General features: G+C 52.1%; 2 protein-coding genes across 2 annotated transcripts; both read right to left on the bottom strand.

The window, feature by feature from the left end:
* Positions 1-14,947: 14,947 nt before the first annotated feature.
* Positions 14,948-35,057, bottom strand: LOC134421029 (aryl hydrocarbon receptor-like). The gene is made up of 11 exons (XM_063161403.1): positions 35,017-35,057; positions 34,753-34,940; positions 24,364-24,470; positions 21,876-21,965; positions 20,916-21,024; positions 20,556-20,686; positions 19,097-19,299; positions 18,902-19,011; positions 17,498-17,639; positions 15,202-16,756; positions 14,948-15,103 (listed from the first exon to the last, which is right to left on the bottom strand). Exons 1-11 carry the CDS (start codon positions 35,055-35,057, stop codon positions 14,948-14,950), a joined length of 2,832 nt encoding a protein of 943 aa, XP_063017473.1.
* A 3,636-nt stretch (positions 35,058-38,693) lies between these two features.
* LOC134421557 (aryl hydrocarbon receptor protein 1-like) lies at positions 38,694-56,443 on the bottom strand. The gene is given in 11 exon segments (XM_063162694.1): positions 38,694-38,878; positions 38,881-40,361; positions 40,674-40,815; positions 41,093-41,202; positions 41,523-41,713; positions 41,840-41,964; positions 42,074-42,173; positions 42,425-42,514; positions 44,698-44,813; positions 53,833-54,020; positions 56,378-56,443. Coding segments are annotated over 11 exon segments (2,631 nt in total). The 5' UTR covers positions 56,419-56,443; the 3' UTR covers positions 38,694-38,831.
* Positions 56,444-60,494: the final 4,051 nt, after the last annotated feature.

Below are 60,494 nucleotides of genomic sequence, written 5' to 3' on the forward strand. Positions count from 1 at the left end.
CAGCAGAGAGGAGCACGGAGCACTGGGCTGCTCTCAGGCTATCTCAGCTGGGCTCGCTCCACCACACGGCCCCATGTTAAGGCCGGCTGATGCCCAGCTGCCAGAAATGCCTACCTTGTTCTCTCCAAGATGCACAGGGAGAGCCAACGAGCAGGACACCTTGGGAGGCCTTTTGTTATGGTTTTGGCCTGGCAAAGCCAGAGCCCCCATGAGTACACCTTCTCCCCGGTGTCTGCTGTGAGATGTGACCAGGAATAAGCAAAGCAGGCTCCAGCTTAAACATAAAGAAAAATTTATTAACTAAACTACACACAAACAATTACTAAACTACACACCAAAGGAAAAAAAAAAAAAAACACGAGGAAAATGAAAACGTCACAAAAAACTCTCCCCCTCCTCCCCCCTAAATTCCCAATACAATACATCCTCCAAAATCACCAGTTCTGGGTCCAACAGCACCCTTTCGATTGCTCAAACTTTCAGTTCCTCAAGAGGAGAGGGAGTCCTTCCATGTGTCGTGGTGGCCTTTTCCGTCCTTGTTCCAGTGCTCTCACCACCGAACAGGGATCGGGAGTGCTTCCAGGGTTGTCTTTTTAAGGATGCTTTGTCCAGTTCCAGAAAAGCACGGTATCTCACCTTCTTACCTTTGGGACATCTATCCCCCCCATATTTTATATACCCCCTGGGGCCGAGGGGTACCCATACTGAATCTTCTTTGGCACTGGGACATTTCTCCCCCTGGACTCAGTCTCTGTATCACACGGAAACATGGCTCTGTCCATGACTACACAAAAGAGTCCAGCATAAAATGCCACTCCATCTTCTCCATTCTTTCAACATCTCTCTCTCTCTCTCTCTCTCTCTGGTCCAGACCTCCATCACTCGTTCATTTCCTTCGTCCCCCTCCACTCTTATCACTCGTCTAGGAAGGGTTAATGTTCTGTAAGGTTTTCATTGTCCAAAAAGGGTTAAAAACTCCTCCAGGCGGCTGGACTCCAGGCTGCCCGCCCCCCATCTCCTCAGCCGGGCTGCCTGCTGCCAGCACATATTTACTGAATTTCAAGATAACGACACAGGCTGCACTCTCTCTCTCTCTGTCTGTCTCCAAGGGGATGGGGGGGGGGAATGGCTGCCCGATGTCTCTTGGGGCTCCTCCACCCTTCCATCCTCCAAGGCCTCCTCACCCCCATCTCTGTCCAGGCCCAGGCCTACCACATGGCTGCCCCTGCCCCGCCCAGCAGCAGCGGCTGGACGGGGGAATGGAGATCCGACCTCCGTCCCCTCGGAGTCCCAAGAGAGCCTCCCAGGCCTGAAGCTCTGCTTTTAACCCCTGGGTGTTCTCGGAGCTGTGTCCAAAATCCCACTGGCTACACCAGGTGCCAATATCAAAATCCAAGCACCCATTGGTTTGACCACAAGATCCCAGAATTCCCACTTCTTCCTGGTCAATCCACCACACCTTTTCTGAGGCCAGGGACACACCAAGATCAGCCAAGGCTCTCCATGCTGCCTGGCCCACACATCCCCGCTCTGTGCTGGCCCTGGGCCACAGCAGCTCCCACCAAGCAGGAGGCAATGCATATGGCCAAGAGTTGAGACACAGCAGAGAGGAAAGATGTGAAAAGTATGTGTGTAAAGGCCTTTTAATTCACAGCTCTCACAGAGAGCTTTGGGGCTCATGGCTGGACAGAGATGCTCCTGCTCACACCTCTGTCCAAAGAGGGTAACACACCCTGCTGCAGGTGCTGGGATTGGTTTGCAGATGCCAAACCTGCCCCTCACTGCCTTCTCCATGCCCCTCTGCCACGTGCAATGGGCCTCAAGCACTGAAAGGAGCCCAGAGAGCCAAAGGGGGACACTCGCACCTGCCTCACTGGGAGCTCCCTGGCAAGCGCTTTCCTTGAGAAGCAAGCCCCTTTCCTCCAAAGGTGTTTCCCCAAATGTGTGGCTTTCCTGGGGAGCACCAACACACCCTTAAGAAACGCTGGCAAGGCTGAATGACTTCAGGTCTTTTCAGGACAGGCAGTCTGACGCCGGCAAGGGGGTTTATTTTCAGACCATGAACGAGACGGGACTGCTGGGAAATTTTCTTGAGCTGTTAATTTTGCAGCATGACTTTCATTAATGATTATGACAATGGGAAGATGCTAACAGCTCACAGTCCAGGCAACAGGCCAGAAAACTTAATGTTACAACATACTTTATGAGCCTCTTGACCAATCAGACAAAGCAAAAGCACATTGACAGTAGTTCTTTCCAATCACCAGAAGCACACGTACCTTTGGTTAAAACAATACTTGCTTGTTTTGAATACAATACCTACTTGTAAGCCTCAAGCACAGAGCTCCATTCTCAAGCTTTAACCTTCCTAATATCTTGCTAGATAAAGTTTTTGCAGTTCAGAAAGCTATTCAGACAAGCATGAATACGTAAGCTATTGTTTTATCTGCCCTTGCTTTTTCTACAGTTTAAATAATTTTTCTGCTGACCTCTTTCATAAGTGCTGCTTTAGCTCTACTCTCAGGTCTGCTGTATCTGAGGCCTGCCTTTTGCAGCTTTCCCAAAACCCTGTCATTTTATGGATTCCCACAATTCCCCCTCTCTGTTCACCCAAAAGAAACCTTCACAATCGTATCGTTTATTACTTGCGTTTCGTAGCCTTACTATAATATTTTTGCTTATTACCTGCTTAAAGCATCTTCTTTCTGGCACTAAGCATTGCTAAATTACAACACAGCAACTTAATGCTGTGAAGGTCCAGTCAGTGGAAAGGGCATAAATTATGCCTGACAATAGTTACAAATCATTGTTCCAATAAAGTCTCATCTGTTCCAGGGTCTTAATTCAAAACCTTCTTCCATTTCTATACCTTCATCCACCATCTCAGTGAGATTTTGAGCACTTTCTGTGAATCCATTTCCTATCTCTCTCTCTTGTATGATAAAAACTTCTTTGACAGTTTTGTTCATCATTGGTCGCACACACTGAAGTATACAGGGTATTACTATTAATATCACTACTAAAGCACCCAATACATAGAGACCTATCTTGCAAAATTCCCTTAGCCAAGGTGCAAAGCTCCATTCTTGGAACAAATAATCCAACCAGGACCCACCATCTTCTTTCATTTGGGCTGTCAAATCTTTCAGTTTTTGTATGTTTTTGTGGATGGATTCAGAATGATCGGACAAATTCATACAACAAAATCCTTCAAATTCCTCACAACCCTGTCCTTGTGCCAGTGAAAGAAAATCAGTTGCTGCTCTATTTTGAAGGGTAGCATGTTTAACACTATTAACATCAGCCAACATGTCACTGATTGCAGTGGATGTGGCATTAGTTTGTTTACTCAGCCAACATCCAACCCGATCTAAGTGTTTCAATACCATTGCTGAAACCAGTTGGGGTAAACACAAACCTGCTGGAACTCTTTTTGCAGCCTTCCAAGGCATGCAATCACTTTTACAGTTCTCATCATAGTGACGAGCAGATATTGTTCCCCTTTGTTTCTTTTTCATGACTGCTTTCGCTGCGGGCGCAATTACAGTGAGCATCCCAATGCTACATGAGCCACCTTCAAGGTGTGATGGAATGCCCAGCCAAGCTCTATCTCCACAAATGAACCAACATCCCTTTGGCAATTGTTGTGGATATTGGTCAGCCTCAGAAAGCACATCCTACCTGTTTAAATAATTACACCAAAAACTTAAGTTTCTGTACGCAAAATAATGGAGAGTAACACTGTATTTTGGAGGATCACCTTCTTGCTAATAACGAGCGGTAAAGGTAAAGCAAAAATCCATTGTTAAAGAACTACCGATTTCCAGTTCTTGGGGTTCAGCCGTGCCAGGACTTCCAGCAGCGCTGGGAGGCAATGTCCTCTTGGGTGTCTCCTGGTGCTCTTCTTGGGGCACTGGTTGACTGGATCCAGAAGACGTCCCCAGTTCTTCAGCTCTTTGGGGAAACTCAGCTTGATTTTCCAGGTCACGGCAGGATGGGCTGGCACGTTGCCTCCGGGCTTGTAGGGCTGAAAGAGCGAGGAACAGAGCCCTGGCAACAGCCCGGGTCTGAGGGAATCCTACAAGAGCTTCTGGACAGGGCCATTGCACCCAGAAGGGAGTAGGAGACTTTGGAATCAGCTGGGAGGTACTGGCCATGACTCCCCGAGGTGTCCCTGAAATCTCTGTCTGCCCTGCCCACATCAGCCCTCGTCGGCACAGGGAGCAGAGCCCTGCAAAGCCGGGAGAGGACTTGCAGGACCCCCGGCAGCCCCCGCTGTCTACCCGCTGCCCTCACTCACCTGTCCAGCTCAGCCGGAGCTCTTGCTGCTGCCTCCTGAGGCACCGCCCGACCATGCCTGTGAGCACAGAGCCTGTCACGGCCCCAGCGGCACAGCTCCCTGCCAGCGGCGCTGCCGGCGCTGTGGCCACAGGGGCTGCTGGCCCGGCAGGGCTCAGCCCGGCCCTTGCCGCACGCTGCCACCCAGGGCACGGCTGCCAGAGGGAGGCAGCAGCAATGCCCAGGCCAGGCGGGGCTGCACGGCGCCCGGCCCGGCTGGCGCTGCCGGGGCAGCAGGCGGGGCTGGGACGGCGTTGCGGCGGGCCGGGGATGGGTGGGACACTGTGGAGCCAGGGCCTTGAGGTGAGGGACAAACCTCTCCCAGGACTGACTCAGAGAGCTCTGGTCTTTCCCCAGCATCCCTGGAGGGAATGTGGGTGCTCTGGGAGATGGCCCCTTCTGGGCACCTTCCTCTCCCACCCTTTTCCGGTCTCCTTGGCTGTCCCTCAGTGACAAGGCTCTCTGGGCCGTGACCTCAGGGACAGAGTGGGGCACAGGGCACAAATGCCGCGGGCAGTGGGGAGAAGGGGGTCTCACCTGGCCAGCAGACCCACGGCATAGTGCTGGGTGTGAGCACACAGCATTGTGTCTCAGCCATGATTGCGCTCCATTGGCAGAACCTCATTATCCAGAATTACAGGAGCCAGTCTGCCACTCTGGGTCACAGACCTCTCTGAGTCAGTCCTGGGAGAGGTTTGTCCTCCACCTCAGGGTCTTGGTGTCTTTTTCCCCCTGCCAGGGAGAGGCGCCGTCGCTTGGTCCCTTTGTGCTCTCGCATCGCACTCCACTTGCTCCGGCAGCTCAGCAGCCAGGACCCATACAGGGATCTGCCCTTCCTGGCATTCCTTGTGGAGGTGAGCCTGGTTCCAGCGCTGCCTGGCTGAGCTGCCTCCCAGCTCTCTGCCCTCTCACAGCCACAGCTGCCTGGGACGGCGCCCACGCCCTGTGCTGCTGCCTGGGCCCAGCCCTGTGCGCTTCTGGGCTCCTGCTGGCCGGCTCCCCTGTCACTGCCCTGTGCCTTTCAGGTCCTCGAGTGCCTGGACTTGAGGGAATGTGGTGACAGTGTCCTGAAGGTCTTGGCGAGGCACCTGCACAGCGAGTCCAGGGAGCGGTGTCACCTGGCGCTCAGAGGCCTCGTGGTGGTCAGCAAGGATCCCTTGATGGTGAGGAGGGGCAGCGGCTGAATCTGCGCTGTGGAAAGCAGCCCCATGGGTGTGCAGGCCTTCAGGAGCTGAGGCAGCTGCTCCCAGCTCTCCGGCCTCACCTGCCCCAGTGCTTTGGGGCAGGCCTTTGGCCTGTGGGCCCTGCAGCAGCAGGGTGGCCTTGCAGTGCCAGGGTGGGCTTGGTGGTGCAGCCGTCCATGGCTTCCCAGCACAGCCTTGTGTTCCACACAGGCCAGGAGAATGTGCATCCTGTCTCCAAGCCTTCTGGAGCTGCTGCATGATGCAGATGGAGAGATGGTCAGCATGTCCCTCTCTGTGTTCACCAATGTGCTCCAGCACAAAGACATCCTAGTATCCAGCACCACTGCCCCAAAGCTGGCTGAGGCACTCCTGCTGCTCTTTGAGCATGTAAGCTTCTGCATCCTGAGCTACAGGCATTGGGTGCTTCCCAGAAACTTGGTGCCCTCTAGATTTTCAGGCCTTTGCCCAGGTGGGACTGGAATAGTTGATGTAGGGCTTTTTGTTTCCTCTAGGACAACAGCCATGTGCAAGTGCTCTCCATTCAACTCTTCAGGAAGGCGGTGGAATTGGTTGTGGATGAGGGGAAAAAGCCCCTGAAGACAATTGTGGACAAGAGCCTGTATGCACTTTTACTGTACTCTCATGATAAGAACTTGGACGTGGCAAAGGTGAGGTTTTCTGTGATGCTGGTGCATCTCTGGGAGGGGGCATGCCTGCGTCCTGGCCTGGTGCCTCATGGGCTGACGCCTCCTCCAGGCCTGGGCACAGAGATGCGGGTCTGGTGACCTGGGCTGTGGGGCCATCTCCGGGCCTCTGGTGCTCTCCAGTCCTTTTGGCAAGCACTGCATTGTGCGGCCAGGTTCTTCGGGAAGACAGATCTCCAGAAAGTGCTGAAGATGGAGCAGCCATTGAAAATTGATGAGTGCCTGGTAAGGAGGGCCTGAAGCCCCAGGCTCAGCCTGGAGAAGGCCCCTGAGGGCGGTGCTCGGTGTGCGGGGCTGGCAGCTGTGCCCCTGCCCGCTGCTGCAGCCAGAGGCCGCCCGGGCTCTTCTCCAGGCTCCCGTGGGCCCGAGCTGGGTGCCCATGGAGCCCTGGCCCGGCGGGGCTGCGGGCCGGCACCGCGGCTCCCCGGGCAGCAGCCGGCCCTCTGCCCCCTGCCCTCGGGAGCCCTTGGCCAGCGGCTGCTGGCCGCGCCTCAGGGCTCTGCGGCCAGGGGAGGCCGGGGCTGACAGCAGGGGCTGCCGGGGGAAGCTGGAAGCCCCGGCCCGGCTATGGAGGGCTCTGCTCCCGTGGGCAGAGCGCAGTGAGATTTCAGGGCCACGTGGGCCATTCGTGGCCAGCATCTTTGTGCTGAACCCCTTGCTCCCTCCTTTCTGCTGGACATGGAAAGAGCTGATTGGGATGGTCCTTGCAGGGGGCTCCCCTCATCTTCCCGCAGCTCCAGCTTCTCCCTGTGGCTCCGTTCCTCTCTCTTGCAGCCCTGGAACGCCTGACGGAGGACACGAGCAGTGCCGTGTCACAGCTGGCACTTGAAACACTGCATGTCCTCCAGGCAAATACAGCGTGGGCGATATTCCACCATCCATAGGCTGCACGATCAGCTGGGCAGGGCATGGATGACTCGGCCTCATTTGTCAGGGCTCGGCTGGCTGCACTGCTGGAGCTCTGAGGAGAGCTGATCTGGGAGGCTCTCTTTGCTGGGGCAACCTGAGCCAGTGGGGATTTTTCATTTCCTTTAAGATTTTTCTTTTCTTCTTTTCCATGTTTATCTATATTATAAAAAAATCAATTATAGACTATGCAGAACTATATATATTATTGTTACGGATATGAACGAGGCCAAACTTTCTCCAGAGAAAGAGGTTCTCGTTTATTAAAATAGCTACAAGGAACGGAGTGCCCAGGATAAACCCAGGCACCCACACAGCGAGCCAAAAACGAAAACTGTGTGCTTACCCCAAGTGCACTGGGTTCTCCCTAACAACAAGTACCCCAAAAGAAGAAGAACCCCAACCCAAACGAACTGCCCACATTTATAGTCCCCCTCGAGTCCAGGATTGGTGCATTTTGGATCCTCATGATGATTGGTCCATTTCCAGGCTTCTCATTGGTCTTTACCGCCGTTCATTCTGGACCAATCGTTTCTGCAGGGCTTCGAATGATTGGTCAGATGTTTCATCCAATCTCTCTTCGACCTTGCCTTGCCCCATCTGACCCCTGTTTCACCAAACCCTGGACCCTTCTAGCACATTCTAATAAGCCCCTCTCCTTTAACATAATACAAATAATAGACTATGTAGAATTATATATATATATTATTATATATTATAGGTGATTGTAAAATAAATTATAGAATGTGTTATGGTACACAGACTGCCAGGAGCTTTTCTTTGCTGCCCAGGGTCTGCAGGGCAATAGGCAGGAAAGGGTGAAAAGGGTGCTTGTGCTCAGCAGCGCAGCAGGCTGAGGGGTCCTGAGGCCCTGAAGGGGGAAAAGAGTGTTCGTACTCAGCCAGCTGCCCAGGTGTTCAGTGCTGCAGGGGAAATGGCCAGAAGCCCCTTGGCCTTTGGTGGTTCTGCTGAAGCCTTTGTGCTGCCCACAGAGCGGCTGGGCAGGGGCCGGGGCTGCGGGGATCCCTGCCAGAGCGGTGCCTATTACAGGGCGTGCACCAAGTGACAGGATGGCAGTAGAATCACAGAATCAGGGAATCACTAAGGTTGGAAAAGCTTCCTAGATCCTTGAGCACAACCATTCCCCCAGCACTGCCAGGCCACCACTAAACCATGTCCACAAAGAGCCCCATGGCCATTCTAGATTGCCCACCACCCACTGGGCAGGGAAATTTTTTTCTCTTCTCATATTCCAATTAACTTATGAGCACTCAGCAGGATTCATGGTTTTGCAAAATTCAGAAGGATGCGTTTGGTCATTAAGGGTATGCTTTGAGGTTATGAAATTTGAAGTTCAGAAGGACATATGTGGTCCTCACAGTTGTGATGTTAACTCATGCACACCTCATGGAGCACAAAAACATGTGTACTCTCGAGGAGTTTTAAGACTTCCATCATCTCTTTCTCCCCAGTCACTTCCAGACAGGCTCTGTAGTTCTGAACACTTTACCTTCTACCTAAGCAAAGTCCCTTCCCTTTAAAAAGAAAATAAATTCAATTCCAAAGCCTTCCCCTTCGACCCAAAAACCACAAATGCACTTGGCATCATTCCTTCTTCTGTCTCCAAAAATGCTCAGGGTTTGGTTTCCCAGTACTTCTGTGCAGCCAAGTGAGCTGTTAGCTGATCCTGGAGTGGCACAGCTGAGTCCCAGCAGCTGTCCCAACCCACGGGGAAATGTCCCCAGCCCTGATGATCAGGATAACCAGGAGGAAGAGCAGAGCCAAGGGGATACCCAATGACTCTGTAAGAGTGCCCAGAACACGCCACACTGAGTCTCTTCCTCAGGGCAGGCAAATCTCCTCCTCCGGGGATGCCACAGCTCCATCCCAGCAGAGAGAACACCCAGAAGCCAGACAGGATGTAGCCACCTCCTCTGTGTTTTATCCTTTTGCAAATTGACTTGCTCTGTGCCCTCTGCTCTGCCTAATTGATCCCCTGCCCATCTCCAGCAAACAAATTGTTCCCCTGTCTCATTCATAATGTGCTCCAAGTGAAGTGTGTTTCTGCCTGAGCGAATGCCCTTCGGGGGTACTTTAAATTGTCACAGTGCATAAGGCTTTCCCTGAAATCTGCATTTTTACAGTGCTCACTCTCCACAATGGCCCCTGGAGCCACACTTAATCTATTTCAAGGCATGTGGTGACTTCCCAAAACAACCTGGCTAGGAAAGCAAAGCTTGCTTTATACCAGGCTCTTTCCATCCTCCCTTTTCCCCCAAACCAGCTGGGTTTCCCTTTTCCATCCTGAAAATAAAGAAGCAAACCAAACTGCAAAGAGTGTGCTGTTGATCCAGCTCTGAGAACTCACCAAAGCAAAGCACTGTCCATTTGAAACTGGGCAAGGGCTCAAATCCTTGTGGGTATGAGGACCAGCAGTGATTCAAGCCAGCCTCTCTGCTCAAGGAGCATTGCTGAGCTTATCAGGGAGGTTGAGGCCACCCAGAGCAAGTAGCCAGTGTGTCCAGGAGATATGGTCCTTGTAACTTACTACAGACCCTGTGATGCTACAGAAATACTGCTGGAGGAGCAGCCAGCCCTGCTGATGAACAGGGGGGAGCTCAGATTTAAGTTTCTTTGCAGTGTCCTCATGGATTTCCAGGACACAGACCCAAAGGAAGCATCTCCCAGGAGAGAGAACTCCCATGTTTTTATGGGATGGTTTTAGGGAGCAAGGAACCTCTCTGCAGAGGGAAGCATGGTTCCAAATGCTCCAGTTTTGTCTTTAAATCTGCATATTACAGAGGGGGAAAAACCCAAACCAAACTACCAAGCCCAAGGTTTAGAGCCCCTTCCCAGGAGCCCCAAAATGGCCAGCAAGGCACAAAAAGGGAGCAGTGTGAAGGTCTTTCCCTTCGATTGCTGATGGCAGGTTCTCACCACGCGGTCCCGCCTTGCTCACAGCCAGCAAGGGCAGATTTGGAGCCTGGGCTTGGCAGGATATTGCAAAAGCTGGGCTCAGAGCTGCATCCCAGCTGGAGGCTAAAATAACTATGAGATTACCTCCGCGGGAGCGCAGCCAGCACGGATAATGCTCTGCCTGTTCCTCTCCCGGCTTGCCACAGCCTTGCCTGGCCTCCCTTCCACGTTTCTTCAAAGCCTCCTTCGCTGCAGGAACCTCAGTCCTGCTGAGGGGCAGGAGAAGGCTGAGCTTGCCCTGCCTCACAGTGCCCCTCTCCACACTGGGCTGCCCCCAGCTCCATCCGCCTTTGAGCTCCTCCACGTCGTGAGCAGAACTCCCATTGTTTGTCTGCTCCTTCCCTGCCAGGCTCTGCCCTCTGCAGAGTAACCCCAGCTACTGACAGGGCACAGGGCCAAGGTGCAAAGGGATTTTCTTCTCCCTTCCCCTTGTGTGGCCCAGCCACCATCAGCCCCGGCTGGGATTTTTGATACTGAAGGCATTTCAAACTCAAGCCAAGGGGGGTTCTGGCATGGAACATCCTCTGAGGAGGCAGCGAAAAGCTCAGAGGTACAAACTGTTCTTGGGCGAGCTCGAAAAGGACGTTTCCTCCTCTGGAGAGCCAAACCCATCAGAAATGGCTGCAACAGCTGGGGCTGGAACCCAGCACCACTACAGAGCACTGTGCAAGGTAGATGTGACACTTGGTCCACCTGTAGAGCTTGGAAATCTTCCTAGATGCATTTTGAGAGTTTAGCAGCCACTTGGGGGTTTAGCAGCCACAGCTTGCCAGGAAAAGGGGAATTAAGGATTGGGAAGGATGGCGAAATTTTAAAGCAGAGATGGGACACCATGACACCAAACACTCCTCTGCTCAGTGGAAAGGCACCTGGGAGACATCAGCAATGTAGTGACAATGGTACATCTATTAGCAAGGGCAGGAGTCCTCACAGCTTCAGAGCCCGTCATGAGAAGGGGCAAGGATATGTCAGCAGAAGGTAAGGAATATAAAATATAAACCTTCCTAAAAGCATCAAGGAAACTGAAGTAAGTTTCAGTGTAAAATAATGAAATGGGAGCTAAAAACATTTCTTTTAAAGCCTTCCAGTGCCTAAAGAGGCTCCAAGAAAGCTGGGGAGGGACTTTGCACAAGGGTCTGGAGTTACAGGACAAGGGGAAATGGCCTCCCACTGCCAGAGGGCAGGAATGGATGGGATATTGGGAAAAAATCCTCCCTGTGAGGGCGGGCAGAGATGGCACAGGGTGCCCAGAGAAGCTGTGGCTGCCCCTGCATCCCTGGAAGTGTCCAAGGCCAGGTTGGACAGGGCTTGGAGCAGCCTGGGATAGTGGACAGTGTCCCTGCCCATGGTGGGGAGAGGGAGCAGGATGAGCCTTAAGGCTCCAGCCTAAACCATTCTGTGAGTCTGAGATTTCACATCAGATTTGAGATTATTCTTTGAGGCACACACATTTATCAAACCACACAGACAGTTTTGGCCCATTCATATCAAACTCCCCTAGGTCCAGAAAATAAAAATGATAACAATATCTGATGACGATGATGATGATAACACCACCAACAGCTTTGCCATTCCAGTACCTGCTAGCCATGTGCTGCTCCTTCACCCCAGGATGATGGCTGATGTGCTCCTTTATCTCTGTTCAAAGCAGGAGCCACCACAGCGTGTTCTGCTCCACTGCCCAGGGCTCTGCCCCATCTGCAATGGATGGTGCATGGCCGTGCTGTGGGCAAACACCAGGCTGGGCTTCCAGGGAAATATTTACCTTGCTCTCTGCTGTCCTGGGGCCCAGGGAGACATCCCAGCTGGGGACTGGGGCTTTCTGCCTCACGGATGCAGCCAGAACCAGATGTCAGCTCTCCCGTCTGGCTCGGGACAGGAGCCCCCTTCTGCCTCAGGCTGTGTCTCACAGGCCCCTGTCCTGGCTGGCATGTGGGAACACAGCAGGCAGGAAGGGAAAGGGAAAAGAGGCAAGCAATAAATGCCCTCTGCTCTCCTCCTGCTGCCCCTCCAAACGTGCATCTTACCCTGCTGCAAGGAGCACCACAGCCCCTTCCCACATGGAGCTGAGCCTATAGCTACACAAACATCCCCAAAGCCAAGCACACCACGGGATTCTCGGACCTGTCCCGTGCGGGGCCAGGACTTCAGTGATCCTTCCAGCTCAGGATATTCTATGATTCTGTCCAAACTCTTTCCTTGTCGCAGACATCTTTTATGAAAAATCCTTTCCTTAAGATTTTTACTCCTGAGAAGCTGAGAGGCCTCAGGAACAAATTGTAAACATTGATTATCTGCTGCTGTGGAATGCAACAGGTGGATCTGTGATTGGCCCATGTTGGTTGTTTCTAATTAATGGCCAATCACAGTCAGGTGGCTCGGACAGAGTCCGAGACAGAGCCTTTGTTATCATTCTTTCCTATTCTATTCTTAGCTGGCCTTCTGATAAAATCCTTTCTTCTATTCTTTTAGTATAGTTTTAATGTAATATATATCATAAAATAATAAATCAAGCCTTCTGAAACATGGAGTCAGATCCTCGTCTCCTCCCTCAACCTGAGACCCCTGTGAACACCGTCACATTTCCTCACACCTTCCTTGGCCTCATCCAGCTCTTGGGGATTGATTGGGCCCCCCATGGGGCCGTGCTCCCTCCAGATGTTCAAACCAGAGCACAGATGCACAGCTGCCCAACTCCCCTTTCTTACCACCACGGCTCAGGGCAGGCTGCAGACACTGGGGTGATGAACAGAGGCATCTCCCTTGCTGCAGAAGGAAGTTTTCCTTCAGCCAGGCTCCCTGGTGCGTCAGCAATCAATGCCACGAGGCCCGGGGGAAGACAGGCAGCAGCTGCCATGAGGATGGGCGTAAATTATGGATGTGCCGGCCTACTTTGGGAGCAGAGCAGCTCCCTGCACAGAAAGGATGGCTTGATGCATGGCAAGGAAGAGGAGGAACCCGTCGGGGCAGGAATGGTCACGGAATGGTTGCCGGCACATCCAGGACCTGGCCCGCGGAGGAAGCCTGGCAGCGGGCAGGCTGTGCTCAGCATCTGAAGTCAGCAAGCTGCAGCCCCAGGGATGCTCTGGTCCCATCCCTCCATCCCTCCCAGCACAGGTGGGGCTGCCCAGAGCCGGCTCCTCTGAGGGAACAGGGAGGACAAAGCAGAGGAGGGCACAGGAACCATAAAAGATCAAACGCTCCCAGCACATCTCCAACAAAAATTCAGAAACGTTACAAAACTGCCTTGTTTTGCTAAGAAAAAGCAGGTGCCACATAGGGGTGGGAATGCTGGACAATTCAGCATTCAGAGCAAAGAAACCTGTGTTTTTTCTAGTTTCTAGTGCAGGGGAAAAGAATCCGCTTATTTGTCTTAAAAGATGTTTTCTACTACGTACTAGAAACTACAGACAGACACTTTATAAATACACATACTTTATATTTCAATGTATCTACGTGCAACTCTATATACATGTGTATTATACATTACTATAATATATAAATATTGTACTTTTTTTTTTTTTTAATACACTTACCTTTCTCTGTCAGATTTCTCAATCCCTTTCAAACATCCATGGTGGACTGTGTGCATCCCAAAGGCTCCAGGTGCTCCTCAGAATCCCTTCCAATCCAACCCATTCCATCTCAGGTCACCAGTGGCAAGGCCTGAGCTCCAATGCTGCATTTAGCAAACCCTGACGTGCTCCAGATTGGGAAGAGACACAACCAGCAAGGGAAACATCAGAGAGGAGCTCCAAAACCATTTATTGAAACAAAACCAAGAGGAATTCACACGAATGCAAAGGTGGGTGAGCAGGAGGAGGGATGGGCTTTGTCAGGTTTCTTAAAGGGTCACCGTGTTTCTGGTCTTTAAACAACCTTTTCATCCCATTCCACAGGATGCTGCTTTGGGATGGTAAGAGGTTGTTTGTTCCATCCACTGGAGCGGCATAAAAATAAATCTGTCAACTTGTATTATGTACACACATATGGGCTGTGGGTTTTTTTTTTTTTCTGTGGGAAAACATCACTCTCTCAGTACTTACAATTAAGTAGCATTATACTTATTTTCTTTATCTTATTGAAATTTTTGGTTTTTAACTGAAAACTTTGAGACTTGAAGTCTGAGGGCACCTGAGGCCAGCACCCAGAGAAAATCAGTTTAGCAGCCAATCTCAGCATGTCTTGTACAGTACAGCAAAGCCCAGGGTGTTTGCCACAGGAGCTCTAACCTAGGTCCCAAACACTGGGAACACCTGGCACACTGGGAAGCTGGGGTGGGGAAGGACCAGAGCAGCACAACAACACCACACAAGGCTCCTTTTCCTTATAAAACAGGCAACAGATCTGTACAGCATGGCCACGGCCACAGGTACCTGGCAGGGACGGCAGGAAATTTAATACCAGAGGTGAAAAGACACATGAAAAGACACATGATCCAGCACGGATACCAGCCTCATGAAAACCTGTCCTAAGGAAAGACACAGAAAGGTTTTCATGAGGCTGGTATCCATGCTGGACCACGCACAGCTTGTAAATACAAAGCTTTGGTGAAGCTTTGGTTGCACCCGTGGGGTGACCTGCAACCACAGCTCAGCCTGCTCCAGCACCCTGGGAAATCTGTCCTCCAGCCCTGCCGCCATCCCTCCCCACACCAGGGACACCAGCACAGCGAGCAGGATGGTGGGGAGTTGAGAAAAAAACCCCCAGGTGAGCCAAAGCAACCGCCATCAATGGCACTGTCAGGATGCGCCCAGCAGCGGGGAAGGTTTGTCTTCTGCAGCTTGAAGGCAGCTCCTTCCCCAGGGAAAAGTCCTGCTTTGTCCATTCCCGTCTCCCCTAGAGATAGAAGTCCCCCGTGGAGGCGTGAGGGGGATCTGGCAGCACTTCTGCCCGGGGCTGAGGCTGGCAGGGCAGTGCCAGGCTTCCCGCCAGCACTGGATGGTCCTGGGGCAGTCCCATGGCAGAGCTGGGCAAACCAGAGCCGCTGTGGGGCTAGGAGAGAGAGAGAACAGCGGTGAGGAGCTTTGCAGGGGGTTATCAGCACTGCCTGCACAGAAAACACTGAGCCCCAGAGGGAGCAAGGCCCTTACCCTGTGCCTGCCCTCCTGGCTCCGTGTCCCATAGGAATTCAGTGTCTCCAGAGGGCTGCTGATGCTCCCAAAGTGCTCTGCAGCTGAGCTGGGGGAAGAGTGCTGGGGCATGGAAAGAACAGAGCTCAGCTGCTTCTCGGGAACGAGCTGGTAGAAAGGGGGAAAAATCCTGGGGTGTGGAGCCATCTCTTGCCAGGAGTCCCCAGCGCCGGCAGCATCCAGGCTGCACAATCCATCCGGGTGAAACTGCTGTGGGGGCAGGCCAGGCCCGGGGCCCAGGCATTCCTGGGGCTGGGAGATCCCATCTCTGCTGAGGCCAGGAACGCCAGGCTGAGCTGGAGCCCGCAGCAGAGGGCAGACACAGTCCTGCCAAGGGCTGGGCTGTGGAGAAGAGCCGGGGCCACGCAGCCCGTTCATCAGCGAGTGATGGTGCCTGGGCTGGCCGGGCGGTGCCACGTGGTCCTGGCACAGGCTGGGCAGGCAGAAGGACTGCTGGACATCCTCTTGGAGGGGCTGCACGACTGAGCAGCCTCCCCGCAGCTGCTGGGCCCCGGATGGCTCCTGCGGGCAGGGAGCGCCCGGGGCTGAGCCGGGGGTGCTGTGCCATGGGGTGCCCTGCACTGGCTGGAAGGAGTGGAGCACCGTCTCCTCCCCAGCCGGCCTCCACGGGGACCCGCTGGAGAGCTCTTCCCGCTCAGCCAGCTCTGGGAGCAGCCCTGGCACAGCACTGGGGGGCTGCTCCCACAGCAGCGTGTGCGGCTGGGGCTGGGGCAGGGCAGTGCGTGGCTGCCCTGCACGCTGTGCCAGGTGGCACCCCGAGTCCTCGTCCTCCATGTGGCACGGAGCAGGGCCTCCCTGCGGGCTGGGGGGCGTGCCTGGCAGGGGACAGACCTGCTGCCCTCCCTCATGCCCATCCACTGGAGGCCTGGGGACATGGGAAAGAATCTGGTTGCTGGCCAGGCTGTTATTCAGGGATGGGGACTGGTCTGGCTCCGTTCTCACCATCACCATTTTCTCATCCAGCAGCAGGAGCCCCAGGTCCTCAGCATTCAAGCCCAAGCCCTCCAAAGCACTGAAGAGCTCGTTGGAACAGCTCTGGTCACTCTTAATTGAGAGCAAGTCCATGGTGGCCAAGAGAGGGTCCTCCTGCTGCAAATCCAGCAGCTTCTCTTGGAGGCTGTTGCCCCTTGAAGAAGCTGGAGCTGTGCCCATACTCCGGGCATCCCCTCCTGCACCTGGCAAGGACACACCCTTGAGCTGGAAAGTGCTGCTGAAGGAAGGGTTGGGAATGGGAGCTGAGTGGGAGGTGTACACCGCCTTGTCCTGCTGCATCACAGCGCCCAGCAGAGACCTGGGGTCAATGCCGTTCCTCTGGGAGCGCCCTGCGTGGCTGCAGGAGGGCTTCTTGGACTTGCTGAGCTTCCCTTTGCTCTGGAAAAGGTCAGGGAAGCCTGGGAGAGGATGAGAACTTTGGTATAGAAGCGCCTCTCCTGTAGCAAAGGTGAAGGGAAGGTGCATGGACCGCTTCCGAAGGTGCTCTCCTCCTTCTTCGTCTCTGCAGGGCAGGAAGAGGACATTGTGGCTGACACAAACCCACCCCACAAGCGTGTCGCAGACATCTTTTGTGAAAATCCTTTTCTTAAGGATTATTCCTTCTGAGAAGCTGTGAGGCCTCAGAAACAAAATGTAAACAATGGTTATCTGCTGCTGTGGAATGCAACAGGTGGATCCGTGACTGGTCTCGTGTGGATGTTTGGAATTAGTGACCAGTCACGGCAGAGCTGGTTCTCTCTCTCTGTCCGAGCCACAAATCTTTGTTTTTCATTCCTTTCCATTCTATTCTTAGCTTAGCTAGCCTTCTGAGATGAAACTTTTCCTTCTACTCTTTTTAGTACAGTTTTAATGTAATATATATATATCATAAAATAATAAATCAAGCCTTCTGAACATGGAGTCAACATTCTCGTCCCTTCCCTCACCTGAAAACCCCTGTGAACACCGTCACACAAGTGCTTCTGTAATGGGCAGCTGTGATCCCGGCAAGCCAAAGCCCCTTTGCTCCAGCCAGCATGCATTCACACACACAAACACACACCGAAAAACCAAACACCTGCAGCATGACTGAGCATCACCCCCGTTGAGGGCTGGCCTTGCAGACGGGGATGCGGCCGAACAGCGCCAAGCACAGAATCCCACGGCTGCAGCAACAAAGGACAAACCCAACACACTGCCCTGCTCAGGACACCCCAGAGCCATGGGGAAAGGCAGGCTGTGCCCACGCCAGCCCAGCACGTACACGAGGGGCCTCTGTGTGACCACGATGTACTCAGGCTTGCCGTTCCTGTAGACGAGCCGGGCGTTGGCCTGCACCCACTTCCAGCGCTTGTCCTTGGTCAGCAGCCGGAACACCGTCAGCCCGCTCTCGCCCGTCTGCATCACTGCCGGAGGAAGCACCACTGCTGCCACCACGGCACGCTGCCCTTCCCAGCTGGAAACGGCAGCAGCGCGGCTGGCAGGCACAGGGGACTGTCACAGACATCTTTTGTGAAAAGTCCTTTCCTTAGGATTTTTCGTAAAAGATGTCTGTGACAGTCCCCTTTGCCTTTCCTTAGGCAAATCCTAAGGAAAAATCCTTTCCTCCTGAGAACCTGAGAAGCCTCAGGAACAAAATGTAAACGATGGTTATCTGCTGCTGTGGAATGCAACAGGTGCATCTGTGATTGGCCCATGTTGGATGTTTCTAATTAATGGCCAATCACAGTGAGCAGGCTTGGACAGAGAGTCCGAGCCACAAGCCTTTGTTATCATTCTTTCCTATTCTGTGAGAATCTACAAAATTAGAAAGTTTTTGCAGGCCGCAGAGACAGCAGAACTGTGATTAGAGCTAAGCAGCAGCCATGAGAAAGGTCAGCAGAAAAATTACTTAAACTGTAGGAAAGCAAGGGCAAATAGAACAAAGGTCTGTGTATTAACGCTTGTCTAGAATAACTCTTTAAGCTACAGAAAGTTTATCTAGCAGACTAGACATATCTAAACTAGATATTAGGAAGGTTGAAGCTTAATAATAGAGCTCTGTGCATTGTGTTTTAAAGCTTACAAGTAGGTATTGTATTTGAAAGCAGCAAGCATTGTTTTAACCAAAGGTACGTGTGCTTAGGGTGACTGGAGAAGACTACTGTCAATGTGCTTTTGCTTTGTGTGATTGGTCAAGAAGCTCATAAAGTAAGTTGTAACAATAAGTTCTGTGTCTGCTGCCTAGAATGTGAGCTGCTGGCATCTTGCCATTGTCATAATCATGTGATGAGACTGATGCTGAAAAATAAAACAGCTCGAGGTGCTTTCCACAGCAGCCCCGTCTCATTTGTGGTCTGTAAATAGCCCCCCTGCCAGCATCACTATTCTATTCTTAGCCAGCCTTCTGATGAAATCCTGCCTTCTATTCTTTTAGTATAGTTTTAATGTAATATATATCATAAAATAATAAATCAAGCCTTCTGAAACACGGAGTCAGATCCTCATCTCTTCCCTCATCCTAAGACCCCTGCGAACAGCTGAACACCCCTCGCCGCACTCCACCCCGAGCTCCCTGCAGCAAAGCATCCTGTGGGGAAAGAGCCACTGGGCTTGACAGAGCAGCCAACAGAGCTGCCCCAGTCCCAGCCCACTCGGCAGCACAAGGGAGCAGGGAGGGGACTCTTACTCCTGACGTGGTTCTCAGCACAGTACAGCATGTCAGCAGCGTGGACAAACTGGTAGCCCGTGCCACACATCCGCAGCTCCGCCTCGGTGTAGCCCAGCACGATCTTCCCCCTGTGAGACACAGAGAGCACAGCGAGCTCACGGGCAGGGCCGGGGGGGATGTCAGGAATGGAGCACTGAAAGCTCTGCAGCGTACTTGGCATCGCACGCCAAGGGGGTGAAGTCCAGCTTGTGCTTGGTCCTGAAGATCATGTTCTTGGTTCGGATCTGCAGGATGGACGGCGGCTGCAGGGGCGTGGAGATGGCGAACAGAGCGAGCTGGGGGGGCAGGACAGAGCCATCTTCAGACCTTTCCTTCTGCCCATGAAGGAATTTCAGCCTGCCTTGAAGGTTCAAAGCCTGGGAAGAGAAGAAAAGCTCAGTGTCATGCAGAAAAGTGAGAAGGAAGAGAGCTACATGGAAAGGAAGACGTCTGTGTACAGAGTTGGTGTGAACAGAATCATCAAATCACAGCATGGTTTGGCTTTGGAGTGACCTTAAGGATCATCTCATTCCAATCCCCCTGCCATGGGCCAGGACACCTTTCCACTATCCTAGGTTTCTCCAACCTGGCCTTGAACACTTCCGGGGATGGGGCAGCCACAGCTCTCCAGTGCAGAGAGAAGGAGGGATGACCACCACCTACTTGATCTGAAGACACGGTTTTAACAGAAAAACCTAAACACAGGGGAGAAAAGCACTTGGTTGGTCAAGATTCAGCATTTCTGAGAGGAGAGGAACAAAACTCACAGGGAGAGGCTGTAGGTACAGGCCAAACCTACGAAAAACAGGGGAAAGTCTCTTGCTGAGACAGGCAAGTGCTGCACGTGTGTTGAAGATTGCCATGCAAGATGTTTTCCATTCCCATCTGTATGGCAGATCACCTTTGTCAAGTGGGCAGTTTGCTTTATCTCTCTCTTTGAGTGACCACATTCACACCTCCCTAGGAGGGGACATTGCTGATAACAGACCATTGAATGTCACTGCATGGCTGATAAGAACTAGAACATCCCACTGGGAGATGTGAGCCCAGAGGGAGGAGCCAAGCATTGCTACCCAGATATAATCCAGAGGTGTTTGAGACACCAGCACGGCTTTCTCCACGGGATTCCCAGAGGAACAGCAGCTGCCTCTCCTTCCACTGGATCTTCAGAGGAAGAATACATCCTTCTCTACAGATCCCCCTGCTCCAACAGAACCACCCCTGACACTGCAGGAGGGCTGCAGCCACATTTCCAATGGGACTGCCACCAACAGCCTGACCCACAGGGTGTCAGGCTGGGTTCTGACTCTGTCAGTGTTGTTCTAGTGTACTGCATTGTTTATTTTATCCTTTTATTTTTCTTCTTCCCTATTAAAGAACTGTTATTTCTGCTCTCATATTTTTGCCTGAGAGCCCCTTAAATTTAAAATTTATAGCAATTTGGAGGGGTGGGAAGGGTTTACATTCTCCATTTCGGGGGAGGCTCCTGCCTTCCTTAGCAGACTCCTGTCTTTCCAAACCAAGACAACATGGCAGAAAGGAGCACAGGATCTTTCCAGGGGGTGGTTTCAGTGCTGGTGTGACCCTCTGTGGTGCGCCTGCCCCTCTCCTGCTGCGGAGGGTCTGTACTCACCAGGAAGCCAGAGGAATTATCCAGGAGGCAGCGAAAGCGGCACACAAAGCTCCTCTCCAGGAAGGAGGAGTTTTCTGGGGGCAGCTGATCCGGCTTGCAGATGCCAGCAGAAGAGCCAAGACTCTTCCCTGCTGTAGAGGAGAGGGATTGAGAGAATCAAGTAAGAATTCACCCCATTGAGGGCTGGAGGTGCCCAGCACTGGGCACTGCAGCTGTTTGCAGAGCACAGCAACAGCAACGGGGGGGGAAAGCCACAACACTGGAACGAAGCCGTGGCCTGAGCCACGTGGGAGCAAGTGGTGACAGCCAGCTGGGGTCCCAGCCTCCCTGGTGGCATCCAGGATGGCAGCCTGCCTTTACCTGCTGCAGAGGGCTCACCAGCGTCCAGGGCCCAGCGGAGGTTGCGCCTGAACTCCGGCTGGTCCTCGGTGTGGATCAGCTCGAAGACACTCTGGTGCATGACATCTGTCTGGAGGGGACACGCCATCTGTAAGCTCTGCAGCCTGTCCCCAGGGCCAGTTTTCATGTCCCACCTGGGAACAGCCCGTCATGGCCCCAACTGGTTTCACCTTACCCAGTTTCCCCAGTGCTCAAACAGGTCCCTGGCTAAATGAGGTTGGAAACTTTCCCCCAGAACTGATGGTGGTGGGAACAGACAGCACATCTGGCTTTAAGGACTCCTTGCCCGTGTTGGGCCTGACTTCCTCCCCTGAGAAGCTTAAAGAGCCAATACAGCTTCCCTCTGACATCCCCATAAGTCAAAATCCTAGTGCTGGCTTAAGAAATTAGATGAAAACATGGATTTTGGAACAAAATAGCAGCAAGGCCACCCCATCCCTACACTATTCCCAAGAGAACAATGCCCTGGGACTTGCTCCCTGAGCCCAGGTGGACAGGTGCTATCTACCCCAGGTGCTGGGGACAGCCAGCTGTGTGTGGGTGACACCAAACCACAGTTTCCCTGTAAATATGATCTAGTGTCTCCTCCAGGTTACCTGGGTGCCCAAAGTGCTGGAGCCCTGCGGGATTTACCAGGATTTGAGTGGGTGCCCCAGGCAAACTGGGCAAGGAAGCCCAGACATCTCCCCATGGCCATGAACCCCCTGGCTGCTGGAAAGTATCTGTGGGCTGATGAAGTCCCTTGTCACCTACAAGTGACCACGTCTGGCAACACAGTGTCCAAATTCCCAAGGAAAAGCCCCAAACAACGCCCTGAGAGCCTGTGATCCCTGCAGAGCCTCCTCCCTGCAGGGAATTTGGGGCTATGCACCACCACCAAGGAAAAACTGGCTCTCCACAGCGAGTCAGAGTCCCACCAACCTGGTGAAATCCCAGATAGTCCTGGATCGTATGCGAGGAGTAAAATATCAGCCCTTCTGATGTCACCACCAGCACAAAGCCATTGAGGGCCTGTGGGAGAGAGGAGATCAGCAGGTACAGGCCACAGCCAGTTCACTTCCACAGCAGGACACCCAAAGCCTGGCTAGCAGGCAGCTGAGCCACCACAGATGGCCTCTCTGAGCTCATGCAGCTCTTCCACATAGCTGCCTGGGAATATCGTAATCCGGACTGATGAAAAATTGTGCTTCCATCCTGGGAGCATTGACTCAGACTCAGCTTTGGACATTTATCCTCATCCTGTGCAGGGAGCAGATAAAAGCCTCTGAACTTCTTGCAGTACGGAAGTAGACACCATCAGGAACAGGTCCATTCTGGTGGAAATGAGCCTTTCCAACAGCGTTAAGGGCCTTGGGGAACAGGTCCATTCTGGTGGAAATGAGCCTTTCCAACAGCCTTGAGGGCCTTGGCAGTCGTGTGTGGCCATCCCAGGTTCCAGAGGAGTGGCCTGGAGAAGGACCATGGAAAGCCTGGACTGTCCCTGGGCAAGGAGCAAGGCCAAGGAAGGTGTTGTCTCTGCTGCCCATTCCCTCCTCAATGCTGAAAGGGCCTTAACCAGTGGAAACGGAAAAGCCAAAAGCTAAAGCATAAAGGTTTGGATTTGAAATTGCAGCAAAAGCAATCTTGATTTCTGAAAAACCAGTTTCTTCCAAAGCAGCAGGGAATTCAGGCTGAGTCTGGTGCCTGAACTTGGGGGAAAACTACAAAATCCCTGGGTGACCCCAGAGCACCTTTTCCTTTCTGCCAATACATCGCAGAATCATTTAGGTTGGAGAATCCCTCTAAGATCACCACCACCTCCAAGATCATTTTTTCTGTAACACTACCTGGTTCATGCAGACCCCACCCCCCTCAGGCTGAATGCTGTGCTCTGTTTTCATAAAATAAACACCCAAAGCTGTTGTGCCTTGTTGTGTGGATTTGAAGCCCCAAGCCCTCCGCACAGAGAAGAGCAAATGCAGCCATCAATCTGAAGTTTCCATTGCATTTTTAATGTTGCACACTTAGACATTTCACAGTTCACTGGCCCTTCCATCCACTCCTCAGGCTCCAGGATTGCAAAGTCAATATTCAAGACAGCACTGGGCTTCCTGGCAGGAATAGGCTGAGCTGATCAGAGCCTCTGTCTTACCCAAGAGGGGCTCATTGCTACCGGTTTCATAAATTGAGGAAGTAATTTAGGTGTTTTCCCTGAGCTAAAAACCCCACAGCAGGACAGGACACATGAGAAGGGACCAGGATGCTGGATGACAGTGTCCTTTACACGTGCAGAAGACTAGAAGGGGCAGAGGAGCTTCCCTACCAGTTTGGGAGGGCAGCTGTGGCTTTTAAGAGCCAAAACCATCCTGTAGCACTGACCTGGCAGGGAAGCCACAGCAGCCAGCCCTGGCCTGCTTCCCCCACTTCATAATGGGCAGACATCAGCATTAATTAGGGCCTGGCATGGAGTCCCAGCCAAGTCCAGCTATTGTTGCTGCCAACTCCTGTTTCATTGTCCAGGTCAGAGTTTCTCCCCCCTCTCCTTCCCTTTTTTTCCAGGCACAAACGCTCTCTCTATTTACTGGGGTTGGTCTCAGTGTGTGGGAATCTGCTGCAGAGGTTAATTAGTGCTGCCAAATGCACTTTAACCCTTTGAGCAGCTTCAGAGGAAGAAAGGGGAAGGATCAGAAACAAAGGAAGTTTGGCCATCAGAAGTGACAGAGCAGGCGGAAGTATGTTTGTAAGTACGGAGGAATGTTTCCTTGAGGGGGTACAGAGACAGATTCTGAGCTCCTGCCACATCCAGGGTGCCATAGGTAGAACCCTGAGAGAGTTCCACCAGCTTTTCAGATGCTGTTTGGTACCTCCAAAAGGACAGTACCCAACTGTGTGAGGAGCTGATGAGCAGGACATCAACCCCCAGCAAGCCCTGCTGGGCAGTTTGGTTATATCCTGAGGGGAAAACCCTCAAGTTTCTGGTTATTAACCAGGCAGGCTTTAGCACTTCTCCCACCAGACACAGAGAGTCAGGATCAGTGTGCCCACACTGAAAACTGCACTCAAGCACCGTGCTCAGCTTGGTTTTCACATTGTACCTTTGGCACACTTAGACATGAGGGCAGGGAAGCAGAAAATACAAATCACCATGCTCAGAAATCCAGCAAGATGTTCCTTACATATGGACTATTTTAAAATGGCAACTTTTCCCAGGAATAATGGGAAAAGCAGGGAAGAAGCAACAGTTTCTGCCCTAGGGACCTTTGGAGGTCTTAAACTTCTGCCCAGTGAGAAGCACAGTGAGCTACACCACATGAAATCACAAATCACCTGCCATGAGTGAAAGAACAGCCTGGTTCTGGGGTGCAACTCAAAGGAGCTGGAAGAGGGACAAGAGGAAGATCCCGTGAAGGCATTTGTGAGGAGCACTAACCTGTAGGAGCAGCTCACCCTCTGGAACTGCTGCTGAGCCCAGAGCTGGTCCAGCGCCACAGGCTCCGTCCCTCTGGGCTTCCTTGGCACCAGGATTCTTCAGAGCAACTGCACCAAGGAAAGGGAAGGAAGAGACATCAGTGCTGCAGGAACACACTGCCACAACAGCTGGAATGCTGCAGGCTGGACAGTGCAGGGAAAGGCACTGTGCAGTCACAGCCCTTTGCTTCACCTCTCACAAGATTGATTTTAACAGGATGTTTCCCCACCCCTCAACTGTTTCAGTCTGGGTTTTCCCCCCCCCCCCCCCACTCCTTTTGTCCCTCTTTTAACATCCTGTAAGTAAAAAGCAGTTAAAGCCAGGTGGGCATCAGAATCATAGAATTATGGAATCATTAAAGTTGGGGAAAGATCATGGAGCCCAACCATTCCCCAGCACTGCCCAGACCACCACCAAACAACATCCCCAAGTGCAACATCCACAGGTCTTCTGAACACTTCCCAGGACAGTGCATCCACCACTGTCCTGGGCAGCCTGGTTTAACGCCTGACTTTTTTTGTGAGGAAGTTTTTCCCAATACCCAAAGTAAATCTGCCCTGGCACAGCTTGAGGCCATTTCCTCTGTCGCAGACACCTTTCACGAAAAATCCTTTCCTTAGGACTTTTTCCTCCTGAGAAGCCATGAGGCCTCAGGAACAAAATGTAAACATTGATTATCTGCTGCTGTGGAATGCAACAGGTGCATCTGTGACTGGTCTCATGTGCTTGTTTCTAATTAATGGCCAATCACAGCACAGCTGGCTCGGACAGAGAGCCGAGACACAAACCTTTGTTATCATTCTTTCCTTTCTATTCTTAGCCTAGCCTTCTGATGAAACCTTTTCTTCTATTCTTTTAGTATAGTTTTAGTGTAATATATATCATAAAATAATAAATCAAGCCTTCTGAAACATGGAGTCAGATCCTCGTCTCCTCCCTCAACCTGAGACCCCTGTGAACACTGTCACATTCCTCTTGTCCTGTTCCTTGGTCCCTAGAAGCAGAGCCCAGCCCTCACCTGTCAGGGAGTTGTGGAGAACAAGAAGGTCCCTTCTGAGCTTCCTTTTCTCCAGGCTGACCCCCTTTCCCAGCTCCCTCAGCTGTTCCTCATCAGATTTGTGCTCCAGTCCATTCCCCAGCTCTGTTCCCTTCACTGGACATGCTCCAGCCCCTCAATGTCTTTCATACTGTGAGGGGCCAAAATTGAACACAGGATCCAAGATGTGGCCTCAGCAATGCTCAGCCCAGGGGACAGTCACTGCCCTGCCCTTGTGGCCACAGCATGGCCTTCCTGACCACCTGGGCACATGCTGGCAGCAGCAGCAAACTCTGCCCTGCACAGGAGGCACTGCAGCAAATCCCAGCATCAGGAATGTGCCATTTTGAAGGACACAGCTCAGCCAGTGTCTCGTTACAGTTCAGGAACCCAGTGGGTTTACTCAACCAAATTAAGGCAAGCCACAGCTCACAGTGGGAAAAAAACAACACAGAAAACACAGAGATGCAGACACAGAGATCCAATAGTGGTCCATGCACAATCCACACGCATGAGGGAATCTGTCACTCAGCTGAGCTGAAGGATGTGCCCCTAAATTTTGTTCTGTACTCCCCAAGAGAACAGTTCCTGGGGATATTTCAGTGTAAGGGTAAGATGACAACAAGCCTGTGCATGACAGGCCCGTCCAGAGGAACTCACAGGAAAGCTGGGAAGCCTCCTGCCAGCACCACGAGGACAGAGGACAGCATTTGGCTGCTGGCAAACCTGCTGCTCCCACTGGGATCCGGGAGGAAAGATGTGAAACGCCAGCTGCCAGCTCACAGAGGGAGCAAGAGCTCTCTTGGATCTGCCTTTGCCAGCTCCTGGACAGGAGGAGGGCTGCCGTGGGAGCAGCAAGTGGACTCTGGAAGCAATAGGACAGCAAGTCAGCAGGCAACAGCCACCAGCACATAAACAAAGCCAGGCTCTGTAACAGGCTCTGCTCTCCCTGGGCTGTGCTGAAGCAGCTGCTGAAACTCAGCTCCTCCATCTGCACAGAGCTGATCCTGAAGGATCTCAGATGCTGCAAAAGGCAGATGTTCCAGAGTCAGGCTCCGGGGACAAAGTTCTTCCACCAGGCACAGGACCATCCCAAAGATCGACTTTGCCCTGTAACCAAAGGCAAAGCACAGCCCAGTTCTGACACTTACAGAAAAACACCTGACACAGCAGCAATCCCACTGCTTCTGGGAGCTCTGGAGAACTCCCCGAGCTCAGCCTGCCCAGGCTATTTCAGGAGCTGGCCAGGGATGGGCTGACACCAGGACTGAGGTTACAGCAGTGTTTGTACAACTGTGGGTCGGGCCTGAGCCAGCTGGGGTGGACACACACACACAGGCTGCTGTGGCCTCACCCTTTCACACCCCAAGGGACCACTGGGATCCCCTGTCCAGACTGGAGCACACATAAAACCTCAGGGAGGGACAGGCCATTGGGATGAGAGAGGCCACAACACCCAGGCAGGGCCCTGTGGCGTGGAAGGAGCAGGTTTGTGCCAGCAGCCTTCCAGCAGCTCGCTTTTCTGATCGCTGGGAGTGAAATGTGGGAGCTATGAATTATTAAAGGTCTCCTCTGTGAGCTCCCAGCCTGCTGCGCTGGAGGTGAGAGATAAAAATAAACGTGGCTGAGAGGAGAGCAGCTAAAGGTGCTGCCCTCTGCTCAGGGCTCTGGTTTAATGGCTCAATATCACCCCTGCAAACGGAAATCTTCATCTCAACCACTGCCTAAAACCAGGCTATGGGGCCAAAGGAGACACACTGACAGCAGAGGACAGTGCTGTGTCCTCTGTGGGGATGTCTGCCACTGCTGAAGATTGCCATGCAAGATGTTTTCCATTCCCATCTGTATGGCAGATCACCTCTGTCAAGTGGGCAGTTTGCTTTATCTCTCTCTTTGAGTGACCACATTCACACCTCCCTCGGGAGGGGACACTGCTGATAACAGACCATTGAATGTCACTGCATGGCTGATAAGAACTAGAACATCCCATTGGGAGATGTGAGCCCAGAGGGAGGAGCCAAGCATTGCTACCCAGATATAATCCAGAGGTTTGTGAGACACCAGCACGGCTTTCTCCACGGGATTCCCCAGAGGAACAGCAGCTGCCTCTCCTTCCACTGGATCTTCAGAGGAAGAATACATCCTTCTCTACAGATCCCCCTGCTCCAACAGAACCACCCCTGACACTGCAGGAGGGCTGCAGCCACATTTCCAATGGGACTGCCACCAACAGCCTGACCCACAGGGTGTCAGGCTGGGTTCTGACTCTGTCACTGTTGTCCTAGTGTATTGCATTGTTTATTTCATCCTTTTATTTTTCTTCTTCCCTATTAAAGAACTGTTATTTCTGCTCCCATATTTTTACGTGGGAGCCCCTTAAATTAAAATTTATAGCAATTGGGAGGGGTGGGGAGGGTTTACATTCTCCATTTCAGGGGAGGCTCCTGCCTTCCTTAGCAGACTCCTGTCTTTCCAAACCAAGACAGCCACCAAACACGATCCAACCACCAGGGTGTGAGGGATAAATCAGAATTCCAGCCAAGGCTCCCCAGAGAGGACAGGCTCCTGGCTGTGGCCACAGCAGGCTGGCACCCTGCCTGGTGTCCCCCAGCTTTGTGTGTCCATAAATAGCCCCGTGCAGCCCCTGGGGTCAGCAATTCAGCAGAACTGTCACAGCACATCAGGCTGACGGAGCAGAAGGAGCCGGGGAGCCGCCACATCCTCTCTGCTGCGTGCATCCTGCCTGGAGCTGGGACCAGGAAAAGGGGATCCATCCCAGGCACAGGGCTCTCCTTCACCCACGGCAGCAAGACCAGGTGCAGCCTTTGCCCCTCCTGCACAACTGGGGACAGGCACTTGCAGGGAAAAAAGAGAATAAAAACGAGAGAAGTGGCTTTCCCTCCCTCTGGCCACCAGTGTCACGTCTGTGTGGTACTCACATTCTTTGGAAAAATCCCCTTGCCCAGGATTTTTCTCCTAGGAAGCTGAGAAGGCTCAGAGAAAAAAAAATATTATTTTATGTGATTCTCTTCTGTTTTGTTCGTGTGGAACGTGTTTAGAGATTGTTTCATTAGATTCTGACGTGAATTGTTTTCATCCATGAGTTAATTAGTGCCAAGCTGTGTGGGGACTCTGAAAAGAGTCACAAGTTTTCATTATTATCCTTTTAGCATTTTGCAAGTATCCTTTCTTTATTCTTTTAGTATAGTATTCTTTAATATAATATAGTGTCATAAAATAATAAATTGGCTTTCTGAGAACACAGGGTCAGATTCATCATTTCTGCCTTCATCTGAGCACCCCTCAAATACACCACCTTTGTTGCTGGAGGTGAGAAAGGTGAGAAGCTGGTCACCTGAAAGCAGCAAGGCTTGCACAAATTTCATGCCATTTCTTCCAAGAAACAGCTCCTGCCAGGCCCTGCAGGCTATTTGGCCACAAAGAGCTCCATCTCTAGATGCCTCTGAGCCTGGGAATCTGTTTCATGTGGCGCTGCAGGGACACCTCACTGCCTACAGAGTTTGCCAGTGAACTCCTGAACCTGCCAGGGCTTTGCAGACCTGGGAAATCCCTGCGGCACCAAGCAGGAATTAACATTTTTGAGAGGATATCTCCCAGACCCCTTCCCTCCACACAGCAAAAGCTCCTGGTGGGAGCAGGGCTTCCATCAGCCAATGACTGCAAAGGAGAAAAATGAAAACAACTTGATCCCAAACCTGCTCCAGGTGTTGATGAAGGAGAAGGACTGAGCAGACAGACAGTGAGGACAGAGAAGGATTTTGGTAGTGATGCTCCCTACAAACCTTCTGCCAAACACCCCAGAGTGCACAAACCACTCTGGGGGAAGGATTGACTGATTTCTTAACAAAACTGCCTTTTATCCACCTCTCTCCTTCTGTGATTTGTGCCAATCCCCTGAAGAACTGGTCTTACCTCACAGTAAAGTCTCTACTCCCACAAGCGCATCTCCAGATCTCCCTTCTCCAGCTTCTCCTTGCTCATGGGCAGAGGGACCTGCAGCTCTGTTGCTCACATCAAATAACCCCCTCAACATTGCTTTTTCCTACTTTTTATTGTTAGTAAGAGAGAAAATATTGGAAATTCAGAAAACATCATGTAAATGGTGAGGGAAGTGGGCACAGGTTTGCTGACATCAGAGCCATCTTTTTCCTGCCTTGCTGAACCATCAGCTGGATTCTCATCAGTGCTGTTCAAATCCCATTTTCCAGCCACTGGCAAACAGTTCCTGACTTTCCATTTGTTAATTCATAATGGATACCGGGGTTTTTCTTAACTTCGGACCTGCCACAGTTCCCTGTTGGCAAAAATTTCATTAAACAGATGCATTATTTATCCCTGCCTGAATGGTGTGGATGCCTTGCTTTCCAAGAACCACACTCGTGGTTAATAATGGATGGCCTCTTAAAAAGATCTCACTGCACTTCTAGAACCAAGGAGGCCTTGGCTACATGGAGCTTTTGGTTGTGTCACTTGGGTCTCAAAGGGAGAAAAGCACGTGCAGGAGTTGAAACAAGGACAAAGATGACAAGGACCTGACAGATTTTCCTTCTTCCTGCAGCATCACCAACTGTCTGAACCCTCCCTCTCCCAGTGCTCCTCCCTCAGGAGCTTTAGTGTCCATCACAGAAGGGTTTGGGTTGGAAGGACTTTAAACACCACCTGGTTCCACTCCCCTCCTGTGGACAGGGACCCCTTCCACCAGACCAGGAAGGATCATCCCAGCCCAAAGCCTCAGCCTGGGGTTTCTTCCCAGTCCTGCTCCCCTGCCAGCCCCCAGGAGCCTGCTGTGAGCCCCAACAGCTTCCCTGAGAGTCAGGGGGAAACACCTGGCAAGGAAAGCACACAGCGGGAAAACTGCCTGCCTAAGGAAGTCACAAGAATTCTCTGCCTTGAATTGCGCCTCCAAGGTCAGCTCATTACCCAGGCAATTAAGAGAGCACAGTGATCACAGGACCAGGCTTTGTTTTTCTTAAACCAGCCCTCAGGCTTCGCTGCTACAGCTCTCTGCTGTGTTTGACAGCTCACGAGGAGGGAAGGCTCACAAGTGAAGGGATGAGCAGCCTCAGTCCCACACACCCCATCTCGAGCCCTCATCCCTAGGCAGAGGTTTCAGGGGCACACTCATATAGCCTGTAATAATTATATAATTAAAAGCACCTTTCCAGCCTGACCTGACTGCAGCTCAGGCACTTTTTGGGGCCACCACAGCTCCAGCAACAACAATCTGGGTTCATATCACAGTTCAAAGGGTGAGGCTGAGCCCAGAGGCTGCACATTGATCCTACAGCAGCCACCAACGATTATAAGAGGACTCTGGGAAAATCCCAAGCCCCCAACAACCCCAAGAGTGTTATCTTTTAAAGACACATGGGAGAGAAAAACTGCTTAAGTTCTGGATACACGACCTTAAGCTTCCGTATGGAAGAGACCCATGCAGAGCTCAAACCCACACAGAGCCCAGAACAACTCTGACCCACAATCACAGACTGTGCAGCCCAAAGTTTGTGAGGCGTTTCCCCCTCTCCTCCCAGTGATGCACAGAGAGCCAGGCAGGATGCTGCACACAGGCAGAGGCGCATCTGCATCCCCTGAGGATTCCCACTTCAAGGCAGGCCTAGCCCATTGCTATGGGGTTCTGGCACCACAGACTGACCTCTTCCTACAGCTCATAAACCCTCGACCTGATTCAGAGCATCAAGAGGAATCCCACAGATGAATCACTGAGCATCAGGCACAGGGCTGTGACAGGCACAGGGCGCCCTGGGGACACCCAGGGACACGTGAGTGCCCAGCAGGGGCTACACTCACACACCAGAAGGGCCAGTCTTGCTATGGGATGGGAAGCACAGCTCGGATGAGCTTCCCAGCACTCTGCAGGAACAAACTGCTAGAGGTGCTTCTCTAAAGTGAGCCCTTGACCACTGTGATATCTGTCAGTTGGCCTCCCACCAGGAGTTCAAGTGGCCCAAGACACACAGATGGCACCTGACAGACACACCACAAGGTGCCTTTGAGGCATCTTCTTTTTTTGGTAAGAAATCCTCTCGCAGAGCAAGACAGCAAACCTTCCCCTGGAGCACCCTTCCTTCTCTCCCCATTTCCAGAGGGTGAAGGAGGTGGAAAAGACAGGGACCCTTCCTCCTCTCCCAGCAGCGTTTGTTCGGCCCTTGCTCCAGGAGGCGGAGCAGGGAGGGATTAGAGGGGAGCAGCCCGGCCAGGCACCACCACCGGGATAAGCTGCTGGCACACAGCTGGTGTGACAAGCTGTGCACCCCCTGGAGCAGTGACAGCAGCACACGGGCTGGGAGGGGACAGGGAGGGGCCCTGCAGCACAGCCCCACCTCTACCAAACCCCAGGAGCTGAAAGAGCCTCCAGCAGAGAAGGGAGGAAGGTGAAGGCAGTGAAACAGAATTAAAAATACTTGTGAACCAAGGTGTGACGGTGTCCACAGGGGTTCTTGGATGAGGGAAAAGATGAGGATCTGACTCCATGTTTCAGAAGGTTTGATCTATTATTTTATGATATATATTACATTAAAACTATACTAAAAGAATAGAAGAAAAGGTTTCATCAGAAGGCCAGATAAGTATAGAAAAAGAAAGAATGATAACAAAGGTTTGTGGCTCGAACTCTCTGTCTGAGCCAGCTGGGCTGATTGGCCATTAATTACAAACATCCAACATGAGACCCATCACAGATCCACCTGTTGCATTCCACAGCAGCAGACAATCAATGTTTACATGTTGTTCCTGAGGCCTCACAGCTTCTCAGGAGGAAAAATCCTAAGGAAAGGATTTTCCATAAAATATGTCTGTGACACCAAGGCGGAGAAGAAACGAGGCATTTGGGAGGACTGCTGTAAGGGAAGAAACCGGGATGGGAAAGGAGGACAGACAAGCCTTTAAATCAGCTGGCACTGATGTTTGGATAGGAGCCTCAGTTTGGAAGCAACCTCAGCTCCTTTTGGCCCTTCTGGTCCAGGTGCTGGGTTCTGGTCAGTGCTGCTTCTCCAGCAGGATGGATGTCACATGGGCTGGGTATCTTGCTCCCTAGCAGGACACCTCTCCCAGCGTCTCCATCCCTCCTATGCTCACCTCTTCCATGGCAAGGAAGCACTTGTGTGAACCTGGGATTGCAAAGTCAGGCAATGAGGGAAGGGAGAGGCGCCTGGGACTCTCACAGAGGACAGCAGTGCTGCCCCATCACAAAGGGAGCCTCTTCCACCTGGCATGGATCAGGAGCAGACCTTGGCTGAGATCCCACCTCCCCCAGAGCCACCGGACACAGCTGGCACTGAGCTGCTTCCTGCTTTGTTTAACTGGAGAGACCCGAGTGGGAAAAACGGAGTGGAATCAGCCCACAGTCACACAGAGGATGCTCCTGCCCGCTGCTCTCCCAAAGCCCTGCAGAAAGCTGGCCCCAGGCTGGCAGCAGAGCCACCAACACACAGCACATCAGCCTGCTGGGGGATGGTTTTGGGTCCGTTTGGGTAAATGACCCCGCTCGGCACAGGCAGTGCTTGATGATCCTAAACCACTCCAGAGATTAAACAACACTGAGCAGCCTTAAATCCTCCGATTCCTGTCACTGAACTGCAGGCCTTGAGTGGTGCCCCCACGCAGGCACAGCTCCCTTGGGGCCACAGAAAGAATAAAAAGTCCTCATGTCCTCGGGAAAAACACATCCTTATAAAGCTCAAAGACCTTCAAGCCCATACAAACTTCCACACATATCAGCTACGCATAAACTGAGATGGCGAAGTAACATTATGTGCTGTTAATTATTAAACCAATTAATAATTAATAAATCAATGATTATTTATTTATTCCGGTAGGGGATGGGCTGGCATACACCTGCTGGGTGAATTGCTGTCAGCAATCATGGGCAACACCTGAGACCTGCTCCAGCTGTTTCCCCTCACAATCCATGGCAGGACATCCCAGGTTTTGTCCTTGCTTTCCTGAAATCTTCTCTTAGGGAGCACTCAAGCAGGGTGGATAGATAAATAAAGTCAGTTAAAATCAATTATTTTGTTGATAAGCTTGCCCAGAGTTCCATTTAAGGATTCTTTTTTAATTGGTATTGAGCATCACAAAGGACTCAGCTTGGTCTGCAATCTCTACTTTCATCTGAAAGGCTGAAGCTCTCCTCCTTCTTTGCCACACCTGCCTCAAAGCCATCCAAACCGGATGGACAAACTGGAAATCGGTGTCATGGAATTAAACCAGGTGTCATGGAATTAAACCTTGGAACGACAAGGCGGGGAAAAAGGACCCAGAACAAATGAGACGCTCTCAGAACGGTAAATGATGAGCTGATGAGCTGGCTCTGCCTCAACCCTCCCGCTAAAAACAGAATTTTACCTCAGGAGAACCCACAAATAATCAATTTCACCCCTCCAGACCCCTCTGATCCCACGGCAGGGTGGAACACAGCTCCAGCCCGGCAGCTGGAGACAGCACAGCAATGAAATGTTGGCTAGAAAAGGGGGGAAAGCAATTCCAGGGGAAAGAAACCAAAATTCTGAGGGGTAAAAAGATTAAATTCTAGGGCAGGTAAAGAACAAAATACTCGCGGGGGAGAGGAAAACAAAATTCATGGGGAGCACGGCAAAATTCCAGAGGTGTAAAGCAGGAACGACACAAAATTCGAAGGGGTAAAACCAGAATTTGAAGTGGAAAAAATAAATAAGGGTGGGAGGGAGCCCCCAAAATCCAAGGGGGACGGGGAGGGGAGAAACCAAACCCAAAATTCGAGGGGGAAAAAACCCAACCCAAAATTGCAGAAGAGGGAAATCCCACAAAATTCGAGGCGGAAGGAGGGGATCAATTTCAATGGGAAACAAAAAAAAAACAAACAAACAAAAAAAAAACACAAACAAAACAAAAATCATTGACGCGGTTAGAGACACAAACATTCGAGGGCGGAAAACCCACACAATTCAACACAATTCAAGTGGGGGAAACCCGTCAAAATTCGAGGAAGGGGGAAAAAAAAAATCCCACAAAATTCGAGGCGGGATCGACACGAAACTCCTGAAAGTGCGCAGGAAACCCCAAAATACTACGGGGAAAAAAAAAAAAAAAAAAAAAAAAAAAAAAAAAAAAAAAAAAAAAAAAAAAAAAAAAAAGGCACGATTCTGGGAGGGAAAGAAAACAAGTTTTTGGTTGCAACAACATCCCGGGAGGGGTGACACGGCTGCAGGAGGAGGCGGCCGTGAGGGAGGAGGGACAGCACAGAGCTCCGGGCGGGAATTGCGGCAGGGGAAGCGGGGAAGGCACTCATCCCTTACCGCCCAAGAAGCTCCTGGCACGCAGAAAGCCGGCGCTGAGGCGGAGCACCGAGAGCTTGTCCAGCCCGGCCACCACGTCGGGTGGGAAGGGCAGCAGCCCCGCCAGCCGCTCCAGCTCCCGGTTTAGCCGCTCCCGGTGCCGCTTGGACGGGTTGGAGCCGCCGCCTTCGGCCGGGCCCGGCCGCGTCCTGCCGGGCAGAGCCGCGTTAGCGGGGACACCGGGACACCCCTCAGCCCTGCCCCGGTCCCCTCGCCCTCACTCACGCCCGCGGCACCGGCTTCCTCCGCCTGCGGCCCGCGTACATGGCCGGGCCGGCAGCGCCCGAGCGCCCGCCACTCCCTCAGGGAGAGAGGCAGCGACAGGGGCAGCGGGAATGGGAGCGGGAATGGGAGCGGGAATGGGAGCGGGAATGGGAGCGGGAATGGGAACGGGAACGGCCCGCCCCCGGCGAGGGGGGAGACGGGGGATGGACGGGGATTTGGGGCTGCGGGGGTTGGCGTATGATGGAGCTGAGAAGGGATTTGGGGGCTGAAGGGGGAGTGGGAGCTGGCGGAGGGAAAGGGTGATGGGCGGGAGGGATAGCGGGGGTTAACGAGGAGGTGGAGGGGATGGTGAAGGGGGATGAAGGAGGATTTGGGGCGTGAAGGGGCTGTGGGTGGGGATGAAGGAGGATTTGGGGAGTGAAGGGCCTGTGGGTGGGGATGGTGAAGGGGGATTTAGGGCGTGGAGGGGCTGTGCGTGGGGATGGTGAAGGGGATTATTGCAGGCTGTAGGTGGGGATTTGGGGCGCTGAGGGGAGGTGCGGACCGGGCCGTGGGTGCTGATGGCTCGAAGAATCCCCCTGCACCCTGCCAGGTGCAGAAGGCCGCACACCTGAGGCTTGCGGGTAAGGGAAGAGGCTGATAAGAGGCAAATCCTGCGATGTGCAGTAAGGCTTTATCATGCCAATGTTCTCCCTCACGTCATGGCTCAGCTGTGAGAACTCCTGTTCCTAAGTCCGGGGACATTCACACACAAGCTGAAGGTGCCCATCCCGACTGATGGGCCATAATTAATTTAACTACTCTCACTTGTAGACAGCTGCGACATCTCAGAAGGTGTAAAGAGTCCCCAGGTGTCCCGTGATGCACAGTATTACCCAGCGTGAAGCTCCTCGACCCAGGGAGATGTTCCCACCTAGCCTCAGCAGGATATAAACCCCATGGATGTGATGTGTGTTGGACTCTTTCCCTTCACTCGATGGATGTAGTCTGCAGTCACTTTCTCTCCACCCTCCTATCTTTTCCCTCTCCCCCCCCCCCCCGCCCTCACGCTTGCTGTTAAATAAAAATCCATGCTATTGGCATTCATATATGGTGTCGTTTACACCTTATTTTGGGCAGAGGCATCTCTGTAATAATTTTTAATAGTCGGATATTTAAAACCACGTGTGTCAATGCCGAGTGTAACCCTGCCCGTGAGTCCCACAACCCCACAGGGCAGTTTGAGGGTGCAAAGGGGGGACACTGTCACACCTCTGCTGCCGTGCATGCCCACAGTAGCTGGGGACAGTGACAACGAGAGTGTCACACACCCAGCACCGGGTGTGTGCTTGGGCTTTTCCCAGCACTTGCTCAGTCAAGGAAGAAATGGAGAGACATGGTTTTGCTACAGATGGATCATGAGATGATTGGCTCTCGCAGTTAAGGGATAACTATTGTGTGAATATTCAGAAAGGCTGTAGTGATGTGTAATTATGTTATTGTGGTTTAGATGCCCTCTGTTCTCCCCACAGTTCCCTTTCCCCCCTGTATTGTTGCCATCAGACAGCCTGGGCTGTCTGGGACAGGTACAAAGAAGGCTGCACATGTGTCCCTTGCATGGGGCAGTTGGGAATGGAAAAGCTTGGTGCTGAGGGGGTGCAGCATGACAACACCTGACCCCCAATCCAGTTATGAAGCAGTCTGCACTGATAAATGGCAAAGAAGAGCTGACTGACAGACTTTGGGAGGGCCAGGGCTGGCTGATGCAACCCCCAGGGGTATAAAAGATTCAGCATCCATCTTGAAGACAAACCAGCCACATGTTATACACGAGGGGCAGTTCCCAGCACTGCAAATTTTCCCTTATGTAGTGCTTTGTTGTATTTCTGTCAAGGCTTAATAAACCTTTTTAAATTTTCAAAGTGAGCAGTGGTTTCTCACAGTTTCGGATCAAAACAGACATCAGCACGAAGCAAATCACCCTTTAATCCATCACCAAACACGGGCTACGGACAGCTCCTTTCTCCTCAGCACCTTCCAGCTGCCACCAGCAGCACAAAGAAATCACAGAGTAGAAAATGAGACGCTGCCACCAGAACAGACTTTATCTGTACAGCCACGAGGTACAGAGAGATCAGAGCACAGGGGGGGACTGTCACAGCCCCAAGCAGCAGTGCCCCACCCCAAGGCCCATCTCCGGCAGCACTGGGAGCCCCTGGTATGCCCCCAAAACCATCTCACCAGTGCCAGAACAACAGAGGCTGGCGAGCAGAGTCCATCCTGCTGCTTTTTGGATCTGGGTCATGGCCAGTCAACTCCTTGCCCGTCCAAGGTGCTCCTCGAAGCCACCTCGGAGTGGTCCAGCACGTTTCAGCATTGCTCTGCTGCCAGCCTGCGGAGAGGAGCTTGACCTTTCCCAGGCCCCATGAGCAGAGGCAAAGCTGGGCATGAAGGAAGAGACCCAGGGAGATGAGGCCACGCTACACCAGGACATGTGGGCTTGCTGCTGGCCCTGCACTAATTACCTGATTTAATTTGATCTGTAAATACCTAACACTGGTGTGCCAGGCAGATGTGATGCTCAGGGTGCATGAGGGGAAGGTGTGAATGTCCCCGAGCACTCTGGTCTCTCTGACCCAATGTTGCAAGTCATTGTGGTCTCAAATCATCCCCACCCTCCCCAGTCATTGCTTTTTTTTGTGGGTTTCCCTGATGGGATCTGCAAGACTTTGCATTCATGGTGGGGAAAAAACAATTCATTCACATTATAGGTTACATATACAGAAAAGGAAGAGAATTCAACAAAGTGGTTGCTCTGGGCTGCAGAAAAAATGGTTTGAGGGGCATCAAGTGGGTCTGAGGTGGAGAGGCAGCCAGTGGTCACTGCATCCCTTCCTGCCTTTCCTTCTCACTGTTTTGGCAAAACCACAGGGGGAACCCCAACCCTTCTCTGTCCCACAGCACCGTGGAGCAAAGAGGACGACAAGGACAAGCCAGTGACAAACCCAAGCGGAGCTTGGCTGGACCTTCCCCACTCTGCATCCCAGAGAGGTTACAATGGCCTGGTACCCACCTCCCCCAAATTCCCCTGGGAGGCTGCTGGAGAGCCCAAGTCCCCAAGATGCCTCCACTCCCACCAAGACCCTTCAATGCTGCTGAGCTTCTTGAAGTGCTTGGTAACATCTTTTCCAAAGGATTCGGAAGGGTCTCTGGAGGAGATGGAGAGCAGAGGAGGAAAAGAGGCTCAGGTTGGCAGAGATGATGCAGGGGGCTAAACAGCAGCATGACAAGGGTGGTCCAACAGAGGAGATGAGGAGACCACGCTGTTTTGCTGAGGAACAGCAGTTCAGTGCTATCTGCCTGTGAGGCAGCAGCTCCATCCGCAAGAGGCTGCCCCTGGCACAGCGGCATCTCCCTGAAAGACTCCTCATGGAACAAACCACTCAATCTTAGACTGCCTGACAGCATTGGAAGACAAAATCCTGAGAGACCAGGGGCACCACTGGCAGGTACGAGAAGAGCTTGCAGCTGCTGGTGGCTTTCCAAGACAGGGCTCCTGGTTCACAGTGAGCTCCAAACCAGGCTGCCCACAAAGGATGGCGTGGCTGCACCCCTGGCAGACCCCCTTGCTCCCTCCTCAGGTCCTGCAGCCCTCACACCTCACCTTGAGCTGGATCTCACAGGCACAGAGGGGCTGCCCAGCTGAGAGGGGAACTGATGGGCAGCCAGGGCCCTGCCCGGAGCACAGGGGGGCTCCTGCACCCACCTTCACAGGGAGAGCTGCTGAGCACCTTGGAACCGAGCCTGGTGAGGAGCAGGGTGCTCCAGGGCGGTTCTCAGCAGGGCAAGGCAAAGCACCTGGCTGCTGGGGAAGGGGTGTTTGAGCAGCATCCCTCAGGAACATGCTGTCATGCCTGAAAAGGCTGTTTCCATACTGGCACTCGGACAGCACAATGCAGTCCATCTGGTGGGCACTGGGATCCGTGCTGGAGCCCGGCTGGAGCCCGCTGTGGTGCACTGGAGCTGCCCCAGCCTGCAGGAGCCACGGCTGTGAGAACCACTTCTCCTCTCGGGGCACTGCCTGCTGCCCCTCCCAGGAAAAGCTGGGCTCTGCATGGCCTGCCAGGGGCTGTTTGGGGAAGCCACCATGCCCTGGCAGCTGCCTGGCTCCTAAGGGGGCAGGGAGAGCAACCTCCACCTCACAGAGCTTCCCATCCCCAGAGAACAGGGACTCATGCAAGCCCTGGGCAGGGCAAGGAAAAGCTTGGGAGGGGGGTGGCAGCCACAGCCCAGCCTCTGGGGGATTCTCAGGGCTGCCACCTGGCAGAGTCTGGGACTCCAGGTATGCTCCTGCAGCTTCCAGCTGTTTTGGAGCTACGGCCAGCGAAGCCTCTGATGGGCAAGTGGCTGGGTTTGCCTGGAGGGGGACACTGTGGCACAGAGTCCCCAAGGTGTTTGAGTGCACCAGCTGGCACCCAGGCTGGCTCTGAGCAGCAGGAAGAGTGTTATCTACAGGAGCAGAGAGGGTGGCTTCTGCCTGAAGGGCTTGGTTTGCTAGCTGCAGTGCTGCAGAGGATTTGCTGCTGGACATGGGGACACCCAGCACAGTCCCTGCCACCAGCATGGTTGGGTTGAACGGGACCTGCTGCTCTGGCTGGGCAAAGCTGCCCTCAGAGGGAGCAGAGCCCATGGAGCCCACAGCCCCCTGGCCTCCCCATGTGCCCGCTGCCTGGGGCTCTGCTGGGAATGCTGAGCCAGCTGCCCAGCAGCGCTGGAAGTGAGCCACAGCACTGCTTTCCCCATGGCAGCGTGGGAACTCCAGGCTCTTTCCAGCACCCTCCCTGAGGAGCACCTGCCCCACGCAGGATGGCACCTTGGTGCCAAGCCCCTGAGCTGGTGGCTCCTCCTGTGCCCCCAGGCTGAGCACAGCCTCCTCCCACTGCTGCAGCTCCGTGCTGCCCACATTCAGGCTCTGGCAGACGTTTCCATCCACCTCACTCTTCTCAAAGAGGGTTTCAACGACCACCAGGAGGGAGTTGCTCTCCTCCTTGGCACTGCTGGTGTCCTCATTCTGGGTCAGCCCATCAGGCTCAGGGATGAAACCTGGCAGGAAGAACTGAGGCACGTTATCCGCGTGGGAGTTGTATATGGATGCATCCTGCTTCATCATGGCCCCAAGGAGAGAGTTGGGGTCGACCAAGCGCTGCTCTGAGCTGGAGTTTGCTTGCACCTGCAGCTCCTCCTTGGCTTGGAACGAATCCAAGAACCCAGGAAGGGCATTCCCATACAAGACTGCTTCCCCCGTGGCAAAGCTGAAAGGCAGCTGCAGGTTTCTCTTGTGGAGATGTTCCTCCCCTTCTTCATTCCTTCGGCGTGGAGGCAAAAAGGGATGGAAAAACAGCATGAGCATCTCCTCCAGGCCAGGCAAAACCACCCTTCTAACATCAAGGGGGTGGGGAACTCACAGCTTTGCCCTGGCTTTTCTAGAGGAAAAGGGGGCTGGATTGGGCTGGCTACAAGAGGGCTCTGGGGAGCCCACAGAGAGGTCTGCATCACTCAGGAGGACAAATGCCGCAAAGTGCCAACCTCACCTACACTTCCCTCCCCCTCCACAGCCTCTGCAGGCCTCGGGCAGCCCCTCAGGCCCAGAGCAGCTGAAGGGGAATAGCAATACTCACGACAGGGCTCGCTGGCGGGCGATGATGCAGTCGGGCCTGTCCCCTTTGTAGACCAGCCGTGCGTTGGCCTGCACCCACACCCAGCTGCCCCTCTTGGTCAGCAGCCGGAACACCGTCAGCCCGCTCTCGCCCGTCTTCATCACTGGGGCAGGGACACAAAAGAAGTGCCACAGACAGAGATCCTCCATGGGGGCAGACAAATGACACGTGCAAGATGCCACGAGGCTGGGTATTGCCTCGTGGCCGTGCTACAGGAGCAGGAGATGCAGCATGCTGTCTCTCTGCCAACTCCCTGAGCTCATCCAGGAGGAAGAGCCTTTGTCACGGCTGCTCCAGCCCCAGGACAGACAGCATCAAGGAGCAATAGTACAGCCAGGCCGGAGCCTTGAGGCACCCCACAAACACCCCCCAGCACTCACTTCTCACGTGGTGCTCTGCGCAGTGCATCATGTCGGCCGCGTGCACAAACTGGTATCCGGATCCCCTCCTGCACAGCTCCACCTCCGTGTATCCCAGGACAACCTTCCCCCTGGAGAGAGCACAGCAATGCAGTGACACCAGGGATGCATCCCCCACAGCTGCACCCCACTGGCCAGGCCCCACTTTGGTGGGGCAATGCTCCACCCTGGGCTGAGCTGCATCCCCTGTTCCACAAAGCACCCAAACCACAGCAGACAAGAAGTGCTGGTGCCCAGTTAACCTGCTCCCCACCATGTTACTGGGGGCCTGCAGTAGAGGGACAAATACATCAGGCCATGGGAGCTGGGTCAGGTGTTCCTCGTCCCCACCAGGTCTAGTTTTCTGTCCAGCACCAGGATTTTGCCGCAGGGAAAGTGCGAGATGCCTTACCGGGAATCGCAGGCCATGGGAGTGAAGTCCAGCTTGTGCTTTGTCTGGAAGATCAGCGTTTTGGTCCGGAGCTCCAGGATGGAGAGAGGCTGGAGGAGTGTGGCAATGGCAAAGAGAGCAACCGGGGACTTGTCTGCTGCTGACTTCTGCTGCCCAAGAAGGAACTTCAGGCGCCCACGGAAATTCAAGGCCTTACATGGATTAGAAAACATGGGTGTGAAGCAAACAGGGTGGTGGAAACTGGCTGTGCTCTCATCCCTATGGGACACAAGAGGCTCTGCGGGCCCAGGAGGAGCAGAGGGGTGTCCCAGCATTACCAGGAATCCCGAGGAGTTATCCAGCAGGCAGCGGAAGCGGCAGGTGAAGCTCCTCTCCACAAAGGATTGCTTCTCAGCACGGAGGCGCTGCGAGCCGGCCAGCAGCGGCTGCTCAGGGGGAAAAGCTGGAAAAGCAAAGGCAACAGGAAGCTTTCCAAGCTGTGCTGCACACACCCTGAGCTCCTGGATCAGAGGTGCTCGAGTGAAGTGCAGCAGGATCAGCCTGGCACTCACTGTCAGCAGCATGCACTGGGGGCCCGTGCAGCTGGCGGCGGAAGGAGGCCCTGTCGTCCGCATGGATCAGCTCGTACACGCTCTGGTAGATGAGATCTGACTGGAATGACAAAATAGAACAGTGTCTGCTCCTGGACAGCCTGGCACAGGTGTCAGGAGGAGGGCAGGGCAGAAGGTTTCCCTTCCTGAGAACTAAAAGTGCAGGATTGAGTGTGAACAACAGACAAATTCCAGCTCCTTCCCCTGCCACAGGAGCTGGTGCCCCTTGGGAAGCTTTGCTCTCCATCTGCACCTCCTTTCCACACCAGGACTGCATCCATCTGTTTCCAGCCAGGAGAACACGGTGCTCACCTGGTGGAAGCCCAGGTAGTCCTGCACGGTGGGGGAGATGTAGAAGATGTATCCGTCCCCGGTCACGGCGATGACAAATCCATTGAGTGCCTGAAAGCAAAAGTTCAGCCCAAACTTACTCTGCCCAGCTTCCATCCAGCTGCTGAAGCATGAAATCCCCCCCCAGCTGTTTCTTCAGCATCCTTCTTCCCCAACAAGGAACCCCACAAAGGACAGCACTTGATAGCCATGCAAGATCCACTTCCGTGGAGTTTCTTGTTCTCAGCACAAGCAATGATCCAAGCTGGACTGACCACTTTCTCCAAACCCTCCATGGAACCCCCTCTCACTGCAGGGCAGCTCCTGCATCAGGAGGGACCAGCTAAGGAGAGGTTCCGTGGAGGATCTGGAGTCCTCCTTTCCATCTGGCAATAGCTACACTCTCCTAGGGCTGTGCTTTGGACATGGTCATCCTCGTGGGTCCCTTCCAGCTCTGGATATTCTATGATTCCGGTGACCATTTCAGGCTGATTTCCCCCAAAAGCAAAGCACTGCACTAGGTAGTAACTCATGCCCCCTGTTCTTGGCTGTGATATGTTTAATTTATTAGTGAATGGAAGGAGAGAAATTAGGGAAAGAACACCCTAAATGGAAACGTAGCATACAGATCCAGCTTGCTGAGGGACTAGTCCCTTCCCTTTGTGTGCTACAGCCCCCTGAGGGATCCCAAGCCAGAGATTTCTGCAAATCACAATATATGCTTAAAATTATCTTCGTGGGGAGGAAAAAAAAGCCACCAGACAGCTCAGCAGGGGGATTTCCGTCACAGTAACACCTCATAAGCTCTCCAGATGTCTTCAATCACCCCAGCCTGCCAATGCTCTGATGTTGATGGCTCAACAAATTGCCATCATATGGTCCAAGCCCAAAGCCCTGGGGAGTGCTCGGGAGCAGCTCCAGGCTGGGGCAGCCACGGGCTCCCTGCTGGTATCCAGCTGCTCCTCTGTGACCATCACACTCACACACAGCTGGGACCCTGGGGGACCTCGTGTGGTGCAGGATTCACTGCCAGAAGTCACACCGAGCTCCCAGGACTCACTGCCTGGCCAAAAGCCCACATGGAGGCTCCTGCTGGGGGTCTGCTCACACTGCCCGCTGCCTGGAAGGGAGGGCCCTGCAGGAGCAGGGCTGAAGCGACCAAAGCCAGGCTTAAAGAGAGCCAAGCATCCATCTGCCGGTGTTTGGAGAGGTGGGAGAAGAGGACAGAAGGCCCAGAAAGCCTACAGGAGAGCTGAGGGTGGGCAGGCCCTGGCACAGGGTGCCCAGAGCAGCTGTGGGTGCCCCTGGATCCCTGGAAGCGCCCAAGGCAAGGCTGAACACTGGGGCTTGGAGCAGCCTGGGACAGTGGAAGGTGTCCCTGCCCATGGCAGCTCATCACAAGATGAGCTTTGAGGTCCCTTCCCACCCAAACCATTCTGGGATTCTGCGAGAGCCCAGGCACAGGAGATGGCAAGAACATGGCGTGATTGAAGACCTTGGCCAGACTCGCCCTGCAGCCCCAGTGAGCCCCACGTTCCTCAGCTGACGTGCCCAGATGTTTGCTCAGCAGTCAGCCTTTCCACGTGACCTGCCATGCCAGGCCCTTCCAGCTCACATTTATAAATGGGGAGGCTGATTCACCAGCCCCTGGTGCTCTGAGCTTCACTGTCAGCTGTTTGATGAGACACACGTGGCCTTTCTACAAAGCACAGCTCTCACTTCCCACTGGCTTTGTCCACCACTGTTTTCCAACATCCAACTGCTCTTCTTTTCTCCCCCACAACCTACAAAGCTGGCTTTTCCCATCCCAGGCAGGCTGTGAACTCATCCCTACAGAGCTCACACAATGCCCCGGTAGGGCAAGGAGTTCCTGGGGGTTGTTTTGTCCCATAGCTCTCAACATTCTCCTCTTGCCCTTTGCTAAAGATAATGAACCAGCCCAGCACCTTGGGAACTACTCAGGGATCCATCCTCACACCACCACATGACATCCCTGAACCTCCTGGTTGGGATAGAGCTTGTGTCCATGAGATGTAACACAATCAAAGGGGCAGCAAATTGCAGTGGGATGAGAGGAAACGTTGGGAATGGGGATCTGGACCCATGCCAGCCAGGCAGTGCCACTGGTCTCTGTCCCCAGGAACTCAGTGCCTGCTGGAATCACAGTGAAGCAGCTCTGGGCGAGGCAGGGTCTCTTCCCACTCCACAAAAAGCTCCAGAGCAGTTTGGGCAGACCCCAAATGACCAAGCCATACCTGGAGCAGCAGCTCTCCCTCAGGGAACAGCTCCCTGTCACCCTGCAGCTCCGTCCATCTGTCCCCTCCTGGGTGTCTGGGCTGATCCACGCAGTTGCCAACATTTGGAGCTGTGGCTGCAAGTCAGGAGGCAAGAAATCAGTGTGGAATAGATGTGACCGTGTTCACAGCGGTCTGAGGATGACAGGAAGAGATGAGGGTCTGACTTCATGTTTCAGAAGGCTCGAGTTATTATTTTATGATATATATTACATTAAAACTATACTAAAAGAATAGAAGAAAGGATTTCATCAGAAGGCCAGCTAAGAATAGAATAGGAATGATAAGGAATGATAACAAAAGCTTGTGGCTTGGACTCTCTGTCCAAGCCAGCTGACTGTGATTGGCCATTAATTAGAAACAACCAACATGGGCCAATCAAAGATCCACCTGTTGCATTCCACAGCAGCAGATAACCATCGTTTACATTTTGTTCCTGAGGCTTCTCAGCTTCTCAGGAGGAAAAAATCCTAAAGAAAGGATTTTCCCTAAAAGAAGCCTGTGGGTGTCAGGTGGTGCTGGATCCAAAGGGAAAAGATCCTCTGAATTCTGGATATGAGGAGGCACCTCAAACTATCCATACATTTAGTTTTCTCCATGGCAGAAGCTCTCACTACACCACTGAAATGCTTTAAATGTTTGTTTGGTTTCTTCCCTGGTAACCAAAACCAAAACAATTTGGAATCTAAAGAAGTTTCACGTGCAACTGCTGATCTGGGACACTTTGCAGAAAAAAAAAAATGGATTGGCATGTTTGAATTCAAAACTAACTTGGAATGAAAGCATCCCTGGGATGTATTTACACCTGGAGCCTGAGAGCCCACAAGCACCCACCCGTGGAGGTTTCATCATGCAGGGCATGGATGCAGCAGGGTTAGGGTAACCAGCTGCAGGCCTTGCACAGGGTGACACAAACAGCAGTGCACAGGGTGCTCTGGAGCAGAGTCAGCCCCCATCTCCATTGCTGCCAGAGCTGGGGCATTTCCTGCTCCCCTCTGACCTTCAGCACTCCTTGGGGATGCTCAGGCAGCATCTCCACCTCGTCCATCAGCCATGGCTTCTGCTCTTTTCCCTCCTGTGCTGTCAGACCTGCCTGCTCATCAGGGCATGTGAGACCTCTGGGAAAGATAGATGAGGGTCAACAGAATCTTTGCTTGCAGGCACCAAGCAAAAAGTGTGATTGCCATGCGGTCCCCAAGGGAAAAAAAATCCCATCTGGACCACATGGCTTCAATTTGCACCTCATGGAGCCTAATAGTTTCAAAATGAAACATCGATTCTCATTTAAAATTTGATTTCTTTTGAAGGGCTGACTCCTCTCTAAAGCATTGAAATGAGGCAGGCTGGCAGGGGATTTCAAAAAGAAACAAGTTCTCCCAAAATAAAGCTCCAAAAGGGCACAGAACTTTTGGAGAGCATGCATGTCCTGAGAACATCTGGCCTCCAGCTCTCTCCCAGTGACCACCAGCAGCATCTGCAGGGAAAGCTGGGGAGAGCTGCTGTGGCTTTCAGAATCCAGCAGGGAATACCCATTTTGGGCTTTCCAGCAAAACTTCTTCACCTCTCCCACTGATCTCAGGAAAGGGCTTTTAATCTCCCACCAAAGGTGCTCACTTCCCCTTCTCTCAAGCACAGAGCAGTCCATTCCTGCACAGCTGAGCTCAAAAATCCTCCAGAATCTGTCTCCCGTGGGGCACACCTGACCTGGGGAGAAGGTCTGGAGCATGGAGAGAGGGCAGGAAACTCGGAGAGATGTTGTCTGCCCCCAAAGTGCTGGCGGTGGGGAGCAGCTGGTGCTCACAGTCCTCACCATCCACAGCCAGGGGCCCTGCTGTTCCTGTGGCGCTCCTCCTCCAAACAGGATGAGTCTCTGAACTCATCCTCGCTCAAACCGCCAAGGACCATCGGGACTGGGAGCAATCCCAAGGGAAACCCAAGCACTTCCAGGCAGAGGACTCCAGGCCCATGCAACCACCAAGGGTACAGGGGCTATTCCAAGTCACTGTTTTGTTGTCTTATTTATCAGGAGTTTTATTATCATTACGGTGCAAGGGTTCCGTACAACTGGAGTTCCGTAACTCCTCGATGTTTCTCGTAGCTATCTCCTCTAAGCACTGACTGCTCCTGGTCCTTGCAGTAGTCATCATCTGACTCCAGATGCCACCAATCCACTCTTTTATACCACTGTTCTTACTTGCTACAGGTGTGGCCTGTTAACATCAGGCCTGCTCCTAATCTTTAGTAATTGGTCCAGCTGCAACTCGTCGGGGGGTAAGATTGCATTCTATACCACCTTCATTTACCCATAGTGTATCCCCCGACACTTTTTGACTTGGAAGGGAAAACCCCAACATTTTAACCATATCCCAGCTGACTTACAACACAGGAAACCTCATGTGAGGGAGGGGGTCACTCCTGAAACAGCCCCTTGCTTGAGACAAGATGGGGAGATGCCACCCCCTCTGGAATCCCACCTGGAGCCATGTGTGACCGTGTTCACAGGGGTTTTTGAATGAGGGAAGAAATGAGAATGCTGATGCCGTATTTCAGAAGGCTTGATTTATTATTTTATGATATATATTACATTAAAACTATACTAAAAGAATAGAAGAAAAAGTTCTCATCAGAAGGCCAGCTAAGAATAGAAAAGAATGAATAACAAAGGTTTGTGGCTCGGACAGAGAGAGAGCCAGCTGTGCCATGATTGGCCATTAATTCCAAACATCCACATGAGACTAATCACAGACGCACCTGTTGCATTCCACAGCAGCAGATAATCAGTGTTTACATTTGTTCCTAAGGCCTCACAGCTTCTCAGAAGGAAAAAATCCTAAGGAAAGGATTTTTAATGAAAAGTTGTCTGTGACAGCCATGGATCCCCCAGCCTGCTGCAGCCAGGTCTGCAGGGGCCAAGGGCTAAGATGGACTGGAAACAGTGGCTGGCAGGGAGAAGAGACCCCCACTGGCTGCCAGGCAGCACAAAGCAGGTGAGAAGCTGTATTAAAAGCTGGCTAATTCATCCCATTTAACACACTCCTTCCAATGGAGCAGTTCAGACTCCCACACAAAGCAGCTGAGATCACAAATCAATGGGATTAAAGGCCACAGGTCCAACGTGTATCCAACATGTATCCAATCTATAATATACCCACAACAACAAAAGTAACTGGGTAAAAGGACAATTCGCTTTTGCTGTTTGTGCCCAGTTTTCCCCATCTCCTGCAGTGCATCTTGGACAGTTAATGGGAATTAACACCTGCCTGGGGTGCTTAGGGACATGGGTTAGTGGTGGGCTTTGCAGTGCTGGGTTAATGGTTGGATTTGGTGATGGTAGAGGTCTTTCCAAGCTCAGTGATTCCATAATTCCATGAAAAAGACCATGGCAGAAGCCATCTGCATTACCAGGTAAGTCCCAGGCATCTGCTGGGGCAGTGTGGTCATCACCTACATTTTCAAAGTGCTGTGACAGAGGCTGAGTGTAATTTTTAAGACAGTAGGGGAAAATCCAGCTCTGTTTCAAACCCCAATACCACCCAGAGCACTGCAGGTTTCCTGCTGCTGGTGTGATCCCCAAGGACTGCAAGGTTTTCACTCAGCCAGGGAAGATGCCAGACAGGATCAGCAGAGCTTCCGACATCAATGAATCAGGATGGGCCCCATACATCCCCAAGAGCACCCCTGTCGCAGACATCTTTTGTGAAAAATGTTTTCCTTAGTATTTTTCCTCCTGAGAAGCCTCAAGAGCAAAATGTAAATGTTGATTATCTGCTGCTGTGGAATGCAACAAGTAGATCTTTGATTGGCCCATGTTGGATGCTTCCAATTAATGGCCAATCACAGTCAGCTAGCTCGGACAGAGAGTCCAAGCCACAAACCTTTGTTATCATTCTTTCCTATTCTATTCTTAGCTAGCCTTCTGATGAAATCCTTTCTTCTATTCCTTTAGTATAGTTTTAATGTAATATATATAATAAAATAATAAACCGGCCTTCTGAAACATGGAGTCAGATCCTCATCTCTTCCCTCATCCTGGGACCCCTGTGAACACAGTCACACACTCCTCTATGGGTTGGCTTTCTTGCCTCTGCAAGGAGGTTCCTAAGCCCTGAAATGGAGGAAAAATTCCAGCAGAAGAAAGACAAAGGGGCAAAGTAATCTAACCCCTTCACTTTTTTGCCCATCACATTCCCTAAGGAAAACATGACAAGGCTAAAACACATTCCTTGCCTCTGGCATAGATTTGGTGCTGAAAATAAAAGGTTATTGGTAACCACCCCAGAGCCAGATCTGCTCTCTCAGACTGGGTTACACTGACAAGCTTCATCCATGGCAAACACTTCTCTTTGAACAGGCTCTAGAGGTGCCTGGCTTCCAAAAACCAGGAGCTCCTCCAGCAACACCGAGACACACACAACCATTTTTGTCTTGGATCCAATCCCAAACCCTGTCAAATCAGCACCAACCTTTGCCTCCTCAGCTGCTGAACAAAGGCACGGTGCCAAGCAGAGCAGGCTCATGCCATCCACGTGGGACAGACAAATGCCAAACCCACGGATTAGAAACTCCATGGAAAAGTCACTCAGCGTCTTCTGAGGAGCACAGAAATGCCCTGGGGAGCGCTGGCATCCCCAAATCCACACCAGCCCCTCCAACCTCCTGCTGCAAACCTTCATCCCACACAGTCCTGCAGGATCTTGCCCAGGGACAGATTTGAGCTCGACTCCTTTCACTGCCTCAGACCCCTGCAGCTCTGGTAACAACAAACAAAGAGGAGATGAATAAAAAAAAGCTCATTTAGTGCTGATTGCAGCGAGATTACCCAGGGAGACCTGCTGCCAGCTGTACTACAGTGGAGCACTGGGGAGGGAGCTGGTGAGACCAGCACCAGAGGGGGGAAAGGACCTGGTGAGGCCTCCTGAGCTCCAGCCAGGTGAGCTGCATGGGGAGGCAGCCCACTGTTCACTGTTTGCTAGGAGCTCTTAGACATCCCGAGCTTTGCCAGACTCCAGAGTGTGGTCTCACACCAGGACAGGGTTTTCCATGGATTCTGAAAGAGACTGGGTTAGGTTGGATGCTGGGAAAGAATTCTTCCCTGTGAGGGTGGTGAGGCACAGATTACCAGAGCAGCTGTGGGTGCTCCATCCCTGGAAGAGTTTCAGGCCAGGCTGGACAGGGCTTGGAGCACCCTGGGATGGTGGGAGGAGTCCCTGCCCATGGAAGGGGGTGGGATGGGACGAACTTCATTCCAACCAAAACCAGTGTGGGACTCTGTGATCCTCTCTTCTCCTAGGAAGAAGGCATGGCAGCACATTTCCTAATCACACCCTCTCCACCTCAGAGAGCATTTTAAGTCCCATTTTCTCGCTCACCCTTGGCAGAGCCACATCTGCAATCCCAACATCCGCTTCCTTTGCTACAGGAACCGTAGGACACACAACTCTCCAGCTAGCTGGAGCTTTACCAAGCCACTAAAATCCATCCAGGCTTTTATGAGATCTCCCTCTTTGCAGCAAGTCACAGCACAGAGAGGCCAGAGCATCGCGGCAGTCGGCAACAGAGACACCAGCTTTTCTCCTTGGGCTCTTGCTCTCATCAGCAAAGTCACTCCAGATCTGTCTGGGAGGCTGTCACACACAGGTCCAAGTAGCAACCACTGCAAATTAGTTTGCAGACAGAGCTCAGCACAAATCTGGCAGTGAGGTCCAGCCACTGTTCACACGACTGACAAAACCTTTAAAGTGCCTTTGAGGCAGAGGCAGTGATAGCACCAGAGCTGTCACCGCTACCCAGGCTGGGCAGAGCTCGGGCAGACCAAGCCCTGAGCCCCCTGGTTTTGTGCAGGGAAGGCTGAGATCCCAGGCAGCAAAGAGCTGTGCAACACCTGCAGTGTTTGCCCTGGGGCACAGAGGAGTTACAGCGTGCACACCTGTGATGGTGTTCACAGGGGCTCTTGGGCTGGGGGAGAGATGAGGATCTGACTCCATGTTTCAGAAGGCTTGATTTATTATTTTATGATATATATTACATTAAAACTACACTAAAAGAATAGAAGAAAAAGTTCCATCAGAAAGCTAGCTAAGAATAGAATAACAAAGAATGAATAATAACAAAAGTTTGTGTCTCGGACAGAGAGTCCGAGCCAGCTGACTGTGATTGGCCATTAATTAAAAACAACTCCTTGAGACCAATCACAGACCCACCTGTTGCATTCCACAGCAGCAGATAACCATTGTTTACATTTTGTTCCTGAGGCTTCTCAGGAGGAAAAATCCTAAAAAAAAGATTTTTTGTGAAAGATGTCTGCGACACACACCCTGAATCAGCCCGTGGAGGCATGGAAGGAGCTCCCAGAGCTTGCCTCTCTAGGCCCAAGGCTTATCATTTCCAGCAAACTACTAATTAGTCTGGTTTCTCATTAAAGCACAGACAGAGGAGAATATTTAAAAGCAAAGCGGACTCAAAGGACGATGCAGTGAGTCAATACCCTTCAATGGAAACCAGGATCCCATGCAGATTTCAAGTCCCTTTCCTTGTATCCCCTGTGGAAGCAGGCACAGATACCAGCATCCAAACCCACTGTGGTTGTCTGTCGCAGACATCTTTTTATGGAAAATCCTTTCCTTAGGATTTTTCCTCCTGAGAAGCTGAGAAGCCTCAGGAACAAAATGTGAACATTGATTATCTGCTGCTGTGGAATGCAACAGGCGGGTCTGTGATTGGTCTCATGTTGGTTGTTTGTAATTAATGGCCAATCACAGTCAGCTGGCTTGGAGACTCTGTCTGAGCCACAAGCTTTTGTGATCATCCTATCCTATTCTATTCTTAGCCTAGCCTTCTGATGAAATCCTTTCTTCTATTCTTTTAGTATAGTTTTAATGTAATATATATCATAAAATAATAAATCAAGCCTTCTGAAACATGGAGTCAGATCCTCGTCTCTTCCCTCAACCTGAGACCCCTGCGAACACGGTCACTGTTGTCCTCTGCTCTGTCCCACCCTAAACACTGCCCCAGGCTCCTACACCCCATTAAACAGGTCTGTTCCACAGCGCCCACACCTCAGAAATACCAGAGAAGGTGGAGAATGCTGGAAGCCCCTTCTCAGATTTCTCCTGGTGTTAGCAGCCAGACAAGATGCAGACAACACATGGAGGCTCCACTCTAGGGCTGGAGAAAACGCAGCACAAGGGGAAAAGGAGCCTCAGGGCATCACCCTGCAATTGGTCTCTCAATTGCCTGGAGATAAGGCAATTACCGCTCTATCAAAACATCCATCTCTCTCCTGCCTGGAGATAAGGCTGGGCTTGGGCTGTGGGTGAGGATAGGGATGCTCCTCATATGATGCCATGCTCTCCCTGCTGCAGGAGAAGAGCCTGCACAAAGCACAGGACGGCAAACCTGAGGCAGAAAGCAGAGCACAAGGGGTGCCAGCACGTCCCCCCAAAATTCCCAACAGGAAACACCAGCAGCATGGGGCTGCTGTGACCTGCAGCTGGCACGGGTCTTCACCAGGCACGCCCGAGACCCAGGCCAAGCCTGATGTATCTGGGATGACCTGAAGTCAAACAAGATGAACTTCAGGGCAGAGCAAGGGGAAGGAGCTGGCAATCACAGGCAAGTGGCCAGATGGGAATAATTGGCCTGGCAGAACGGGGCTGCAGAGCCCCTGCAATGCCAAAGGCTTTTCCAGAGCAGCTCTCTCGCTGGGAAGCACACGCTGAGCACATCCACTGGGAACCAGCTCCTGCTTGGATGCACAGCTCCCAACCGGAGAGCTTGGCACGGGAGTCTCCTCCTGGAGCCCAGCATCCCAGCTGGAGAGGGCCCTGGGAGAGCCCAGAGGAGTGGGCACGAGGGAAAAACCAAGGGAGCCAAGTTTATCCAATCTGCCGTGGGGAGAAGACACAATAGGAGCCTCTAAATATAAAAAGCTGCTGCTGTCTTCCTGCCCCATGTGCTCTGCGTTCCCCAGTGTCCAGCTCCCATTCCATCGGGCCCAAGTCACTGCAGAGGGAACATTTCCCTATCCACGTGTGTTGGTGACTCCTGGGAATGTGGTGACTGCCCCCAGCCAGGCCCTGCATCATATATAATGTTGAAATTTATTAAACACACACTGTAACTGTAATAATAATAAAGGGTTGAAGAATAACAGAGAGGGTAGGAGGGAGGGAGAAAGAATAGGGAATAAATATAAGAATACCAAATATGGAATAAACAAGGAAAGACAGAATATGAAATACAGTAAAAGGGAACATGTAATATGTATTATATCATGAACATTCAATTATTTAGTGAATTTAATTTTAAATTCCCATTCCAGTCAGATGAGGGCATTGTTGCAGTTCAGCAAGACACACTGCTTTACCCACCTCTCTCTTCTTCGCCACAGGGTGCTGGGAGTGCGACACAGGAGGAGTTTTGGACATAAAGGCTGGCTGGATTGTTGGACATAAAGGATGGCTGCTTATGAGATGAAGGAACTTTTCAGGAGGTCTCAGCTGCTGGGCAGGCCCCCAAGTGTCTCCCACCATCCATGGTGACATTTTCCTGCCAGTATCAACATCCAAGGGCCTGTTTCTATAACTCACCATCACGCTTCCCTCGGGAAACACAACCTCCCATCTCAAAGCTTGGGGTGGAATGTCACAGACATCTTTTATGGAAAATCCTTTCCTTAGGATTTTTCCTCCTAAGAAGCTGTGAAGCCTCAAGAACAAAATGTAAACAGTGGTTATCTGCTGCTGTGGAATGCAACAGGTGGGTCTGTGATTGGTCTTACGTGGTTGTTTCTAATTAATGGTCAATCACAGTGAGCTGGCTCGGACAGAGAGCCGAGCCACAAACCTTTGTTATCATTCTTTCCTATCCTATTCTTAGCCAGCCTCCTGATGAAATCCTTTCTTCTATTCTTTTAGTATAGTTTTAATGTAATATATATCAAAAAATAATTAATCAGCCTTCTGAAACACGGAGTCAGATCCTCATCTCTCCCCTCATCGTGGGACCCCTGTGAACGCCGTCACAGTGGAACACAAGCTGTGCAGTGGGGATCGATCCCAGAGGCTTTTCCCCCCTCCCAGCACGGACACTCACCCCTCAGGTAGCTCTTCACCCTCAGGTAGCCCACGGCCAGGCGGAGGATGGAGAGTTTATCCAGCCTGGAGCGCACATCCTCGGGGAAGGGCAGCAGCCCCGTCAGCTTGCTCAGCTCCTGGTTCAGCCGCTCCCGGTGCCGCTTGGAGGGGTTGGACTTCACACCCTCGGCAGGGGCGGCTTTGGGGCTGCAAGAGGCACAGGGCAGGGTAATCAAACTGGGATTGTCCAGCAGGCTCTTTTCAAACCCGGCACTGGCTTTGGTGCAGCCACAACAGTGAAATGCTGAAGATTTTTACACACACACTCTGCTCCTCTTAGAAATCACAGAGTAGTTTGGGTTGGAAGAGACCTCAAAGCTCATCTTGTTCCACCCCCTTCTACTATCCCAGGCTGCTCCAAGCCCTGTACAACCTGGCCTGGAACACTTCCAGGGATGGGGCAGAATGAGATGAGCTTTAAGGTCCCTAAACAACACAAACCATTCTGGGATTCTGTGACTTAAACAAAGGGATATCGCATAGGGTGATTCAGGGCACTGCACTGTGAAAAGAGCCTCTCTTAAAAAAAAAAAAAAAAAAAAAAAAAAAAAACCAAAAAAAAAACCAAAACTTTTGTTTTCTTCCAATATTCTGATTTCTGTCCCTTTCAGATGGGCATTTCCAAATTAAACCAGCATTTGATGCCAAACTTAGGAGGAACAGTGTCCAGGAGAGCAGCCTGAAGCCTACACGAGGTCCCATCTCTGTGAGCTGCACTTATTTCACCCACCCCAGCCAAAACCCCAGCACAGCAGTGAGAGCTCAGTTAATAGCTTTAACAAGTCCTGGATGTCACCCTGTGTCCTTAATTTTCTAATGCCAATCTGAATTTCACAGCTCAAAGACAAACCCAGATCTGCATCCCCTAACACGCAGTTCGTTTGGTTTGATGTAATTTGTCTAACCACAAACTCGCAGCCTCTTTTCAGGAAGGAGCTTTGGGTAACAGGACCTGCCAGTGTTTAGCAGCAATTTAAGCTCCCTCCTCTACCACCACTCTCCAATCTCATCTGGCAGGGCTGCTCGCATGTGTGACACGAGAGGAGATGAGCATTAAATGAAATGCACCGAAGTGCCTGTTGAATTTGCAGCTCAGGGAGAGACTGAGGGGTCTTTTAAGGCTGAATGGAAAACTGCAGCATTTCCCCAGGAAAGCTGAAGCCTGTTGGGTTGTAAGAGCTGCATCAGGAGGGATATTCCCTCTCTCAGGGAGGCTGGCACAATCCAGCTCCAAACTAGTCCACACAAGCTGGGTAAAACACACTGGCACTGTTTACAAAGCTGAAACACTTTTGAAATCACAGTCATGCACCAGGAAGGAGAAAAATTAAATTAGGTTTCAGAAAATTTGTCTGAGATTCCTCAGATATCCTTTAAAGTCTTCTGGCCACTCACCATCCAAATCCAGCTCCAAACAGACAGAAAGAAGAGAAAATGGGACTGGTTTGTTTTTCCCCAGCTGCTCCTTGAACGGGGGAAGTGTATCCCTTCTGCAAGCTGGCAAGTACCAAGGGAGATTATTCCTGACAGTGGGACTTGCCTGAGCTGATCTATTAATTCTCAAGAACAGTTTTTTTTTGAGTAACTAAGAAGGAGAAGCCCCTCAGACCATCCTCCCTGTCACATCCCACTGCCACCAGCCCTGCTCCGCCTGGCCGCTCCCAGCAGGATCCCGCTCCAAGGTCTGAGCCAGCACAGAGAAAATGAATCTCTTCCCATTCCCAAGGCTGACCTTGCAGAACTCAGGGAATGAGGGCCCTTCTGCTCCAAAGAGACACCTTCTCCGGCACCCTGAGACGCAAAAATCCAGCCCAAACCCTCAGGCTGGTGTGCTGAGGGCTGGAATCACCACTCTGAGATGAACAGAAGACAGGTCTGTGGCAAGACAACCATCCTTCATGTTTACACAACAAGACTCTCAATTAAATACCCGAGAGAGGCTCAGGGTCACCTCGCCACAGGTTTAAAGTATTGATGCTCCCTCCTTCATCCTGGGCTTGGACTCAGCTCATCCGTGTCCTTCCCCACAGCCTCCCAGAAACAGACACCCACCTTTAGCTCCTATACACCTGGAAAAGCTGAGGTTAAACAGGCTGGTGGGACTTGGGAGCTGGGAAAGGCAGGAAACACCGGGGACACCGAGGGGGAATGTTATGCAACAGCTCCTGAGCAGCGCGGTAATTAATAATTACAGAATCGAGGTGTTTTGGTAATCACTAATCGCTGTACGTTTGATTTAGGCGGGCACCAAAACCAACCCAGCCTGCAAATCACCGCCGAGCGGCTCAAACTCCGCGGCGAGCTTAGGGAGGACGAGCATCTTCGGGATTTCTGCTCTCCCACCAGCGCGCCGGAGCCAGCAGCGCGTTAGCTCCAATTAACCCTGATTAAACCCGGCAATCAACCCAAGCGTGCTGCTGCTGCTGCTGCCGCCGCCTTTGGCTCCCCCAAAGGCGCTTCCCAGAGCCCAGCCGGGCTCTCGCTGCCCCGTCCCACGCACCCACCTCTTGGGCACCGGCTTCCTCCTCTTCCTGCCCGCGTACATCGCCGACACCACCGGCAAGAGCAGCGGCGACAGCGGCACCGCGCCCGGGGCGGGGCTCCGGACACCGGCACCGGCCACGCCCTTGGGGACACCACGCCCTTGGGGACACCGAGCCCACGGAGCGCGGTCCCTAGTGTCATAAATGAGGAGCTCGACACTTCTTATTTATGACACTATTCAAGCAGCGAAGGTAAAGTGTGAGCAATGCAGCGCTGGGTACAGCGGGGGAAAGTTTTCCCTCTCCAGCTGCGCGCCCATAGTTGAGGTTTACAGGTATTTATTTATGGGGGTGCTCATCAGCTTTCTCAGCGGTTTCTAGTCCCAGTTTTCACATAACAATTCTATACGCTGTTGTGATTTAGTTTGTCTCAGGATGTATCCCAAAAGGAGTATCCCCAGGTGTCAGGGGTCCGGTTTCGGAAAGAAGAAAGACGAATCCCATCTGGTGAAGTCCAGCTCCCCAGATGTGGGTCTGTCAGCAGACAACTTTTATGGAAAATCCTTTCCTTTGGATTTTTCCTCCTGAGAAGCCATGAGACCTCAGGAACAAAATGTAAAAAATTATTATCTGCTGCTGTGGAATGCAACAGGTGGATCTGTGATTGGTCTCATGTGGTTGTTTGTAATTAATGGCCAATCACAGTCAGCTGGCTTGGACACAGCTGGCTTTGTTATCATTCTTTCCTTGCTATTCTTAGCTGGCCTTCTGAGATGGAACTTTTTCTTCTATTCTTTTAGTATAGTTTTAATATAATATATATATCATAAAATAATAAATCAAGCCTTCTGAAACATGGAGCCAACATTCCCGTCTCTTCCCCAATCCAAGAACCCCTGCGAACACTGTCACATGGTTCCACCTTTTAGTTACAAGGACTGTAAATCTCATAACAGTGATGCCCACCTTCCCTTGGTCGAAACTATTAATCCTTGATTTGATGTTCATCTTCCTTTCTCAAGCTGCTTTTCTCTGCTTTATTAAGGTGTGAGATAAGCATGCTGCCTTTATGTATATTTTCCAAAGCTATGGTTTCAAGGATACAAGCAATATTCTAAAATTATACTTCAAAAGGTTACTATTGTAGAACTTGTTATGAATGAGAAGCTTGACTAGGCCAATATTCAAGCAGCAATCAATTTATTAATTATTTTGGTGAAGTATGAGCAATACAGCACTGGGTGCAGCGGGGGAAGTTTTCCCTCCAGCTGCACACCGATAGTTGAGGGTTACAGGTATTTATAGGGGCACTCATCAGCTTTCTCAGCAGTTTCTATTCCCAATTTTTACTCATCAGCGGTTTATAGCCCCAGTTTTATGTCACAATTCTAAACACTGTTGTGATTTAGTTTTTCTCAGGATGATCCATGGGCCACCATGCTCCAGGAATGTGGGGATCTCCGTGCCTGTGGGCCATTGTCAAGGGGACACAGAATCCGGGCAAACACCATGTCCATGCATCACCATTCCAGAGCCCAATGCCCTTTCAGGAAAAGCCAGCCTGTTTTTTCTCACCTTTTGCCTTTCCCTGAGTTAATGCCACCCAAAATTTTTGTTCTTCCCCCAAAACCAGCTCCAGCTGCTGTGCTGAGGCTGGCCAGGGAAGCTGTGGCTGCCCCTGCATCCCTGGAAGGGCCCAAGGCCAGGGCTTGGAGCATCCAACGAGTCTGGCTGCAGCCAGAGCTGTTAAGGAAAGCTGGACACATCCTTTGTGGATTGTTTGGCTGGGTTTTTCAAGCTGTTTGCGAATTCCAGGGATAAATCCTTGACATGCAACTTGATTGCTTCTTGCCAGGGGGCAAAGCAGAGGCCGCTAATGGTGTCACAAATGCGCCAGCTCAGCAGAGCCGATGTCACTTTGATGGGAAATGTGGAAAACGTTTGGTTGCGACCTTCCCAGGCCCGGGAATTTAATTTAATGCGTTTGAACGAGGGCTCGGGTCACTGCACACGCTGCCGGCCTCCAAGCCTGGGGATGCTGCTCCAGCACCTGGAGCAGGGTGCGGAGGGAATTAGGACAACTGGATGTGCAGGTATTGGGAAGAGACCCGTCCCAGGCTGCTCCCTCCTGTGGGGACCTGCGGGTGGCACAGTGCAGGCATCCTGTCTGTCCCTATTCCTGGCTGCTCCCTATTCCAACCTGCTCCCTAACCCGGCTGTTCCCTATTCCCTCTGTGAAAAATGCCTGTATTCTATGCCTGGCTTTTGGCAAATATTCAAATGGATATCGTGTGTGTTGTGTTAGAAAGTAGCGCTGCATTAATTCTCTTAAGAAGTGTTGTTAAATACAGTTTTAGGTTATTAAAAAAAAATGTTAAAATAGAAACTATGCTATGTAGGATGCTTTTTTACTAAAGGACTCGCACCGAGGTAGCAGCCACAGGACACCTGAATCTTTCAGAGAAAGAGAATTTATTGCTCCATTATCAGAAGAAATGAACTTCTTCCCGCCTTGAAGGCACTCTCAGGATTCGGAGGAAGAAGCTGGCACTGCCCAGACAGAATCCTGTGTTTGAATGGAATTTATGCATCATGTCTGAGGTGTATGAATATGCAACAGGCTGTTGCTTTTAAGGGTTAATCCTCTGTTAACGTGGGTCCTTTTTCGGGCTTATTTTGCCTAGAAAAAGGTACCCGGACCATCAGTAACTCTTTGTATTTATTGTCTCATATTGTCCTAATCCAAATTGTCCAAATTATTATTACTCTAATTGCATTACTATTTTTATAACCATTTTATTACTATTACACTTTTAAAAATTTAAAAACAAGTGATTGGCGTTTTTCACACCACCTTCTCCCTAACCCAGCTGTTCCCTATTCCCAGCTGCTCCCTACACGGCTGTCCCTTATCCTGCCGCTCCCAGTGCAGGCTGTCCCCTGTCCCACCCGGCTCCCGCCTGTTCCCTGTCCCACTGCTCCCTGACTCGGGTGGGCCCGGTCCCACCTTCTTCCCGTTCCTATTCCGACCGCCATTCCCAAACCAGGCTGTTCCCTGTTCCTAACCCGCCTGTTCCCTATTCCTAACCCGGCCGTTCCCATTCCCTAATCAGGCTGTTCCCTGTTCCTCACCAGGGTGTTCCCATTCCCTAACCCGGCTGTTCCCTATTCCTAACCAGGCTGTTCCCATTCCCTAACTCGGCTGTTCCCTGTTCCTAAACAGGCTGTTCCCATTCCCAAACCAGGCTGTTCCCTGTTCCTAACCCGCCTGTTCCCTATCCCTAACCCGGCTGTTCCCATTCCCTAATCAGGCTGTTCCCATTCCCTAACCCGGCTGTTCCTGTTCTTAACCAGGCTGTTCCCTGTTCCTAACCAGGCTGTTCCCTGTTCCTCACCAGGCTGTTCCCGGTGTTCCCATTCCCTAACCCGGCTGTTCCTGTTCCTAACCCGCCTGTTCCCTATTCCTAACCCGGCCGTTCCCATTCCCTAATCAGGCTGTTCCCTGTTCCTAACCAGGCTGTTCCCTATTCCTAACCCGGCCGTTCCCATTCCCTATCAGGCTGTTCCCATTCCCTAACCCGGCTGTTCCTGTTCCTAACCCGCCTGTTCCCTATTCCTAACCCGGCCGTTCCCATTCCCTAATCAGGCTGTTCCCTGTTCCTAACCAGGCTGTTCCCTATTCCTAACCCGGCCGTTCCCATTCCCTAATCAGGCTGTTCCCATTCCCTAACCCGGCTGTTCCCTGTTCCTCACCAGGGTGTTCCCATTCCCTAACCAGGCTGTTCCCTGTTCCTCACCAGGGTGTTCCCATTCCCTAACCAGGCTATTCCCTGCTCCTTAACCCCGCTGTTCCCTGTTCCTAACCAGGCTGTTCCCATTCCCTAACCCGGCTGTTCCTGTTCCTAACCAGGCTGTTCCCTGTTCCTAACCAGGCTGTTCCCATTCCCTAACCCGGCTGTTCCTGTTCCTAACCAGGCTGTTCCCTGTTCCTAACCAGGCTGTTCCCATTCCCTAACCCGGCTGTTCCTGTTCCTAACCAGGCTGTTCCCTGTTCCTAACCAGGCTGTCCCCATTCCCTAACCCGGCTGTTCCCTATGCCTAACCCGGCTGTTCCCTGTCCCACCTGCTCACTGACCCG

The sequence above is a fragment of the Melospiza melodia genome, chromosome 8 (assembly GCF_035770615.1).
Source record: "Melospiza melodia melodia isolate bMelMel2 chromosome 8, bMelMel2.pri, whole genome shotgun sequence".
Taxonomy (NCBI): Eukaryota; Metazoa; Chordata; class Aves; order Passeriformes; family Passerellidae; genus Melospiza; species Melospiza melodia.

Excerpts from the sequence above, each read along its gene's own strand:
- LOC134421029 (XM_063161403.1), bottom strand. The coding sequence starts at position 35,057 with ATGTACGCGGGCCGCAGGCGGAGGAAGCCGGTGCCGCGGGC. Across the intron at positions 24,471-34,752 it reads TGCCAGGAGCTTCTTGGGCG|TTGCTCTGAAGAATCCTGGT; the intron begins GTAAGGGATGAG and ends TCCTTGGTGCAG. Across the intron at positions 16,757-17,497 it reads GTCACACAGAGGCCCCTCGT|AGACGAAGAAGGAGGAGAGC; the intron begins GTACGTGCTGGG and ends CCTGCCCTGCAG.